Genomic DNA, 72,089 nt, shown 5'->3' with positions numbered 1-72,089 from the left:
TACATATTATAGAGTTTTTTTGATATTGTTAGTGTGGCTATTATAAATGATAGTATTTTTTACATTTCACCTTCCAATTGTGAATTGCCAGTATATAAATTACCATCGACTTTAAATCTCACTTTATATTTAGCAATGTATACTCCTCCACTAGGTACATGTGCCATCATTTATTCAACTAAACTTACTATATTTGGATATTTATGTCATTTCCAACATTTTGTAGTTACCCAGTGAATACTTTTGTGCATATATATGTTCATAGTGTTGATACTGTGCCTTCAGAGTAAATTCCTAAAAGTGTTTCTGCTAGGTTGAAAGGTAAATACATATGAACTGTTGTTAGATATTTCCAAATTCCCCCATGAAAGGGTTGTATTTTGCATCCTTACCAACAAGGTGTAAGAGTGCCTCCCACAGCTTCCCCAAAAGAGTGTATTACTTTTATTCAGTCTCATGAATGAGAAATGGTATGTCAATGTAGTTTTAATTGATATTTATCTTATTAAAAGTGAAGGTGAGCATCTATTTATCTATTTAAGATCTATGTTTTTATTTCTCTTCATGAATTGGCTTTTCATGTCTTTTGCCATTTTCCTATAGGATGCTTTAAATGATTTACTTCCATTTTTAAAAAGTATTTTTATTTTAAGGATAGTTGATCATTATGTGCTATACAACTTGCAAGTATTTCCTCATGGATTGTCATTTGCCTTTTGTTTTAACTTATGCTGCTTTTTGCCATGCAAGCTTTGTTTTTATTTTCATGGAGTAAAATTTATCAAAATATTTTCTTCTTGTATCTTGAATTTTAGTTATAGTTACAAACTCATTCCCTTACTCTTTTTTGCACAGAAGGGGCTGCCAACATTTTTCTGTACAGAGTCAGATAACAAATATTGTACATAGGCTGTTTGGCCCTAAGGTCTCTGTTGTGATTTGTCACCTCCACCACTGTAGCTCAAAAGCCTTCAGAGACAGTAAGGAAATGCATAGGCATGGCTGTGTTCCTGGAATGTCAGTAGCAGGTGTTCTATTAGAAATGTCTGAGAGGAAAAGTTTTCTATTTTCCCTTATTCTATTATTTAAAATTAAAAAGTAAAGAAAATAATAAGTTATGGCTTTGGTTTTATATTTTGTTCTATTATGGTCAAATATGCCATAATAACCCATAAGCAATGTAATGCCTCAATATAGTGAGCATTAGACATGCTCCAAGCACGTGTAGGAACTTTATATGTATTCTTTAAGTTACTGCTCTCAGCAGTTCCTCCAGGTAAATATATTTATATTTTCCATTTCCAAATGAGGAAAATGAATCAAAGATATGGTAAGCGATTTATCCAGAGTAAGACAGTTAATATGGGGAGAGTGGATATGTAACAAAGGGTCATTGAGGAAACCCTGAGAAATAGGGAAACATAAAATAAAATAAATGTCACTCCATAGTATATCATTCTAGGGAAGTGATTGACAGATAGCTTCTGTAGAGGGTGAAATGATCAATATTTTAGGGTTTGTGGGTCTCTGTTGCAAATATTCAGTTCTGCCATTTTAAAGCAAGGGCAGCTTTCTACAATTTATAAGCATATGGTCAAGGCTGTGTTTCAATAAAACCTTATTTGCAAAACTGGGGGTTGCTGGGCTTGGACATAGTTTGTGGACCTCCTATTCCATGGTACCCAGTATTGCCATAGTGGTTAATTACAGATTTTCAGTTTTTCATTTTTCTGGAGGTATAAGTAGTAATACTACTGGATGGAAAATATAAATATATAACCATTTGAAGTGTCATATATACAGTTTTAATTTTTTTATACAGTTATATTTTAAATTGTTATGTAAACAATCTGTTATTAAATGTAAAAACCCAAAAATATTGATGGCAGGAGCACTGAAAATTGACTCTACCTTTGCCCTCTATCTTGATTAAGTCCTCTCTTGGGGCTCCATGCTCTGGGCCCCTTTGGAGGTTAATATGCACACCTTAGTAAGGCCCGCCAATGTCCAATCAGGGGAGACTTGGTTTGGACTTCAGTAAAGTTGTAAATTTTACTTATAATTCTTCAAAAAACATGTTTTTAACAGCTACATAGTATTCTGTCACTTCAAAGCCTCATAGATAAGGTGCCCTTTTCCCTACTGCTCATCACTGTAGTGTTTCAAGGTTGTTGTGTGTTGAAAGGTCAGGGTGGCTCCATCTCTTGAGATCCATCTCCAGGTAGCCACATTAATCAAATTCTGCACTGTTCTTTTGAGTATCAAATGAAGTAATCCGTATTTAGCACAGATAGTGTGAGAAGCTTAATCCCTCTTTTCATTCACTTCTTTCTGGAAAGGGTTCATGTTCTCTGACTCTATATTCCATTCAGGGGTCTTCTTGCCTTTGTTTCTGTAGACTTGTTAGGGGACAGGTGAGGCCCTTTTGAGACCAGACCCTCAGGTTCCTCCTGCTGATGTCTCACCACAGTCAGGAATCACGATGGACAGGGTGTGGGACACCAGACCCTGAGTTTGCCCTTGGGAAGGTTCTGACACTGCTGTCACAGGAATTCATTCTGCTTCCATAGCATCTCTGCACTATATAGCACCACCTGATTCTTAGAATGAGAAACTGGAAATGAAAGTGCTGTCATGATCTCAGGAACTAGAGGTAAATGGCAGGCATGGCAATTATGTGGTCAGATATCCCTGTTACCAAAGGTACCCAATTTTTGTGAAGTAAAGGTTTTTACTCAAGGTTTGAGAGTGGACTCTAAGGAGGTGAGAGAGGAGCTTTTGTAGTTTCACACACTACACTATGTATTTCCTTATTTCTTGAAAACTCATGACCATCCAGTTACTAATCACAGAATTCAATTCTCAATAATTACTTTTTGTTTTATTGATTTGTGAGGGACATTGCCTTTCTTTTCTTTAGAGATATAGGGAGCATGTATTATCTTTCTTTTTAACCATCTGATACTTATTCAGGATCTTTAGTTTTCTTTGCAGAACCCTGGAGAGCAAAGTCAGAGGCATATCCACCATGATGGAAGCACCTGATATGTTCAGGGGCCTGATCCAATAGAGCAGTCTTGGTTTTGTCCCAATATTGATCCCTGAATGTGGAGTGAGGTGCTGTTTCTACCTCTGGGATACAGGATTTATACGGCAGTCTCTCCTGTGTCCCCAAATAGCTGATTGTTTACTTCAGGAATTAATGGTCAGATTCCTTCAGAATGGCCTCAGACACTAATAAAAGACATATAATATTTACTTTTGAGAGATCATTGCACTTCTGAAGAATTGTAATGTCCATGAATAAAATCAGAAAATAGTAATAACAAGAAATATTTATATAAAATGTAGACCTCTTCCTTTCTTCATTCTGAACCATTCAAGTACTAAAAATCCCTTTCTCTGCAGTGAATTAACAGACAAATGGATTTTTCTCTGAGCCATCCATCCTGTATTTTCAGAGTTCCCAGACAACTGAATTTCGTGGGAAATAGCATCAAAATGCTTATATTTGTACCATCATTGCTGATATCATTCAGGATTCACTGAGTGAGCAGAATCTACAATGTCTTCCTGCAGAGTTCAGGAAATACTGCAGAGCAAGAGACAGGCTGGGCACCCAGCTGTGCAGCCCCTGTGGTTGCCCATATTGAGAAGGATGTGGATGGGTCAGACCTGAAGATGGTTCTTGTGCAGCTTCTCTTGGTAACGCTGACACTGTGGATCTACTCCAGCAGGCACAGTAGTACATGGCCTCGTCTTCTTGCTCTAAGAAATTTACATTCAAGGTTGCAGTGGACGTATGAGTATTTTTACTTGCTTCAAGTTTGTTTTTCTTCCCACCTAAAGAAACTTGAGCAGAGCTTGCCTGGATATATGTTAGATGTTCTATCTCCTGATGTGGTTTCTGCCGGTACCAGTGTATTACTTCATCATTAAAGTTCTGAGTGAACACCTTGCATGATATGTGGGCACTCTTATCTCTTGCTCTGGAAATTGATATTTCAGGTTGCTCCAATTTCACCTGCCCAAGGCCAACTGCAAGCAAAGAAGAGAAATTCCCATGAACACATGATATGGGAAAAGGCAACAATAAAGAATTTCTTGAGTCTCTCCTGTAGACTGAAGTGACTGGGGGACAACTCACAGGCCCAGAGGCAGGAGAAGATGACTGCTTTCAAGAGTGGCATCCCGTTGGCCTGGCTGGCTCCCCAGTGACAAGGTAAGAAGTGAGGTGCCTGGTAGCAGGACTTGTCATGTCAGTGGCTGGAGGGCGGGGCTGGTTTGGTTTTCTCAGAAGAAGCGGTGACTTAGGTAGTTCCCTGGGGTTGTTCATGATCAGCCACAGGTCTGAGCAGTTTGGGGCTTCCTGTGCCCAGTGAGTGCTGGGCAGATGGGGTGAGAGGGCTCCCAATCTGGAAATCTGGAAAGAAATTCCTGGTATGAATGTGTCCTTCTGGGGTAGGACAGGATGATTCCCACACCCATCAGCCATTTCCCCCTGGGATCCCATACTGCAGAAACATTGCTCAGAAACATGAGGACAGGCCTGCAGCATTCAGCCCCTATGTCTGTCTGTGTCTGATTTGCTGTTGATCTGGGACTGGGATGCAAAACCTGACTTTAACTCTTCTGTAACTCAGCACAGAAGAACAACAGACAGTGAACTATCTCATCGATATTATTGAATATACCTTGTGCACAAGCATTTTTAAAGTTAACTGAGATATCACCAGGCAGATTAGGACTCAGAGAAATCAACTTTCATTTATATTCTGGGTGTCTCCAAGAAGGGACTAGGCTGCAATTGCTGGAGATACATGGGTCAGAGCTGTCTCTGGAAACCAGCTTCTACTCTTCCGGGGCTTACAACTGTCTCAGGATCATGACGTCACATGCAGGATCATTTTCAAAGTAATGTTATGTGTAATAAGTAATGAAAAACTTTACAATTAATATACATCCAATGTTCGTTGTGGACTTGCAATGTGTCAGGCAGTATTCTAAATGTTTCTTGCATTATTTTATTTAATACTCTCTGCAACCTTATGAGAGAGCTGTTATGATTAATCTCCATTTCACAAATGAAGACAGTGGCAAAGAGAAATGACTCATGCCAAGACACAGACCCGGTACATAACAGAGTACATATTAGAAACATACTTCCTTAAAGACAATCTGAGAGAAATGAAATATAAAAATGACAGCACAAGGCACCCATCATCTACTTTTACTTTGATTTTTCTGTACATATTTATAATTTTTTAAACATTTATTCATATATTTATTTGAAAGAGAGAGGGGAAGAGAATGGATGGGGGAGGGGCATATGGACAGGGAGAGAGAGAATCCCAAGCATACTCCATGCTGAGCTCAGAGCTAGAGGCTGGGCTCAAGCCCAGGACCCTGATATCAAGATCTGAGCCAAAACCAAGAGTTCAATGCTTAACTGACTAAGCCACCTAGGTGCACCACTACATATTTATAGATATAAATAGGAATGCTTGCAATTTTATATGCAAATATACATTTTTAAGTGATACTTGCATATTTGATTTTTTATTCTCTTTATTTGGTTAACTTATTATTGTGATCAATACTGTAAGTCTTTAAGTAATCTATGAGAATATTTTTAATTGCCAGAAACAATTAAACACCCTCCTCTACCACTTAACCCATTTAGTTAACTTCATGTTTTGAAAATTTATCAGGTCCTTAAAAAGTGTTTGTGAATATTAGTAATGACCTATGAAAATAGAGACCCTCCTATACTAATTACCCCTTTGGATTGTGGCTGAGTTATTTAATTTTTTCATGTCTGAGTTTCTATAATTGCCATAAAAAATATCTTTCAGAAAGTTAAATTGCATTATCACACTAAACATAACGAACACGAAGGACATTCTGTGCCTGGCAATAATATGTCCTTTTGAGGTTTTCAAGTTGTATTTTTATTATTATTGAAAAACAAGAAAGGCTTTGTTGAATAATATTTTAATTCAAAAAATTCTTGTAGTCCCTTTTCTGAAAATGTATAAAATCAATAAAAGAATTAAGAGGAAATTAACCCACCCCAATTCAGCAAACAATGTAGTCAAAACAACTTCTTAATTCAGTCACCATGATTGATTTGGATGTCCTTTACTGTCTTGTCCATCCACCTGTGGAGAGTATTTCTGTACTCCCCAATGGGCTTAGAGTGAACGCTTAGTGAACTGGACAAGCTTAGAAAACCCAAAAGAGGAAAGCCATCTATATATTTTGATGAGAGGACTGCACATAAAATCTTTCTTTTAACTTCAACCTATACCTTTTTAACACTTTGTGTTGAAAAAAGTTTAAAAAAATCGTTTGTCTTTTGTTAGATGACTAACCCCATTATTAAAACCATGTCTAAGTAGCATGCTGGGTAATCACACTTTGCTATGGAATCACAGAAGGTTAGTCAATTACAGATGAAAAGTGTGGGGACCCAGGGCAGGCTTCCCCTGAAGGGCCACTTTGGCATGAAGATTATTTTGAGTTAAAATAATCAAAACCCAGCAGATGCAGGAAAAGCTTCTGCCTCCCCCTAAACTGCAGAAATTTACACTGGAAAGGAGAGCCTGTGGCAGCAAGAGAACTATTAACAAAGACTCCCCTTTGCCTAAGGAACTCATCTGCATAATTGGGCAACCTGTTCTTCCAAACACCTCCTCTCACCTTCCTCCTTCTGGCCCCTTTGTGTCCTCAGACCCTGCCCCCTCCTTAGCTCATATAAGCTTCCTACTGCCTCATTGTCTTAGAATTTCCATGCCTATGTGAACTCCCCATACATATTTCTATTAAATTTGATTTTCTTCTGTTAATCTGTCTCATATCAATTTGATTCTAAGTCCAGGTAGAAGGACCAAAGGGGAAGGAAGGTCTTTCCCCAACAAAAGGAAAGCTTTCCTTCCAGAAGCCTCATTGTTCCTCATCTTTAAAGATGAGAAAACAGCTTCCAAAAAGCAGGAGACTCATTCAATATGACAGGACCATGAGTGGCTGAGGTGGGATTAGAACCCCTACCCCCTTCTCTCTACTGTGCGCCCCTCTCATGAGTGGACCTGGCATTTCAAACTCAGTCACTACATGCAGAGCACCCACCTCCCATCAGGCATGGGGCCAGTCCACTTTCAAACGTTAACCTCAATTTTGTAACCATGAAAATAATAAAATCTATGAAGCACACATGAGTATTGTCAGCCAACAGAGAATGACAGGTTTTTGGACAGTCTTCACCAAGGACTCATTTAAAAAGGTGAGCAACAATGAGATACCACCTCACACCAGTCAGAATGGCTAAAATTAGCAAGTCAGGAAATGACAGATGTTGGCGGGGATGCGGAGAAAGGGGAACCCTCCTACACTGTTGGTGGGAATGCAAGCTGGTGCAGCCACTCTGGAAAACAGTATGGAGGTTCCTCAAAAAGTTGAAAATAGAGCTACCATACGATCAGCAATTGCACTACTGGGTATTTACCCCAAAGATACAAATGTAGGGATCTGAAGGGGTACGTGCACCCCGATGTTTATAGCAGCAATGTCCACAATAGCCAAACTGTGGAAAGAGCCAAGATGTCCATCGACAGATGAATAGATAAAGAAGAAGTGGTATATATATACAATGGAATATTATGCATCCATCAAAAGGCATGAGATCTTGCCATTTGCAACGACGTGGATGGAGCTGGAGGGTATTATGCTGAGCGAAATAAGTCAATCAGAGAAAGACATGTATCATATGACCTCACTGATATAAGGAATTCTTAATCTCAGGAAACAAACTGGGGGTTGCTGGAGTGGAGGGTAGGGTGGGAGAGATGGGATGGCTGGGTGATAAACACTGGGGAGGGTATGTGCTCTGGTAGGCGCTGTGAATTGTGCAAGACTGTTGAATCTCAGATCTGTACTTCTGAAACAAATAATGCAATATATGTTAAGAAAAAAAAAAGAAGAAGAAGATAGCAGGAGGGGAAGAATGAAGAGGGGAAATTGGAGGGGGAGACGAACCATGAGAGAGGATGGACTCTGAAAAACAAACTGAGGGTTCTAGAGGGGAGGGGGATGGGAGGATGGGTTAGCCTGGTGATGGGTAGTAAAGAGGGCACGTTCTGCATGGAGCACTGGGTGTTATGCACAAACAATGAATCATGGAACACTACATCAAAAACTAATGATGTAATGTATGGTGATTAACATAACAATAAAAAAATTTAAAAAATAAAAAATAAAATAAAAAGATGAGCAAATTTGATAAGCATTGAACCTGCTTTCCTAGAAGAAATTAGGATCAGTTATATTGGTCCACTTTGGCTCTCCTCAAAGGTAAATGGATGTGGGCAGGGGGTGGTGATTTGCTAACCAATACTGACTCTTGCAGCTGTGTTAATACTTACAGAGCTTCACACCCGATGTCGCCTGACCCCATTCTGTCAGTCAGGCTCCTGTTGGCATCACTCTGGGCAGGTGTCTTGTCGCTAGGAACCCTAGTTGGGGGATGAGGGACAAGGTCCTGCGGGATGATCTCTGGGCTCCCAACCGCTAGGGGGAGCCCCGCCTCTGCATTTCAGGGGTCCCTTCTGTGGGGAGAGTGCCTTTGCATGTTGCACCTAGTGGGGGACAAAACTTAGGTTCCCAGCACACTAGCCTGCTAGACCCTGGGAGGAGGGAGAGCACCAGTAGCCAGGGAGGGATCAGGCGCCACGGAGAAGCCCACGTTGGCCCAGTGCGCGTTCAGGGGCCGGAGACAGAGTGATGTGGGCAGGAGCCGGGCCTGGCTGAGCTTTTCCAGGCATTAGGAGCTTCTGGCTCAATCAGGTGTGTTTGGGGGCAGGTGTCTTCCACATGTAAAATGTCTAATTCAAATGGTGCTGGGTTATGTGCCCGTCAGCTGACGACAGCAGTGACCAGTGCCTTTTTACTCCCAAAGTGATCCTGTCACAGGTCCAGCCTCCCACGTGTTCTGTACCATCACCGTCTATAATGGTGAAGCCTCGTTTTCCAGTGTGAGCTCCCGGAAACTGCATTTCCCTCTCCTGGTCACGTCTGTCCTTCCAGTTTTTCTCTAGGAACTTTCGGCTGTGTGCTCCCCATCATTCCATGCCTCCTCGCCTGAATGGAGACGTGGTACCTGGATCTTAAAGTGTTACCTCAAGAGGCAGAAGAGGAACCAGTAAGTGTCCCCCCAAGTTAGGCTCCTGAAACTGGCTAGGGACCGAGCTAGAAGGAAGACCCTGGGAGTGCTGATTGGAACGGAGTCCCACTCGGGGGGTGAGGTGGATCTCGGGTCTCCATCCTTCCGTGGGCCCAGCAGAAATCCAGAGCAGGTGGAGGACAGGATGGGGAGAGAACGTGGCTCCTCTCTTGAGCTGTCAGGCCAGGCTTCCCTAGAAGACAGTGTGAGCCCTGGGGAAAAGCCCCTTCCAACACCAGAAACAGCCAGCACCTCTGTCCCTGGGATCACAGTCCTAGGACACTAAGCACTTTGTGCATCTGAACAGCCCGGTTCCTCAGGGACAGAGAGATGGAAACCAGTCAGGCTGAGCTGAGACAGCAACTCTAAGAGTCAGAGACCCTCCAGGGTCTCCCGTGGCTTCCATAGGGCAGGTGGTGGCTTTGAGGGGCCACCATCAGCACAGGTGGTGCCTGGAGTGGGATGAGTTGTGGGTGAGGGAGGAACGTGGAGGGTGGGAGGAGGGAGACAGCCAGTCAGACAAATGTTCAGTCACCTCAGGCTTCCCCCACCCTCCTGTGAGGAGCAGAGGGGTTCCTAATGCTGTGGGATCCTGAGCCCTGCCAGGGGGTTATCGTCACCTGTGGGCTTTGAGACCCCCGGACATTGACCAGGACGCCCCATGATGGACTGAGCTGCATGGTTCATTATTGGGCTGGAATTTTTCTCTGCATGATGGCCTGAGTGGAAGCCCAGGGGCCATCCCCGCCCTCTTGCTGGTGACATGATCAAGACTCAATGCAGAGACCCAGGCCATTTCAAGACATGCTCTGATTATGCTCTGTCACACATCTGGCTTGGTTTGCACTGCCTAAGGAAAAAAAGGTTTTTTAAAAAAAGATTTTATTTATTTATTTATTAGAGAGAGAGAGAGCATGCATGAGTGGGGTGAAGAGGGGCAGCGGGAGGGGGAGAAGCAGACTCCACTCTGAGCAGGGAGCCAAACATGGGGCTCAATCCCTGGACCACAAGATCATGACCTGAGCCAAAAGCAGGTGCTTAACCAACTGAGCCACCAGGCAGCCCTGCCTAAGAAGAAAAAGATTCTTATCTCCTAGAAAAAGTTAACCATGATTATATCCTTAATGAACAGTAGAGGAAAATAAATGTGTAAAAGGTTTTATTTTGGGTAATCTAATTTACAGAGCAGAAATCTATAAGAACAGAATTATTATTCAAGAGTAAATTTTATTTTTTTTTATTTTATTTTATTTTTTTTAAAGATTTTATTTATTTGACAGAGAGGCACAGCGAGAGAGAGGGAACACAAGCAGGGGGAGTGGGAGAGGGAGAAGCAGGCCTCCCGCGGAGCAGGGAGCCCGATGCGGGGCTCGATCCCAGGACACTGGGATCATGACCTGAGCCGAAGGCAGACGCTTAACGACTGAGCCACCCAGGCGCCCCTCAAGAGTAAATTTTAAAACACCTGAATCAGATCAAGATAATTCTTCTCTTGTGAGCCCTCTGTTCTATGAAAACCTGTCATGGAGCAGCGGCAGAGAGAACTAATGGAAGTTCCTTCTGTAGTTGTGTGTCAACATCAAATTGAGCTTGGTTGAAAGTAGATCAACTATTAATGTGACTGAGGCTTGAATGCTTATGTGATTCAACCAAATTCAAGAACACAGGACGAATGAAACAATTTACAACAGCCTGTATTTTCATGGTCTATAGCACATTAGGTGGGGTGCTCCTCTACCTTCTCCCAGTGTTACCCTCCCTTGGGCCCTGAGCCTCACTGTGATGGACCCTCTCCTCACGTGCGAGTGTGCTGAGCTCCCACATCAGGCTTCCTCCTCTTTTATGTGCTTTTTAAATTCCTTTCTTCTCTGTGGGTAACTTTTTATTGAATAACTATTTTTTCCATCTTAATAATGTTTTATACATTCATAAAAGGCTATTATTTATTATGCTTTACAATTGACATTTCTCTACCAAAATGCATACTTTAGGCCATTTGTCCCACCTGACTGGGACTTTTGATTTGCTTTGTGCTTTTGTTTTAATGAGTTGTTTTCTGCAGGGTGGAAAGTATTCCCCAGGGGAAGACACCAAATACTGAGTCAAGGAATCAAATGAGTAAAAGGTAATTTTTAAAACTAGTTGGAATTTGTGCTTATAGCACTGGTTTATAATTTATTAACAAAACAGTTTTTGGTCAAGAGATTTCAAAATACCTCTTTTTGCTGAGTTTTACTCTCCTGAATCTGAAACAGATAAAAAAATGTGATTATCATTTGTGTTTTCATCCATCACTCAATAGCTCAGCCCTCCCTCCCGCTCCTTTGCTCCCTCTGCTCTCAAAACACTGAGCAGACATTAAACACAGCAGACACTGAGGATACGACAGTAACTGACGTGGTAACTGAGATGTGGTCTTGCTGTGGAACCCGTGGTGAGACCCAGAGTGTAAGATAAATGTACCCGAGGGCCACAGACCCTGTGATGTGCAATCTGCATCTCAGAAGACAGGCAGAGCAGGGGAAGGGTCTTGATGCTCTCTTATTCCCTGCAACGCCCTCACCTGACCGTCCTCCAGGACCCCCCTCTGTGAGAAGGGATCTTGGTCCACCCGGTTGCCCACGACAGAGACCAGAGCCTCCCTGTGGACCCGCTCTTTCTCAGGGCTCCCATCCCATTGCTCCCCCTGCCATTTCCATCCTCTGTATTCCTGCCTCCTGGGTCTCATGCATTGTACCATCTCCTGTCTCCTCCACCTTCCACTCAGCCTTTCCTGCTGCGGTTCCTGCATCAGCCTCTTGTGTCCCTGCCTCAGTCAGCCTCTCCCAGCCCCACCAAAGAGCCATGTGACAGAGCACTTGCATTGCTCCAGGGTTCCTCAATCCACTCTAGGAGGCGAAAGTCTCATTATTCCTGTTTCAGAGATGAGCAGATTGAAGCACAGAAAAGGGAATAATTTGTGCAAGGTCATAGTAAGAGGTGGAGCTAGAGTTTGAACCCCGGCTCAGTGTTAGAGTCCACATTCACAGCTAATCCATATGTGGACTTTCAGTATTAATAGAAATACAGCATTGATCATATCTTCTGCCCAAAAGCCTTCACTGGCAGAAAGGATAAAGCAAGTCATGGTCCTTAGCCTGGCAGCAAGCACCAGTTTGACCTCACCAGTTGTCCAACCTCCCAGTACTGTCTCCCTGTGTTCCCTTCTTAGCTTTGCTGAAAACATTGCATGCCCAAACCCTCAAGCCATTGCTCAGCGTGCTTTCCTATCCTTTCCACTGTTGCTCTGCAGTCCTACTCTCCACTCACAGGAGGGAAGGCTTCTCCCACCCCACCCCCACCCCCTGGCTCCCTGGAGGGTGTTCTCTGCATTTCCTCAGGGACTCTCCCCCAACCCTGTCATCTGTGCTGGCTGCACTGCTCTTAGCACTGACCTGGCCTGTTTCTACCACTGGGATTGCAGACTGAGTTGGAGACTGCATTATTTTATTCCCAGCATTGAGTTCAGTAAGTAATGAAACACACACACGCACACGCACGCGCACACACACACACACACACACACACACACACATGATGGTAGAGCAGATTCCAGGCAGAAAAACTCATGTGAGTGATCAGAGGCACAGCAAGGGGACAGCGAATCAGGGGAACTCCAAGCAACCTGATACTCTGGACTTTTGAATTGGATCTAAAAGCAGTATAAAACATAAAAGCATAGAGTTAGATGAAATACAGATATGAATCAGCCAGCAGAAACTCAAATAAGTATTAACCTCCCTAGGCATTATTCATCATGCTTTCCAGTTCTGAATCCATTGGCTTCCTGCCTCTGAATTTTTTTTTAACTAAGATTTTTATTTATTTGAGATAGAGATCGAGAGAGAGAGAGAGAAAGAAAGAGAGAGTGCGCACAAGTGGAGGGAAGGGGCGGAGGGAGAGGGAGAAGCAAATTCTCCACTGAGAAGTAGGAGCGAGGACTAGCTGCAAATTCAGAAACATTTATGGGTGATAAAAGTGCTCCAAAATTATACTGCCATGTTGATTTAAAAAGTACATATTTACCAGAAACCATGCAATTAATTGTCCACCGATCTGCTTTCTGTCTTGAAAATTTGCACTTCATGGACAATTAATATAAATATAATCACAGAATATGTAGTTTTTTTGCATGTAGCTTCTTTTACTTAGTATAATGTTCTTGATGGTCATTCATGGTGTACCATGTATAAGTAGTTTCTTCCTTTATATGACTAGATACTATTCCATTTTATGGATATACAGTGTTTTGTTTATTCATCAGTGGATGGACATTTGAATTGTTGCCAATTTTTGGCTATTATGAGTAATTCTGATATGAATATTTACATACATGTCTTTGTGGGGACATTTGTTTTATTTTTTCTTAGATTCCTAGGGGAGGATTTGCTGGGTGTTTTGGTGAGTTTTTGTTTAACTTTTTATGTTATTGCCAGAGTGTTCTCCAAAGTTGCTGTACCATTTTATGGGTTTATTTCTTGACTCTCAATTGTCTTCTACTGACCTGTATGCTTTCTTAGCACCAGTACCACATTGGCCTTATTACTGTAACTTGATTCTTTTGTAATTTTTGAAATCAGGTGCAGTAAGGCCTTGTTTGAAAGGCCCGCCCTGTTGTCCCCAGGACCTCATGTGTCAGTGATATAGTTTCCCACACCCTCTGTGTGTGCAGCATTATCAATATCATCATCCAAATCAAATTTTGGGTGCATTCCGCCCCCCACTGCTTCTGTGAGGTGACCATGAGTCTTCCAACTTTGTTCTTTTTCAAAATTATTTTGTCTTTCTAGGTCTTTTGGGTTTCATGTCAATACTAAGAGGAGCTTGTTAATTTTTGCCCATGAAGCCTGCTGCATGGAATCTTCAATGGATTTGGTGAGAGTTGCAGTCATGACAATATTGAATCTTTTAATCCATGAACATGGACCCTCTCTGCATTTCTTTAGATATTCTTTCATTTTTCTCTGCGCTGTTTTGTAATTTTCAGTGTACAAGTTTTGATCTTCTTTTGTTAATGTAATTCCTAAATGTTTTATTCTTTTTGGTTTTATTGTAAGTAGAATTGTTTCCTTAATTTCATTTTCAAGTTGTTCATGCTAGTGTATAGAAATGCAACTGATACTTTGTATATCAAATGTGCACCTTGTGTCAATGCTAAACATGTTTATGGGTTCTAGTTTGGGTTTTATGCATATGTAGATTCCATGGAATTATCCACATACAGGATCATGTCATCTGTGGATAAAGATATTTTAACTTTTCCTTTGCAATCTGTTAGATATTTTTAATTTTTTTCTTGTTGTATATTCTAGAACCTTTAGTACCATGTTAAATAGAAGTGTCAAGAGCAGACATCCCTGTCTTGTTCCTGGTCTTTGGGTTAAAGTGTTCAGTCTTTCAACATTAAGTATGATGTCAGCTGTGGGTTTTCACAGATGTTCTTTATCAGGTTGAGGAAGTTCCCCTGTATTGAGATTGTTTCTTCTGCCAACTGGAATATTCCCTTAAATCCCTCTAGTGAATAGTTCACTGCAGCTGTAATGCTTTTCTATTGCAGATTTTTATTTATTTTTTATTTTTTTAATTCCTCTGATTATTTTATTTTTTTAATTTTTTATTGTTATGTTAATCACCATACATTACATCATTAGTTTTTGATGTAGTGTTCCATGATTCATTGTTTGTGCATAACACCCAGTGCTCCATGCAGAACGTGCCCTCTTTACTACCCATCACCAGGCTAACCCATCCCCCCACCCCCTCCCCTCTAGAACCCTCAGTTTGTTTTTCAGAGTCCATCGTCTCTCATGGTTCATCTCCCCCTCCGATTTCCCCCCCTTCATTCTTCCCCTCCTGCTATCTTCTTCTTTTTTTTTTTTCTTAACATATATTGCATTATTTGTTTCAGAGGTACAGATCTGTGATTCAACAGTCTTGCACAATTCACAGCGCTCACCATAGCACATACCCTCCCCAGTGTCTATCACCCAGCCACCCCATCTCTCCCACCCCACCCCCCACTCCAGCAACCCTCAGTTTGTTTCCTGAGATTAAGAATTCCTCATATCGGTGAGGTCATATGATACATGTCTTTCTCTGATTGACTTATTTCACTCAGCATAACACCCTCCAGTTCCATCCACGTCGTTGTAAATGGCAAGAGCTCATTCCTTTTGATGGCTGCATAATATTCCATTATATATATATACCACATCTTCTTTATCCATTCATCTGTCGATGGACATCTTGGCTCTTTCCACAGTTTGGCTATTGTGGACATTGCTTTTCTATTGCAGATTTTAAAAAAATATCTGTTCTTTTTTGTAATTTCTGGCTCCTTCTTTAGATTTCTATTTGTAGATTCATTGTTGTCATACTTTCCTTTAACTCTCTAACCTGGTTTTGTGTGGTTTTTTGAACATATTTGTAATAGCTGCACTGAAGTCTTTGTCTGCTACAGAAAATGTCTGGTCACACTCAAGGACAGCTTGAATTGAGTTGTGGGAGTTCTCCCCTTATAATAGACATACTTTTTTGATTCTTTACCAGTCTTGCTAATTTACTATTGAAAAAATATTTTGTGGCAAATATATTGCAGCAACGCTAGATTGTGAATTGTCCCCAATTGCTGTTTGTGTACTGAGAATGTTGCTTGGGTTGAATGTGTGATATTATCTCCTCTATGGTATGTGCCTGCTCGTGACTCTCCTGTTTTCTTTTTTAATTATTTATTTTTCAGCCTAGCTTCCTGGGTATCACCCCATGTCTACATAGTTTAGTGGTAGCCACGATTAGATAGGGATTGTGGTCAAGCGCTTTGATTAAGACTTCCATCCTCTGCCAAATCATTATGTTGTATGTATTGGGTAGCACATTCATATTTTAGGCAATTTTGAGTCTTACCCAGCTTATACATTTTGTGAGGCCCTTCATGTTTGCTCTGCTTATGAGTATGGCCTCAGGGTTGACTAGCAGTGTTTGGCTGGCTTGGGCTCTTTTAGGTCTCTGCTAAGCATGCACACAGCTTCAGCCCAGCACATGCTTGCTGCAACCATAACCCCAACCGCAGACCAGCAGAGCCCCTGGCCTTCCTGCTTGCACACCACACAGCTTGTCAGGTCGCATTCATATCACTTCCCACCCCAAATTAACTCAGCTCCTTACACTGTGTAATATTACTGCTAGTCCTCATAGGCCATTCTATCTTAGAAGAACCTTCATGCCCATGGAGCTGGGTATTGGGAGGTGGGTGAGGAATGGGATCAGCTCCAGGCAAGAGCACCGATGTTGTTCCCTGAATTCAGCAGTTTTTCAAGCACAAACACTTCTTAGATTACTGTATGCCTGTGGACATTTCCTGAGGGTTGAAATGGCTAGTTTTGTTGTTTTAGTCCAGTTTTACATATGATTTTCAAGGAGAAAATTTGTTAACCTCACTTGACCATAGCCAAAAGTCCTTGCTAGATTTCACTGTTAAATTAGGCAAAGCATACATATTATAATTAAAAGTTTGTCTTCAGTTAGGACGCTGACATAATTCCGAGACATGTCAGCTTGTTGTGGCTCAAATACCATTAGCCTGACATGTGGAAAGGAAGCCCAGAAACAGGAAGACTTGGTACAACCACCTTCCTCAGACTCGTTTCAAATTAAGAAGGTATTTAATCTATCCCAGCATCTCTAAGATTTATAACAGTTTAATAGGCTGGCAATGAAGCCTTCCAGTAGTGATGTCCTTGTCTATTTATTTTACCACAAATTTCACCTGAACTGTGTGACAATTGGAAGTTAAAAAGTGGGACATAATCTTTTCCTAATAGTGTCTGCTATTCATTAGCTGTACCACACTTGTTCTTGGCTGTAATGCACGTAGACATTCTCAGAAGAAAATGTCCTATCTAAGGTGTATTATCTGACAAGAGGAAAGCAACTGTGAGGTAGGCTGCTTCCTTTGTGTGTGAGTAGGCTCTATCCCTCACCTGCTACCTTGTCTTCCCACAGATCCTGTTTTATGTCCCTTCCCTGATTGCGAGAGTAACACTTGCCTTTTATAAAAATGTGCACAGAACAGCAATCACAGAACCTGTCCTTCAAACTCTGCGGCCACATCAGTGCTGGCAGTTCACTTTGTCTCCTGCTCATTTTGTATTTGTAATTCCACATAATCGTGGCCACACTGCTGATATTATTTATACCCTGTTTTAATTTAAAGAAATTATAAACTCAGGGGCGCCTGGGTGGCTCAGTTGGTTAAGCGACTGCCTTCGGCTCAGGTCATGATCCTGGAGTCCCTGGATCAAGTCCCGCATCAGGCTCCCTGCTCGGCAGGGAGTCTGCTTCTCCCTCTGACCCTCCCGACCCTCCCCCCTCTCATGCTCTCTCTCTCAGTCTTTCTCTCTCAAATAAATAAATAAAATCTTTAAAAAAAAAAAAAAAGAAATTATAAACTCAGTCATAATATGTAATGTTGTACATATTATGGAATATCCAGAAATGATTTAAGTCACCTGGTTATTTTCATCTTGTCTTTCTGATTTGTGTATATATCTTTACTTTTTTTATTATTATAAATATGATCCTGTGATATATACACTTTTTTCGTTACATATTTGCCTTTATTTATAACATTAGCATTTTCCATGCTGTTTTAAACTATATAAATATAATTTTAAGCAGATATTAAATATCTTCTGGAAATATAATATTTATTTAACTTTTCCTCTCTTCTCACACATTTAGACTTTGTTATGATTTTTAGGAGGAAAGTGTGCATAATTGAAATCAAGTATTATTTCATTAGAGATATTTCCTAGAGAAATAATACCAGTGAAATAGCAGGATTAAATGTATGATTAACATAAGGCTCATGAAGCATGACCCACAATGGCTAGAGCATGTAATAGTGACCACCTGGGATTGCCCTTGGCATTGGGAAGTCCTCACGACTCTCATTCACTGGGTACAGCGACTTTTAAATTTTTTTTTTAAGTGGTGTGTTTCACAAATTTGAATTAAAATGAACTAAATTATCTTGTGAGCTCCTTCATTCAAACATGAATATTTACCTTAATGCTTCATAGGAAAGTTGTGTGTCTATCAGTTTTCCTTCTTTATTCATTGTGTCCTTCAAGAAAAACTCACTTGTGTGTAGTGGCAATGGTGCTAGTCTAGGTGGAAACAGACCATTGATTTGTGCAGGTCAGATCATCCATCTGTGCTTGTTGTGAGAATGGACCAAATGACAGAAGTGTCACCGGGAGGGGCTGTGGGAGGCTGAAGCCTAACCAGAAAGAGCTCCTTATGGTGGAGAAAGGGGTGAAGGAGGCTCTGTAGGGTTTGGCCTTGGGACCCAAATCTCAAGAAGTAAGAGGTGTGGCCACAGTTAGAATATCCTATCTCAGGAAGGGAGCCACATTCATACCAGACCCACAGATGATGCCTAAGATGGATGTGAGCATATAATTTACCCTAAGAATGTGCCCTCACCTACACATGCTAGACAGAACCTATGGCATGGGGCCCATGCTCATGGGATCAAGGCTCACCCAGAAGTTGGATCTCAAGCACAGACAAGAGGAGTGAAATCTATGGTGAGAATGTGCTGTGAGGTCAGACTGTGAAAACCTAGGGTGCTGATCTTAGCAATAGAGTTATACTTTGCCAGAGACTGGACAGATTGGATCCTGGGACTGGGCCCCCTCTCTGTTGTGTGCTTGGGTTGGGTGGGGGTGGGAAAACTTTCTCTTTGTGCTCACATTGCTGAACAGCTCTCCTCTGCTCCACCCCCAGCACACTTATCTGATGTGCATGACTTCTATGGAGACTTGCTTTAATTAAGTTTGACTCTACTGTCATTTGTCCCTTTAGAGGGACTGAGATGACTCAGTCTATGACATTCAATGACACAGTTGAACTCAGGGCCTCCATAAAGCTGTGTTCTTGTGAGGGAAGAAGCACCTGCTGTTGTGACGTCTATAGTCTACCTGTGCTAGTAGCTTCGTGGGCACGGGTCTCATGTCACCCTGCCTACACTGACAAAATGAGACTGAAAATAGGAGCCTCAGTAAATCACCTGCCATGGAAAAGCACAGATCCTTGTGGAATGTGGAGGATCACCTAGTGCTACAAGAAGTCTGTGTGCTGTTTCCTTCAGAGCAGTGTCATCAGAGTGGACTGAGGGAGCAGCGTCTCAACAGTCCTGGTCATACGATCCCAACTCATGTAGCAGGTGCTGGAATGAACTTGGTATAAAATAGGGGGACACCCCACCCACAGCCTCACAGTATGTTTGACAGCAGGAGCATGTGCAGATGGATATGTTCTTTCCATTAGCTGTGGCCTTTTGGAAGTGAGCAAAGTCAGCTGTGGTTTAACTGTCCTTATTTCATCTTCCAACACCCGAGCCACCGCTTGCACAGCCCCAACCAGCAGGGGCCGGTTTGACTTCAAGCATTTTCCACAAATCAACCACATTTGACAGAGCACATTGACAAAACAAGCCTGAGAAAATAAAGCACCATCACCACACCAGCACCCTCCTGCCCCCCACACTGTCTCCTGCACCACCACCCCCCCCTCTCTTTACCTCCCAGTCCAGGGCAGCCCAGATCCAGTTGGGGAAGGAAGGTGCTACAGGAGACACTGCCTAGGAGCCCCAGCCGTGACATCAGCCCCACACAGCTTTCCATCATTTGTTAGTTTCCCCCCTCTGTGCCTCCATGCTTTCCACATACAGAAACAGGTCCAGATCTCTAAGTAGAGGCTCAGACATTTGTCCTAAGAGGTCTGATCACATTCTTGAGAATCAAGGAGTAGATCAAAATTGTTTCCTCTTTCTTGTATCTGGTGGGTCTTATGTTGTTTCCACATGGGAACCTCTACTTGGTTTCCAAAAGCACCTGTTTCACAGAAACTTAGGCTGATTGTAAATAAAAAAAGATCCTTCTGCATTTTATTTTTTTCCTTTTTTTAAATTTTATTATGTTATGTTAGTCACCATACATTACATCATTAGTTTTTGCTGTAGTGTTCCATGACTCATTGTTTGTGCATAACACCCAGTGTTCCATTCAATACATGCCCTCTTTAATACCCATCACCAGGCTAACCCATCCCCCCACCCCTTCCCCTCTAGAACCCTCAGTTTGTTTCTCAGACACCATAGTCTCTCATTGTTCATCTCCCCCTCCGATCTCCCCCCCTTCATTTTTCCCTTCCTGTTATCTTCTTCTTTTTTTTTTTTTTAACATATAATGTATTATTTGTTTCAGAGGTACAGGTCTGTGATTCAATAGTCTTACACAATTCACGGTGCTCACCATAGCACATACCCTCTCCAATGTCTATCACCAGCCACCCCATCCCTCTCACCCTCCACCACTCCAGCAACCCTCAGTTTGTTTCCTGAGATTAAGAATTCCTCATATCACTGAGGTCATATGATACATGTCTTTCTCTGATTGACTTATTTCGCTCAGCATAATACCCTCCAGTTCCATCCACATCATTGCAAATGGCAAGATCTCATTCCTTTGATGGCTGCATAATATTCCATTGTGTATATATACCACTTCTTCTTTATCCATTCATCTGTCGATGGACATCTTGGCTCATTCCATAGTTTGGCTATTGTGGACATTGCTGCTATAAACATTGGGCTGCACGTATCCCTTCGGATGCCTACATTTGTATCTTTGGGGTAAATACCCAGTAGTGCAATTGCTGGGTCATAGGGTATCTGTATTTTCAACTTTTTGAGGAACCTCCATACTGTTTTCCAGAGTGGCTGCACCAGCTTGCATTCCCACCAACAGTGTAGGAGGGTTCCCCTTTCTCCGCATCCCCGCCAACATCTGTCATTTCCTGACTTGTTAATTTTAGCCATTCTGACTGGTGTGAGGTGCTATCTCATTGAGGTTTTGATTTGGATTTCCCTGATGCCTAGCGATGTTGAACACTTTTTCATGTGTCTGTTGGCCATTTGGATGTCTTCTTTGGAAAAACGTCTGTTCATGTCTTCTGCCCATTTCTTGATTGGATTCTTTGTTCTTTGGGTGTTGAGTTTGATCAGTTCTTTATAGATTTTGGATACTAGCCCTTTATCTGATATGTCATTTGCAAATATCTTCTCCCATTCCATTGGTTGTCTTTTGGTTTTGTTGACTGTTTCTTTTGCTGTGCAAAAGCTTTTTATCTTGATGAAGTCCCAATAGCTCATTTTTGCCCTGTTCCCTTGCCTTTGGTGATGTTTCTAGGAAGAAGTTGCTGCGGCTGAGATCCTTCTGCATCTTAAATGAGACATTGTTTTATGCTAAAATATAAAAACTTCTACTGTAGACGGATTCATTAGAAAAGGAGAAAAATAATCATTTATTTCTTTACCCACCAACCATGCATTGAACATTTTGTTTTATACTCACGTTTGTAAAAATATACACACATATATAAATGAGTGTCATACTTGTTAGTATTACTACTTGTAGAAATCATGGTCAAAGGACTGGACAAATATTGCACACACAAAAAGAGAAATAGAACTGGACTCAGTATATGAAAAGATGATTATCCTCATCAAAGTAAATTTAGACCATGATGAGATACTATTTTTAACCTGTCAGATTAGGAAAATCAGTGATGTTTGACAGCACTTTCCTGACACTCACCTACATCATGGAAGAAGTGTACAATGGTACTATCTCTAGTGGGGTAAGTTGGCAATACCTGTTAAAATGACCAGTAACCACATCTGAAGTGATATAAAACAATATTATATTTCAGCATATTTTATAATAGTAAAAGCTTGGAAATAATCCACTGGTCTACCACAGGAAGCTGATCTTATAATGTATCTTATAAATATATAATCACCAATGAAATGCTCTGCAGCTATCTAAGTGTTCTTTTATAATGACATAAAAACAGCACAAGGTTATATAAGTGAGAAGTGCAGAATAATGTATGTCATTACTACCTGTGTGTTAGAAGGAAGGAAATTAGATCTATATGTATTTACTTATTTTTTTTATAACTAAATTCATATTTGCCTAAATAAAAACTGGAAGGATGGGCAAGAAACAAAAGTGTGACCTGTAAGTTTTGGGCAGGTAGAGACAGTTGTTGGAGCAAGATTTTGTGTTTCAATTTTTAGAGTGTTTTGATTTTGGTACCACGTGAATGTATAATCTAACAATTTTAGTAGGGTCCTGCCATGGATATTTCTTCAACAACACCTTCTTTTTTTAAAAAAAAGTTTTTATTTATTTATGTAATCTCTACACTCACTGTGGGGCACCACCTTACAACTTACACTTCGTTCCTTCCACTGAGCCAGGCAGCTGCCACCTCAATATCACTTTCTGATTAATTTCCATTTCTTCAACAATCTACATTTTTGTGTAAATGCATACTAGTCCATCATGCAACATCATTTATTTTATTTTTTTAATTTCTTCTTAGGTGTTGGGCTTAATTTGGGACTGTGGTAAATGGTGCTATGGTGTTGCATGTAAATCTTACTACATACCTTGAGGGTGTGTGTGAGTGTGTGTGAGCAAGTGTGTTATCTAATATTTCTAGGTAGAGCTGCCAACAGCAAATGCTAATGCTGTTGAGGACTCGCATGTACCCAACAAAATTAAATCATCACATCTACACAACTCCAGGAGACAGAGCACACTGTATCTTCATTTTACAGATGATAAAATAATGGCACAGAGAGTTCATATAGCTATAGATTCAAGCCCTTGGGATTCAGAGTTCAAGCACTTAACCCCTCCATCACCCCACCTTTCTGGTGTTAGTGGGGCTCTCATGGGGTTCTTGTGAGGTCAGGAACATGGTGTCTGTGAAACACTGGGATAGGTCTGAACACACCTGCAAGTCATGCGACATGTTATACTGTCGCCACCAGAGCATCTTAAACCAAATGAATCTGAATCTGAACTCTTTGAAAGAGAAATAACTTGGACACCTTCATTGGCTGTGGCTGCCCTGAGGCTGGTGCCCCAAAGAGGGCGTCATAAGGACTATCTCAGGGAAAGAATTAGAAATGTGGAATTGACCAATATTACAACCAGTGTTGAATTTGAAGGCTCAGTTGTCATGCTGTCCCTTACCTTGGACTCTCAGTTAGATTGTACCAAATGAAAGAACACAGAGGCAAAAGTAGACTTTTGATTGTTTTTATTGTGCCTATTATGATGAAGCAGTACAATACTCAGGTAGCAAAGATGGGAGTCCAGATGTGTAAAATAAATGGCTTTGAAGCAATTATCTGGTTAAAGAGCCCCAAGAGATGCAACTGGAAGTTGTGTGTTGGCTGTGCTTAGAGACATGAGTACCAGGTGGCTGAGGAGCTGGTGGACATTAAGGAGGGAGTGGTGCTGAAGCCCCTGTGAATGGTCCCCTGGCCCCACCCCTGAGTCATGGCAGAATTTGTTCTTGTTGTGGAGTGAAAGTTTCTGTTTACCCAGTGGTTTGTTAACCAGTTCTGCAATAATGACACAAGAGAAAAAAACACATTTGAACTGAAATATACCAAACTCAGAGAGAAAGTCCCACTAGATGCACAGCAGACAATTTTAGGGACAATAGACAATAGAGACAAGTGGACCCTTGGTGCCACCATGTGTTAGGAACTCTTCCTGTTGCCACAGAATGCTGGTCTCCCAAGCAGACAGATGATGATGATGCTGGAGTAGATCAGGCTCTTGAGGAGAAGTAGGAGGTAGGTGTAGTAGGCAGAGGTGTTCATGAGCTGCAGCTGCAGGGTGTCTAAAAGAAGTCATTTATTAGTTTCACCTTCTATTCTTTTGAAGGGCTAGGACTTATTAATGGGAAAGGGGTCACATTACACATTTCTGATGATCTAGGTTGAAGTGATGCCCCCACACCAGCACAACCTGACAATAAACGTCTATACCACCAACACTACCACCACCACCATCACCAAATAACTCAGAATCCAGCTTGCAGGTCAAGTCCATCAACAACCTCTGGGAAATTCACTTAGAACATTCTAAAGTATTAAAAAGTAAGGCTGATGAATCAACCTGAAAAAGCATTGGTTAAAAATAGCTTTTACCATTTCTTCACCCCCACTACATCTGTAAGTAATAATATATCTAATATGCTTTAATCACTAACTAAATGGCAGACATTTAATTTGAGAGGTTTGTGTGCAAAGCTTTAATCTTAATTTTTCAATAACCTAGGAGATTATTATTTTCATTGCCATTTTACAAATAAATTGAGGACAGAGAATTGATTTGCCTGATACCATACAGTTAGTAAATACCACCAGCAAGATTTTAATCCCAGCAACATAATGTTCAAGAACACATTCTTACCTACTCTGTATTTCTGTACCTCACGTGTAATAAATACTCCTGACAACAAAGAGTTAAGCATAAATATAAAGATGAATTGCTGATTTAGAAGCATCTTAGCCATTATATCTTGTGCATTGCTGAGATTCCTATTAAGGGTACAATCAATGGAAATTTGCTTGTGTTCAAGGTAGGGTGGGTGGGAGGTTTTAGTAAAGAGGGCATTAGTGGTGATGAGTGGAAGTTTAAATCACCATATTGTATACCTGAAACTAATATCACACTATATGTTAACTAACTGGAATTTAAATAAAAACTTAAAAAAATAATAAAATAAAAAAGTGAAAGAAAGGGGCAAATCCAAATTCTCTGCAATTTTAGGAGGTCAAACTCGCTCCCTTGTCTTTCTTGAATACTTTTATTGTAGTTATGATGTTATAGGATAATTGCATTTATTATCCTTTGAGGTTTTGCAGGAAATACATGATATCAAGAAATAATTAATGCCAATGATAGCGGGCCAGATCGGCTACTCAATGAACCATCAGGTTGAGCCTGTTCTTATGGAAATTTCTTTTACGTGTTTATCTCCAAAGAGTCAGAACTCCAGAATCATTAGCCCTTGGTGTGGAAAAGGACATCAAGTGATGCTGTGCTCGTAATTCCTTGACAAAGGGTCCTTGGTCAAGTAACATGTTAGCTAAAGTCTAGAGGCCCCTTGATATTGGACATGGAGGGCAGATCAGCAGGGCTAGAGCCAATGGTCTTTGTACTTTCTTGTTACATATGTTGGAATAAAGGTCCTGACGCTAGTACTTATGTGTCAGCTAAGTGAAATATCCTATGTTAGACATATGTGACCTTATGTCTTCAATTACTGAATGAGGCATTATTTGTGTTATTTCTGCTTGGCTCAGAAAATGTAACTACTGTACCCATATTCATGTAGCTAATAATTAAAAGACTGGGGTTAATGTCCAGTCTGTGGCATTTGAAATCCTGCACTTACACCTCCTCCCCAAGTGTGCACCTGTCTCAGGGTCTTAGCTTTGGGATATCTTGCTTTATGACAAAAACATAGAAGAATAGAAAACTGAGTAAAGTGCATGAATTGTTAATTCAGATGGTCTGGGTTGAAGCCCCTGATCTCACTGTGTGGTGGTGCAAGGGACTTAATTAATTTTAGCTCATTGCCTCATGTGTGAAATGGGAATAAACTCCTTCACAGTGAGTATTAAGGGAATTAAACAGAATGCACTCACTGTGCAGCACAACGCCTTCTGTACAAGAAGCTCTCAGTGTCGGTTCATGTTATGAACCACCAGCAAGAACAAGGAGAAGCAATTTGATATCATGTTTTCCTCAGTCAGTAGAAACAAAAGCTACAGAAAAAATGAAGTCCATTGTTGAAAGAATTCAGAGCACATCACTGCACCCCTAATTTATAGTCCTCTCACACCCAAACCTGCATTTACTGTGTGAAGATGACTCCTGAGAAATGATGGATTGACTTAAATATCACTCAGTCTATTTTGCAAGATCCAGCCATTCTGAGGTTTCTCCTTGAAGCCCAGGAAGTTCAAAGGTTAAATTGATCTGCAGGAAAAAGTGCTATAGCATAACATAAAGGCAAACATAGACAAAATCTTACCATCTTTATATCTCACAGAAGGTTTTGTGGAGTTTATAGCAGCAAGCTCTAAAAGAAATGAGGACAAGTATTCAATTATTCATATCCATTATTTGACAGGTGTCTGTGTTGTGGAGAGATGGATGGGTAGATAGACAGATAGATAGAATTTGTCAACCAAGAGGAGAGAGTCATTACTAATATGAGCCCACAATTCCAGAATTGATTGTTCTGAGTGTGTAATTCAGTAGATCAATTCATATATTGTATTTCTGCACATGAAGATGTTGAAGTTCATGAATGATACATTTTTTTCTTGTTTTCTCACCACTGGAGGGTAATGTCTAAGACTATCTTGTTTTCCTTCTGTGCTCATAGCTCCCAGCATAGTGCCTGCCGCACAGTAGGTGTTCTATAAATACTTGTTGAATGGAAAAATAACTAGCAACATTGGCTGCTGTACAGTCCTCAGCACCCACTGCTGACATGAAGGGAGGGTTGCTACCAAAATGAATTCATCCAACCCTAGAGTGCACAGCAGAATCTTAAATTTTGGAAGGAGTCTGGAATAGGTAAATTCCCCATCTAAGCAATAGAAAGAGGTCCTACCTTTCCAAAGCACACATGTTCCCAATATCCCCAACTCTTGCATACGATTTTCTGGAGTGGTGGTGTTTGTGGACATGAGAACAATATTAATGAAAGCCAATACCTATTGAGTGATTATTACTGTGCTAGGCACTATGTGAAATGTTCACATGTATTAGGTCATCTGATCCCCCAGTGACACTGAAGTGTGCTGTATTCATGTTAGACATGAAGAAATAAGGTTTAGAGAGTCTAAGTAACTTGCTGGGAGTCATACCAGTGATTGGCAGAGCCAGCACTCAAAGGACCATTGTGAGGGTTTAGATGAGCTAGAGCATGTGGAAAATACATTGTAAAACAATCCATAGAAATGGATAATAAGTCCACCATTGTGGACTCTCAGACATCATCTCTTCCAGTATCTTACTCTTAACAAATGACCTTTCTGTTACAGAATTTTCACAGTTCAGTCCACTTCTTTCAAGGGATAAAAAGATGGGCCAAGTAATAATCATAGTTTTCTGAATATATAAAACTGAGGTGAGGGTTGTACTTCTTTACAATGTAAAAAACAACAACAAAAACAAAACCCAACATGCATACAAAGACAAAAATCCTTAAAAAGATCATTGACTGTTGGATGGAGGAAGAGTCCCAACATGTTTTGGTTTATCCTTTCTCTGCTTGATGTGTCCTTGTCCATACATATGTGGTTCTGTTATGCAAATTGTTCACTCCACACAATCTTATTTTGGTACACTCTTAACAAATAAATCTGAGCTGTAGGCTTTGGAGTAAATCCCAAGAATAAAAAAGTATATATAATCATGTTTGGTGTTAAAATATTCTCAAGAACTGACTTAAAGTGTCTTAAAATTCCCTTTCTTTTCTATAGTGGTTTTACTCATTAAAAGAGAAATAAAAATCTCTAATCACCACGCATTGATTGATTGAAAAACATTAAGGTAACAATCTCTCAAATTAAAATCTGTGGGTGTACCCTAGGTTCTTTTTCTCAATCAGGTTGGTTGAAAACTTGGACCAGAATAGTTTTATCTCTTCAAAATCACTTCATGGATTTGGGCTTCCATGTTCTATATATTTTTAGCTTTCATCAAAAACAAAAAGAACAAACAAAAAACTTACAAGAAACAGCATTAGAAATTTGTTGTGGAAAGGCATTAACAGAAATGCCCTCAATAGTTTTGTTGCTATGAGAAGATCTTGGGAGACATTCCTTTCAGAAATTAATTCCCAGGTAAAATACATCATGAATAAAAACATCTCTCTTTTCTATTATCATCACCATAGAATGTAATATAATATATTTTTACTTTGATCATTATAGAAATCAATACCTAAAGGACTTCAGCCCAGTAGTTACATTAAACTTGTGTTTTTCTCATTTGCCTCCTCTCTGTTTCTTAGTGGTAGAAATAAGAAATTAGGGCTGTCTGTAATCTTACACCAGTTATTAGGAAAATATACATAAATACAATAAACAGATGAATAAATGTGTCCATCTCATGTTTTCAGAAACAAGCATTTTCACTGGCATTATTACAATTTCTCTTCACTACATGCCAGGAGAAAGGAAAGGTAAGTAAGTTTTGACTCTAAATTTGATCACTGGAAACACTAAGGATCCAAGAGGATAAAGATTTACTTCAGCAATTCAGAGTGGTACACTGCAAAGGTCTTTGCATGTTTTGTCATGTGTTTGTTTCCCGCTGCTTCCCAAGGGCTTGTGAACCACAGGGAAAGTACAGACTGGTTCCTTCTCATGGTCCCTCTGGGGTCTTGGTCTGTGATGTTAAAGCCAGGACTTGACTGAATCTAGTGAGTTACTGGACCACAGCCGGGCCAGGGCACCTTCAGCTGTCTGCCACACTGTCTAAATATGTCTAGCATAAGCCCCGATGAGGTTAATTTGGGACACAATGCCTGAATCATGCCTGAATCACAAGTGACCCTGAGTGATTAGGAAAAGTATATTCTCTCTACTGTAGTGATCCTCCTTGGGGCAGTAGTTCGTTCTGCATCTCTACCAGGCCTGGCACACACTAGGACTGCAATAATGTTTGCTGAGCAGCTTTACCAATGGTAAGGAATATATCCATTATGTTGAATGGAAGAATGATTGTACACATTAGCTTCACCCAATCTTTATTTACCAAACTTCACCTTAGAGTGGTATATAAAATTCAAATCTGAGAAATCTAAGACCATACTAAAACCATAGTGACCAAATTATTGTAGCCTCTATCTCATTGTTTATGGGTTATACTTTGTGTAGAGCAAGACTGAAGTGAGAAGGACTTTGACCACTGAATAGAACATTCCTGAAAGATGTATAATTGTTCTTATTTCCTGATAAAGTAAGATCATCAAAGGTGGTTCTTGAGCATTTATGATGTGCGAGGTTGCTAGGTGCTTTCATGTGTATTGTTTCATTTAATTTGTACAATGATCCCCAAAAAACATCACTGTGACCTTCATATTTTGGATAATGAAACTGAGGCAAGAAAGACTAAGTGAATTTGTCTTTTTCTTTTTCTCTTTATGTTCCAAAGTCCATTTTACTTCAATTTTATGGGAAAATAGCAGGACATTTATGCTACCGTTAAAGGTAACAACATCAATGAAAGGTTTCTATTTGTTTCTTTTCATTAGTATTTGACAGAAAAGGTGGAATATTTCCTTTGGAAGAAAAAGGTACTGGAAAGTTGCATTCATATATACATGTACATACCATTTTTCTGTGAAGGAAATAGAATCTCTTGATCAACTCCTCCTTTATTCCACTCGTGTTTGATGATACATTTGTGTTCTTTATCCATTGACGCTCCACTCACGGTCAGCCAGCTGAATTTCATGTATGTGTCATTAGTCTTCATGGTGTCTCCCTGCTGCGATTTGAGAATTGTTTCGTCATCCTTTTCTTTCCAATCTATCTTAATAACATCAGGGAAAAAGTCCTCAAGAAGACAAAGGTATGTTCCAGCCTTATGGAGTCTTCTTTCAGCAATTGAAGGAAGGAAAATTGTGGGCTTGGGAGCAATGTCTGCATCAAGGCTTCCATCTGTGGGGGGTGGAACAGCAATTAGAACATTATTAGAGAAACACAAATTTTGTGCAGTTGGAACCACCCAGCACAGTGAAATGAGGAAATTTGCCATAGAATTAGTGCTTATCTCAGACCTTTCATCCACAGTGGGTTATGAGGGACTGATTGTCCTTATTTTCAGTGGGAAAACAGGTACAAGAAGTCATGTAACTTGCTCAAAGTCACAACACTTAAGTGGCGGAGTCTGGATTAAAATGTGGAATTTTTTGAAACAATACATAATCACTTGTTTGAATGAGAATTCACTTCCATGTGTCCTTGACAATCTATCAAGTTGAACTTTAAATCTTCAAACTGGATCCCAAATTCACTTCTGAAGTAATGGAGTTCTCCTACTTGATTCCTGATTTTATAAAACATCTCAATCTCACATCTGAACAACTCCAGGATTTTAAGTAGGACAATGTTTAAAACTGCACCTCCCAAATATTTACAATGCCTTGAATTTAGAAGCAATGGGGCAGTATTTCCAAAACTGCTATTAGAAAACATTTTTTTTCAGAAATGCTTTTGTATTAACCTTATCAAGTAACACACATCAGAATTTTGTTTTGCTTTGGAAAATGTTCACTGAAAGCACATTTTGTATTGGAATTTCATTTGAGGTTTATATATGACTAAGATGACACCATATTTTGACTCTCAAAGTCTCCCTTTAAAGTTGAATCTGCCCTAGAAAGCTGCTAAATGGTTTTTAGAACCCCACAATATCTGTGATTTCACCTGTTGAATAAAGTATATATATAATTGGTGTAATGTTAGAATTATGGTTCCAGAGTTTCTCGCAGACATAATGTCAAAATATATAACAAAACATCATTGATTTTATTTTATTTTATTTTTTTTTTTTTAAAGATTTTATTTATTTATTTGAGAGAGAGAGAATGAGAGACAGAGAGCATGAGAGGGAGGAGGGTCAGAGGGAGAAGCGGACTCCCTGCCGAGCAGGGAGCCCGATGCGGGACTCGATCCTGGGACTCCAGGATCATGACCTGAGCCGAAGGCAGTCGCTTAACCAACTGAGCCACCCAGGCGCCCCAAAACATCATTGATTTTAAAGGGCATGTCACTTGAACACTGGTATGTTACTTGATTATACATTTACTGTTAGTGATTAAAATTATAAAAGTTAGAATCCTTTTAAAATTTATTTCCACCTGAAATGCAAGTGCTTTACTGATATTCTCTTAGGGCTACTTTGGAGTTAGTTTAGTAATTCAATGGGAAATTTCTTTAGAATTCTATGAGAAATTGGATTTCTCATTTGAGAAGAAAAGGAAGAAAAATCTTTTCTGGATGGCTCATAGTACTCTTTTTTTTTTTTTTTTTTTTAGGAAAAAAATTCTTGAGAATTTCTTCCTGTGTAGCAAAGCTCTTATTTTCATACTAAATCAGTAACAAACCATGAGCTTTTATTCATGATATAAATAGAATTAGGTCATAATGTACTTATTTTAAGTTTATATATCTTGATCGTGGTGAAAATAGTATTTTATTGATTATAATATTAAGACACTGTATATTTCTCCAATGATATACTTTGTTTTTAATTTTAAAAACATGTTAGATAAAGATTAATTTTTCAATTGTATATTAATTTTTCAATTATGTGATATTTACATAATTTTAGCTTCTAGTCAATATATTAAGGAATCTAATTTTCATCTTAGAAACTTTGTGTGTGTGTTTTATAGGAATACTTCTGATTCATTATAGTAAAGAAATTGAAAATCAATTGATGAACTTGAAAAATTTCTGGATGGTAACACACTGGTTTTACCTCCTGTCCCTTTTCCTTAGCTAGACTCTTGATGTTTTATTCTTTTCAGCATTAAATGAATCTTGAACTTCCACAATTTTCTCAGTGGAATATTCGCTGTGCATTAAAATAGTGTACTTGATTAAATATGGTTAGTGCCTATATTTTGGGTAATAATATTACATAGTTTTTCCTTCAACATTCTTTTTAAAACTAACTAACAGTGATTTTTATGGCCAAAATCATTTTTATGATGCATAAATTAGAAACCAGATTCCAAGAAAAATAAACCTGTCTAATACACTTATATACATTCGTTTGCATAATCACAAAATACATTGGAGTTAAATTGTCGGAGTTATTTATATTTTATTAAGATGCAGCAGTGTGAATTCTATATAAATTTACCAAATGTCAACTACATTTTCAAGTGCAAGTGTGATATTTCAAACCTGCATATTGATGTTGATTTAATTGTTCTCTATTTTTTCTGTTATTTTTCTTTTATTAAATACATAAAGCTATTTCATATTTGAATATGAATTTCAAATTTATGGCATTTCTAACTTTATTTAAAATACTAACTGTATTTAAAAAGTTTAAACTTTTTCCTAATAAATGCGAGCATGAAGGCCAAACTTGTTGGTGTCTGACCATGTCTGCCGGAGGTCACCATCTGTGAATGACATTAAGTGTCATGGTGCCCACAGTAATGATGCAGTGGGAGCATGAAATGTGCTTGTTTAAAGACCATTTCTTCCATTTTATAAAGTGGAAGTGGAAGGCAATGCCCACTCTTTCACTTCACATGCCTCCTAAAGGACTCATGCACTGAAGTCCTTTTCTCATTTTATGGTGAGAAAAGCATAACAAATTTGAAAATTTAGTGTGCTTAATTTTTTCAGATAATATAAACTATGTACTTCATCACATTTTTCCCCTACCTTTGAACATAAAATTTGACCCTGTGTTTCTTGATAGATAATCACAGGCCTTTTTTCTTCTGCTTTCCTTAGTGCTTTTGATCTTCTATTTTTATTTCATGATTTAACTCTACTTGTTTATTTGATTTCTTCCCAAATAGATTTTGGAAATAGGTAGTATAACTAAGTGAGAAATAGTTTGTGCATTAGAGCTTGTTTCTTTTTCTGCCCCAGAACTTGATAGTTTGGTAAGGTCTAACTCAAAGATGACATGAAAAACGGGAGATGTTTGCAAATCCTGCTCTGAGATACAGACACAAAACACGTAGAATTCAAACACATTGAAATGCCAGAGCATAAGGTGGAGCTTTCGTTCCCAACATTATCCCTCACAAAACAGGGCTTGCCTTATGTGTCAGCCTCTCATATTAAAAGAGGCTCTTCTAATGCTCTACTTTGATCAAACAATACTACTTGGATATCAACCTGAAATGAACTCAAATTAGTTTTAGAGGTAGAGCTGGTAAAAGACAGTAAAGAAGTTTAATATGGATTTGGTAAATATTACCTGGAACAAAAGTCTCTACATGTTATGTTTACATTGCAAAATATAGAATACCAGAGTAAATAAAAAAATGCTTTTATTTTATAAGTGGGTAATTTTCTCTTCAGATAAACTATTCAGTGACATCATCATAAGGGGATCCCAAAACAGACACTCAGACCCTGAGATGACTCAGAAATTTGCTCTAAAGTGGATGTTTTAGATGCGTGTGAAGTGTCTGAACAAAATTTTTTAACAAAATTGAGGGCAAAAAAAGCAGTATTTCTCAACTGATATTTGTATTGATATAATTTTTAACTTTGTAAGTATAATTCAATTAAGATATTAAATATACAAGTGAATATTTGACTTTTATCCATATCACTGTAAGTTTATATATTCAAATTGCAAAACCTCCTCCCTTTTTATGTCTGGATATTTCCACTGATAAATGAGAGACCACCTTATATTCAGGCTAACAATACTTGAGACAATGCTTATTACATTCTCATCATTTTTTTAAGTTTTTTTTTAAAGATTGATTTATTTATTTTAGAGACAGAGAGAGAGAGTATTAGCAGGGGCAGGCGTAGAGGGAGAGAGAGAGGGAGATAAGTAGACTCCCTGATGAGCCAGGGACCCCTAGATTCTCTTAATTTATAAAAGCAGGTAACAAAATAAAAAAAAAATTTTAAAAAGCAGGTAACAATGAGTCTTAGAAATTGAAGTATCCCACAAATTAGACCATTGGTTCTGAACTGATCTGTAGACTAGATGGTAATTATTAATATATTTTTCTGCACTCCTGTTTCATAAAGATCTCCAGTGGGTGGTCTTTGAATTCTAGAGAATAAAAATTCTTTATCACTGACCATGTCCCAATTTTTATGTTAGCTATTTCCATATTTAATTTCATATACCTTAGCACCTTCCACTTGAGATTGTTGTTACATCAATAATAAGAATGGATGAAAATCCAAAATGTTAAAACAGTAACAAGTGTCACTATAAAATTTTAATTTTTTTCTTTATTTTTTCTCTTTTCCAATTTTTTCCATAATGAACATGTATTATTTTTAAAATTTTAAGAAAGCAATAACCAGATTATACAGAAAGTGATAGACCCAGATTCATAGTCCATATTCCTCTTTACACCACACTCTTCTCAAAAACATCTTTTCAGGAACTCATGAATTATTATGTCTGTGTCACCATTATTAAACTTGATTGCTAGAATTTACATTGATTATGTAGTCAGTTGGAAAAAAGAGCACCAGAAACTTGCTTTGCAATTTATGAATTCATTTGTACCTATGATCACAACCATTAAGGAAAACTAAATATATTTCTTTCATTTTTTCAATGTTTTATCACCTTTTTGAAAATTCTTTGAAAACTTTTATTTGACTCGACCTAGTACTCTAGAAACATCCTTCCGAGATATTCTCCCTCATTCAGGCAAAATTTCATCTTTAAGGCTAATGAAGAATGAACAAATTTACCAGACTGATATTGGGGGGGGGGAACCTAGCTTATGACATTCTTAAGTATATTGCATAGTTAAATATTTTGATAGTTGATATTAATCATCCTCTGACCAAATGAAAGTTTAGCAATTTTTGTTCATTCTTTTCCATTGGTTATTTTTGGAATCACATAAATAAGATGTACAGTCTTCTTTACAAAACTTTCAACACAGAAATCCCAAATGGACCTAACATTTCCTCCTCTTAGGGACCTGCAGTTGCTGCAGCTAGTTAGCTCCTTGTTAATGTCCTCCACGCTAGCTTAGGCAGCAACTACCTCCAAGGACTGGGATGGAGTCACCAACCTCTCCAAGGATCATGCTGCTACTTGTGACCAAACTGGGACCAAATCCTAGAATTCTGAGCCAGCACCAGCACCTAGCCTTCAGCCCCTGCATCACCTGCCTTCCTTCCCTACCTTATACGGAAGTATGTAAAGAAAATTTACCTGTAATCCTTAGCTGTGTGCCAGGACCAAACACTTTGTTGCTGCTCCAGCCATACCAATCCCACTATCTGAAAAGCTTTTACAAAAAACCCCCTTTGTGCCTCTTTTAAAATAGTGCCCATATTTTTTCAATATTTATATAAATATATAAAAATGGACCCTGCTAATATTTTTTTTTTGAGAGAGAAAGAGGGTGCGAGCAGGGGGTTAGGACACAGGGAGAGGGAGAGAGGGGAGAGGCATGACCAGCAGGCAGGGAAATAAATTATCTCACAACTCTGTGATCATGACCTGAGCCTACATCAAGCTGGATCCTTAACCAACTGAACCATGCAGGAGCCCCAAACCCTGCTAACATTAAACAAAGATGAACCTGAAGCAAAATCACATTAGATATGAATTGATGAACTGACCCCTCTCTGCCTGGTCAGCTTGGTTCTGTCTTTCCCATCTCACTCACAGGGGTTGGAGAATATGATTTTACCTTTTCTCACCATTTTCCTGAAAGTTCTAATCTCTTCCCTTAAAGGGTTTTCTTCTATGATAGCACTTCTTTTACTAGAGTGTAATTTACAGTTATTATTTCTTTAATTTTCAAAGAAGAAAAAAATAGAAATAATATATATGAGTATTTAATAAATGAGTGTTCAGTATTTTTACAGGATTATTTTATTTCCATATATTGAGGGGTGGGGATATCTGGTTTAATTGTAAAGTAAGTTCTTTCCAGAATCTAATTCCCACTGATACTAGACCCGATGAGTTGTTACAGAGTTTGAAATCATAATGATCATCTCTTAACCTAGTTATTCCTGAAGGACTGCTCCTTTGAGCTTGAAATTACCCTAATAGTTTCCAGGGAATTGATTTAAAATTCTGAGTTGCTCTATCAGAGGATCCTGTTTGTTTTGGTCTTTCTGCAGCTGTCCCAGCAGGAGTGCAAAGGCAGCTCTGAGTTATGCAATTGAGTCCTGCATGTAGTATAACTCTCCCTCCCCTTCTGCTCCTCTTCCCACGTGCACTTTCTCTCCATCTCTCTCTCTCAAATAAATAAATAAATAAATAAATAAAATCTTAAAAAAATATGGCCTAATGTTTCTAATATCACATAATGGTCTAGACCACATTTTTGGAATGGACAAGTCTCTATTGGATTCCATTCTTTGCCATAGTAACTAGCTGTCCATATGCTGAGGTGATCCTATATTGTTTTTTCTAAAAAGCATCTATCAATTTTTCATTCACAGGATCAAAACAAAACAAAGTTACTTACCTGGGGGAGTTACTATGAGCTTAGTTCCTTGTCCAAATATCTTGATCCAGCCTGCGTTATCACACTGGTTAGAGGTTCTACAAAAACATCAGCCTTCTCCTGAGCTTCACGGCAGGACCAGCAGGTAGAAACCTTGTACTGGCAACTTGATCTTCTGGGTTCCCTTGGAAGTCCTTGAATACAGGCTCATAGCATCTGATATTTTATGTTTTCCTGAGATTAGTTGACCCAAATGTCTGTTTTCAAAGGAGGCAGTAATCACTGAGAAGTGCTGATAGAAAACAGAAACAATAAAAGCAAAAGAAAAAAAAGAGAGAGATTGGGAGTAACGGGTCAACCAACTATTTATCTACATTATCAGGAAAAGTATTCAGTGAATTAAGAGGTTTTGATTTTCAGGTGTTCAACTGTGTGAAACTGCTCAGAGATGCATCAAAGGAAAAGCCCTTCTGTTCTCACAAACACCAGACCAGCTCTGTTAGCAATTTGGGATTGTATTTCTAAAGGAGGAAACTTTAGTAACCCCCAAATGCAACGTACCAACAGAGATATACTTGAGAAATGTGAACAATGGTCTCCATTTTGTAATCGTCTACTTTTACGACTTGGCAACATGATTCTTTACCACACCATGCAAAATGAGAAAATAATTTGTGTAACAACATTATTTTTCCTGGAATAAAAAAGAAATTTGTAGAGAAGTCTATCTCCCATGAGATAATAGATTTCGATTTAAACCAAAATTTGAAAACACAATCCATTTCTCTGAAGTGTTGAAAGAAGAAGCCTCTTGGAAGCTATTCTGTGATCTTCAGAAATGCATGTGTAGCCCTACTTCTGTGGTTAACTAGCTTTGGACAAGACATTTGCCATCCCTGGGTTCCCACGTCCCATTTGCTGTGTGGGCATTGGGCTATGAATGTCCAAAGGGCCCTTCCTGTGCCAACAGCTTGTGAACCCGTGATTAAGAGCAGGAAAGGGTCTTCTGTGGTTGCTCAAGTGAGAAAGGAGTTTAGGGTTAGTAATAGAGAAGGATTTCTTACAGGTCCCTTCTGATTCTGTGATACTGTGAGATCCCTGTAAGCACAATATCAGGTGGCTTCATGGGACGTGAGGACTTTATTGACTATCAGGTAAAAGACTCTGTTGTTTTTCTTATCTGTATCTAAGCCGGAATTGGGCTAGTCTTACAGGTAATATTGGTTGAGCCATATGGGATTCATTTCAGGGGCTCTTCTTCTTTTAGTTGGTACCATGCATGATAGCCTTCTCCAAGGAAACCCCAGACAGCTTGCAATGTATGTGCAATGTTCTGTCTGGTGTTGGGGTAAAGGAAAGTTGATTCTGAAAGGTTCTTATTTTGTTTTTGCTTTTTTTTTTTTTATTTTATTATGTTTTGTTAGTCACCATACAATACATCATTGGTTTTTGATGTGGTGATCCACAATCCATTGTTTTCATATAAGATTCTTATTTTGATGTCTCCATTTGAAATGCAAGGGGGTGAGATCAGAGGTACCTGAACAAGTTGACAGTGGACATAAAAACAGTGAAGATACAAGAAAAGAATATATTCAACCTACAAACCCAAGCCAAAGACCCATATATCCATGGGGTTGGCAATGCAAGTAACTAGTCAGAATTTTCTCCAAGAGGGGGGCATGCATCGGGACTGGGGAGGCAGTGGCAGCCTATATTCTTCAGAGGCAAGGATGGGGGAGGAAGGTTTGTTTTAAAACCAGTGAAAGACCTTCTCAGTAAGATCTGTCTCAGTGTTATTGATTATGTTCCTGGTATAAAGAACTATCTGATCCCAGAAGATCTCACCTAAACCCCATGTTATAATAATTCATTGTTATATTCCCCTTGGGAGCAACATCCTCACATTTTTCCTTTAGGTTTTGCTTCAAACACACCTATCCTTGAGCTCTTTTTCACTCTCAGAGATTTTCCACCATATTTTGGGAGAGTGTGTGGAGCTATATGGCTCTTGTGAAAAATGGAAGAGAAGTCTTATTACTTTATGTAATAACAAATGAGACAATAATCCCACAACTTTATTCAGAAGTATGTACATTCTATAGATCAGTAGTTTGTAGAAAGTTCCCAAGGCTTGGTGAATATTAACAATTGCTGTAGCTGTTGCTTTAGATGCTAGGATGTTTCTATACTCTGCTATGAGTGAAGAAAATTCTTGGAGAAAAAATATCTTTTGGTTTATTACCCTCAACTCTTTTCCTATTCATAATTCTCAGCTTTTCAAAATAAAGCAAACTCTACTATTGCTGGGAGGACAATGTAAAGTGTGCCTTTAAAAAAATACCTGAGTTCCTATGTTAGCTGAGATGGCTCAGTGAAACAGTTTAGTTGTAACGGGAAAGGACACTGTGATGTGTTGACCCTGTGCTAGACCTGTACTGTGTGGAGCCTCCTTCAGTCCCCAGCAACCCTATGAGAAAGATGGAGTAACTTTCCGGATCGTGCTGTCAGTTAAGAGGCTGAGCAGGAATTAAACCCCAGGGCCATAACTTTGAAGTTATTTCAAAGGCCTTATATCTTCTGTCATTCATTCATTCATTCACTCAAGTCAGCACACCATTTGGCACATTGGATTTAGCTTCCTTCCCCGGGAAACTTATCATAGATGGAGAAGCAGGACACTAACTAGGACACCAGTGAGGTCACTAACAAAAGCCAACCTAGGCCCCAGAGAGGTAAATAAATGATAAAGTGACCTAACTAAAAGAAACAACATAGATTGGGTGCTTGGGCTCCTAGCTCAGATCTTGCTGAGGACATAGATGCAGGAGAAAAGTCCTGTAGAGACAGTAGCCAGGTTCCTCAGGGAGGTACAAAGGAGCATGTATGTGTTTGCACGGGTGTGGAGTTGTGGGAGGGTTTTTGTTCAGTGGCTGTGGAGCATTTCCATACAGTGTATCCCAGCAGGCACAGTAATACAGCCCAGCATCTTCCTCATTAACTTGGTGTATCCTGAGACTCGCTGGCAAATCGCTCTGCCATTTCCTGGCTTCATATCTTTCCTCACTAACACCTTGTTCGTGGACCACATTTTCATTTGAGGAGATATACAGAACTCGTTTTAGAGGCTGGTCTGACTTCTGTCGGTACCAGTGAATATATACATTATTCCTTAAGCCACTTGTTTTTATTTGGCATTCTAAAAATGCTGTCTTTCCTTGTTTCTTGGTAATGGATGGTATGAGTTGCATTATTAAAATGTCTGCATTTGTATCTGAAAGGAAAACAAAAACAACAATTAGCAAAATTTTGACATTCCTTAAAATAGTACGCATTTGTTTTCTATCAATGAAATGCTTGAGGTCTGGGGTTTACATTTTCTTCCTGAAGAATTCAAAATCATCGTGGAATTTATCAGCCTGGATTGAATGACCTTTTGGGCTTTCTTCTGCCCATAATGGCTGACTTGATTGTCCATGTTTTCTCTCTCCTTTCTTCACTGAGTGAAATCTCCCAAGGGTAAAGCCACTTACAACTCCACAGGGAGGCCACCAGGATGACCTGTGGCAGGAGCAGCATCCTGCCAGCACTGTCAGGAGAGGTGGTTGAATACTGGGCTGATCGCAGAGCAAATCTGAGGGATGATTTAGTAGAGGAAGTTCTGCTCTGCACACACAGCTATGACTCATAGACTGCAGAGAAAGAGACCCACAGTATTTACCACAAATCATCCTGCAAAACAGGACTACTAACTCAATTTATCAGTACATCTCTCTCATTACTGTGTGATTGTTACCATGGATCGAAAATTAGTGTAAAGAAGCCATTTCTTATTAAAGGACTATAGTCCTTTATTGGTTAAAATCAGAGAGTGGGAGAAGGAGAGAGGAGGAGAGTTCTTACAGTTTTCTTCTTCTAGTAGTTATGATTATCTGCTTCTCTCTCTCTAACATCCCCTCTCTCTCTCTGACTCTGTCTCTGTCTCTCTCTCTCTAGTCCTTCCATTGCAGTTTATGTAATTTCTAGTGGCCTATCTTTATGTTAACTAATTCTTTCCTTATATCTCTTAAATCCACTGGTGAGCCTTTCAGGGCATTCTTCATCTGTTACTGTTTTGTATTTCGTTCATTTCCTTTGGTTCTTTAAATCTCTATACTGAAATTATCTGTCTGATTTTGTATACTACTTACCTTTCTATTAGATTAAAGCCTTTAACATAATAAAATAAAAAAATGCAAAAAAAGAAGATAATGAGCACATCTTTCCTTCTGCTAGGCTATTATGTGGGGGTTTGGGTTACTAGTCAGGAGTTCGACTGGATTTGAAGTTTGTTGTTGGTAAGTTATCAGAGTTGAAATTTGTTGTTGTCAGAGTTCAGGGACTTAAAAATTCTCTAGTTCTACTTTGTTTTTGGTTTTTTTTTCTGGATTTTAAGACTTTTTTTTAATGTTATATTTATCACCATACATTACATCATTAGTTTTTGATGTAGTGTTCCATGATTCGTTGTTTGCATATAACACCAAGTGCTCCATGCAGTACTTGCCCTCTTTAATACCCATCACAAGGCTAACCCATCCCCTGAACCCCCTCCCCTCTAGAACCCTCAGTTTGTCTCTCAGAATCCATAGGCTCTCATGGTACGTCTCCCCCTCTGATTTCACCCTCTTCATTCTTCCTTTCCTGCTATCTTCTTCTTCTTTTTCTTAATATATAATGTATTATTTGTTTCAGAGGTACAGGTCTGTGATTCAACAGTCTTACACAATTCACAGCGCTCACCATAGCACATACCCTCCCCAATATCTATCACCCAGTCAACCCATCCCTCCCACCCTCCACCACTCCAGCAACCCTCAGTTTGTTTCCTGAGATTAAGAATTCCTCATATCACTGAGGTCATATGATACATGTCTTTCTCTGATTGGCTTATTTCGCTCAGCATAATACCTTACAGTTCCATCCACGTCGTTGCAAAAGGCAAGATTTCATTCCTGTTGATGGCTGCATAATATTCCATTGTGTACATATACCACTTCTTCTTTATCCATTCATCTGTCGATGGACATCTTGGCTCTTTCCTTAGTTTGGCTATTGTGGACATTGCTGCTATAAATATCGGGGTGCATGTACCCTTTCAGATCTCTACATTTGTATCTTTGGGGTAAATACCCAGTTGTGCAATTGCTGGGTCATAGGGCAGCTCTATTTTAAACTTTTTGAGGAACCTCCATACTGTTTTCCAGAGTGGCTGCACCAGCTTGCATTCCCACCAACAGTGTAGGAGGGTTCCCCTTTCTCTGCATCCCTGCCAACATCTGTCATTTCCTGACTTGTCAATTTTAGCCATTCTGACTGGTGTGAGGTGCTATCTCATTGAGGTTTTCATTTGGATTTCTCTGATGCCAAGCGATGTTGAGCACTTTTTCATGTCTGTTGCCATTTGGATGTTGGAAAAATGTCTGTTCGTGTCTTCTGCCCATTTCTTGATTGGATCATTTGTTCTTTGACTGTTGAGTTTGATCAGTTCTTTATAGATTTTGGATACTAGCCCTTTATCTGATATGTCATTTGCAAATATCTTCTCCCATTCTGTCAGTTGTCTTTTGGTTTTGTTGACTGTCTCCTTTGCTGTACAAAAGCTTTTTATCTTGTTGAAGTCCCAATAGTTCATTTTTGCCCTGCTTCCCTTGCCTTTGGCGATGTTTCTAGGAACAAGTTGCTGCAGCTAAGGCTGAAGAGGTTGCTGCTTGTGTTCTCCTTTAGGATTTTGATGGACTCCTGTCTCACATTGAGGTCTTTCAACCATTTTGAGTCTATTTTTGTGTGTGGTGTAAGGAAATGGTCCAGCTTCATTCTTCTGCATGTGGCTGTCCAATTTTCCCAACACCATTTGTTGAAGAGACTGTCTTTTTTCCTTGGACATTCTTTCCTGCTTTGTCAAAGATTAGTTGACCATAGAGTTGAGGGTCCATTTCTGGGCTCTATTCTGTTCCATTGATCTATGTGTCTATTTTTGTGCCAGTACCATACTGTCTTGATGATGACAGCTTTGTAATAGAGCTGGAAGTCCAGAATTGTGATGCCACCAGCTTTGCTTTCCTTTTTCAACATTCCTCTGGCTATCCGGGGTCTTTTCTGGTTCCATAAAAATTTTAGGATTATTTGTTCCATTTCTTTGAAAAAAGTGGATGGTATTTTGATAGGGATTGCATTGAATGTGGAGATTGTTCTTGGTAGCATTGACATCTTCACAATATTTGTTCTTCCAATCCATGAGCATGGAACGTTTTTCCATTTCTTTGTGTCTTCCTCAATTTCTTTCATGAGTATTTTATAATTTTCTGAGTACAGATTCTTTGCCTCTTTTGTTAAATTTATTCTTAGGTATCTTATGGTTTTGGGTACAATTGTAAATGGTATCGACTCCTTAATTTCTCTTTCTTCTGTCTTGTTGTTGGTGTATAGGAATGCAAGTGATTTCTGTGCATTGATTTTATATCCTGCCATTTTACTGAATTCCTGTATGAGTTCTAGCAGTTTTGGGGTGGAATCTTTTGGGTTTTCCACATAAAGTATCATATCATCTGCAAAGAGTGAGAGTTTGACTTTTTCTTTGCCAATTTGGATGCCCTTTATTTCTTTTTGTTGTCTGATTGCTGTGGCTAGGACTTCTAATACTATGTTGAATAGCAGTGGTGATAGTGGACATCCCTGCCGCATTCCTGACCTTAGGGGGAAAGCTCTTAGTCTTTCCCTATTGAGAACGATATTCACTGTGGGTTTTTCATAGATGGCTTTTATGATATTGAAGTATGTACCCTCTATCCATATACTCTGAAGCGTTTTGATCAGGAAAGGATGCTGCACTTTGTCAAATGCTTTTTCTGCATCTATTGAGAGGATCATATAGTTCTTGGTTCTTTCTTTTATTAATATATTGTATCACATTGATTGATTTGCGGATGTTGAACCAACCTTGCAGCCCAGGGATAAAATCCACTTGGTCGGGGTGAATAATCCTATTAATGTACTGTTGGATCCTATTGGCTATATTTTGGTGAGAATTTTTCATCCATGTTCATCAAAGATATTGGTCTGTAATTTCCTTTTTGATGGGGTCCTTGTCTGGTTTTGGGATCAAGGTATTGGCGGCCTCATAAAACCAGTTTGGAAGTTTTCCTTCCATTTCTATTTTTTGGAACAGTTTCAAAAGACTAGGTATTAATTCTTCTTAAAATGTTTGGTAGAATTCCCCTGGGAAGCCATCTGGCCCTGGGCTCTTGTTCGTTGGGAGATTTTTGATGACTGCTTCAATTTCCTTAGCGGTTATAGGTCTGTTCAGGTTTTCTATTTCTTCCTGGTTCAGTTTTGGTAGTGGATACATCTCTAGGAATGCATCCATTTCTTCCAGATTATCTAATTTGCTGGCATAGAGTTGCTCATAATATGTTCTTATAATTGTTTGTATTTCTTTGGTGTTGGTTGTGATCTCTCCTCTTTCATTCATGATTTTGTTGATTTGGGTCATTTCTCTTTTCTTTTTGATAAGTCTGGCCAGGGGTTTATCAATCTTGTGAATTCTTTCAAAGAACCAGCTCCTTGTTTCGTTGATCTGTTCTACTGTTCTTTTGGTTTCTATTTCATTGATTTCTGCTCTGATCTTTATTATTTCTCTTCTCCTGCTGGGTTTAGGCTTTATTTGCTGTTCTTTCTCCAGATCCTTTAGGTGTAGGGTTAGGTTGTGTATTTGAGACCTTTCTTGTTTCTTGAGAAAGGCTTGTATTGCTATATACTTTCCTTTGGGACTGCTCTGCTGCATCCCAAAGATTTTGAACAGTTGTGTTTTCATTTTCATTTGTTTCCATGAATTTTTTTAATTCTTCTTTAATTTCCTGGTTGACCCATTCATTCTTTAGTAGGATGCTCTTTAGCTTCCATGTTTTTGAGTTGTTTCTGACTTTCCTCTTGTGATTGAGTTCTAGTTTCAAAGCATTGTGGTCTGAAAATATGCAGGGAATGATCCCAATCTTTTTGTACCGGTTGAGACCTGATTTGTGACTTAGGATGTGATCTATTCTGGAGAATGTTCCATGGGCACTAGAGAAGAATGTGTATTCTGTTGCTTTGGGATGGAATGTTCTGAATACATCTGTGAAGTCCATTTGGTCCAGTGTGTCATTTAAAGTCTTTATTTCCTTGTTGATCTTTGCTTAGATGATCTGTCCATTTCAGTGAGGGGGAAGTTAAAGTCCCCCACTATTATTGTATTGTTGTCCATGTGTTTCTTTGCTTTTGTTATTAATTGCCTTATATAATTGGCTGCTCCCATGTTAGGGGCATAGATATTTATAATTGTTAGATCTTCTTGTTGAATAGACCCTTTAAGCAGGGTATAGTGTCCTTCCTCATCTCTTATTACAGTCTTTGGTTTAAAATCTAATTTGTCTGATATAAGGATTGCCACCCTAGCTTTCTTTTGGTGTCCATTAGCATGGTAAATGGTTTTCCACCCCTTTACTTTCAATCTGGGGGTGTCTTTGGGTCTAAAATGAGTCTCTTGCAGACAGCATGTCGATGGGTCTTGTTTTTTTATCCAATCTGATAGCCTGTGTCTTTTGATTGGGGCATTTAGCCCATTTACATTCAGGGTAACTATTGAAAGAGATGAATTTAGTGCTGTTGTATTGCCTATAAGGTGACTGTTACTGTATATTGTCTGTGTTCCTTTCTGGTCTATGTTACTTTTAGGCTCTCTCTTTGTTTAGAGGACCCCTTTCAATATTTCTTGTAGCACCAGTTTCGTGTTTGCAAATTCCTTTAGTTTTTGCTTGTCCTGGAAGCTTTTTTTTTTTTTCTTAATTTTATTTTATTATGTTATGTTAATCACCATACATTACATCATTAGTTTTTTATGTAGTTGTACCCAAGCAATGAATTATGTCTTGGAAGATTTTTATCGCTCCTATTTTCAATGACAGCCTAGCTGGGTATAGTATTCTTGGCTGCATATTTTTCTCATTTAATGCCTGAATATATCATGCCAGTCCTTTCTGGCCTGCCAGGTCTCTGTGGATAGGTCTGTTGCCAATCTAATGTTTCTACCATTGTAGGTTACAGATCTCTTGTCCTGAGCTGCTTTCAGGATTTTCTCTTTGTCTCTGAGACTCGTAAGTTTACTTTTAGATGTCGAGGTGTTGACCTATTTTTATTGATTTTGAGGGGGTTCTCTGTGCCTCCTGGATTTTGATGCCTGTTTCCTTCCCCAAATTAGGGAAGTTCTCTGCTATAATTTGCTCCAATATACCTTCTGCCCCCCTCTCTCTTTCTTCTTCTGGGATCCCAATTATTCTAATATTGTTTTGTGTTATGGTATCACTTATCTCTCAAATTCTGCCCTCATGACCCAGTAGTTGTTTATCTCTCTTTTTCTCAACTTCTTTATTTTCCATCATTTGGTCTTCTATCTCACTGATTCCCTCTTCTGCCTCATTTATCCTAGCAGTTAGAGCCCCCATTTTTTATTGCACCTCATTAATAGCCTTTTTGTTTCGACTTGGTTAGATTTTAGTTCTTTTATTTCTCCAGAAAGGGTTTCTCTAATATCTTCCATGCTTTTTTCAAGCCCAGCTAGTATCTTTAAAATCGTCATTCTGAACTCTAGTTCCGACATCTTACTAATGTCCATATTGTTTAGGTCCCTGGCAGTTGGTACTGCTTCTTATTCTTGTTTTTGAGGTGATTTTTTCCATCTTGTCATTTTGTCCAGAGGAGAAGAGACGAATGAGAGAACAAAATGCTAACAGGGTAACAATGACCCCAGGAAAATAAACAAATCAGAAGAGACCTGAAACCGGGGGAAAATAAAGGGAAAGGGAAAGGGAAAGAAAGAAAAAAGAAAAAAGGGAAAAGATAAAAAACAAACAAACAAAAAACAAAAACCGAATATGATCAAATATGATCAGGCTGGTGCATAGATCCATGTCACACACTAGATTTTGGGCATATTTTGGTCTGTTAGAAGAAAGTGCCTCCCAAAATTTTAAAGAAAGAAAAACTTATATATGTACAAAAATAAGGGTTAATACGATAAAGGGATGGAATATGACTGTAAAGATGAAAATTATAAATGATTTTATAAAAGGAATTGATAAGAAGTTGAATGAAAAAAGAAAGAAGAGGATTTAAAAAAAAAAAGGAAGAGAATGTGATCAGGCAGGAGACTAGAACAAAGCCATATACTAGAGATTTAGGGTATATTTTGGTCTGTTAGAAGAAATTGTATCCCAAAATTTTAAAGAGAGAACAACTTATATATATATACCACAAATAAGGGTAACTACTATGAAGGGATAGAATATGACTCAAAAAATGAAAAATAAGATTTTTTTTAAAAGGAATTGATAAGATGTTGGTTGAAAAAGGAAAAAAGAAAAATTCAAAAAAAAGAAGTTAAAAAAATTAACTTTGAAAGACTACAGAATCATGGTAAAAAAGCCATGGATTCTATGTGCAGTATTCCCCTAGAGCTGGAGTTCTGCCGCTCTCATTGATCGGTAAACTTGGTCTTGGCTGGCTGTTCCCGCTGATCTTCCGGGGAGGGCCCTGTTACCGTGGTTCCCAAATGTCTTTGCCGGAGGCGGAATTGCCCCCTTGCCCGGTCAGGCCTAAGTAATCTGCTCGGGTTTGCTCTGGGGTGCTTTTGTTGCCTGCAAGCTTTCCGTACAGCTTTGGAGGAGGAGAGTGAAAATGGTGGCCTCCCAATCTCCGCCCCGGAGGAGCTGAGAACTCAGGGCCCCGCTCCTCAGTGCACCCCCAGAGAAAAGCCGTCAGTCACTCCCGTCTCCCTGGTCTCCGGCCGCACTCCATGCTCACCCGGCCTGTGACCACACGTTTCTATCTCTGGCACCCGACCCTGTGTGGAGTCTCCAAACCCCACAGATCCCTGCGGTGCACTCCCGCACCACTCCTCCCGGGGGAGGAAGGAGAGTCTCCCTGGATCTGCCGCTTGTTGGGTCCCTGCTGGAGGAGCAGTGGCCCAACTGTGCCGCGGATCACGGTTTATGGCAACCCTGAGCTGAGAGCCCGCGCCTCGGCTCCATCTCTGCAGCCGGCTTCCCCGCTCCAATACCTGGGAGCTCTGCCGCACTCAGGCACCCCCGGTCTTTCTGTGACCCCGAGGGTGCTGAGACCATGCTGTCCCGCGAGGGTTCCACCCCCCACTTAGCCACTGGAGCGACGTCCCTCAGCGGAGCCGACTTCTAAAAGTTCCGATTTTGTGCTCTGTGGCTCTATCACTTGCCAGAAGCGGCCGACGGAGGCCCCCTCCCCCGCCGTCTATCCTCCCGAATATCGCCGGATTCACTTCTCCGCACGTCCTACCTTCCAGAAAGTGGTCGTTTTTCTGTTCAGAGAGTTGTTACTATTCTTTTCTTCCATCTCCTTTTGAGTTCGTAGGTGTCCAGAATGGTTTGATCCCTATCTAGCTGTATTCCTGGGACCAGATGAAATCCAAGCTTCCTACCCCTCCGCCATCTTGCTCCTCCCCCCTAGCTGTACTTTGTCTTTGTCTCTTGTCTTTGAGTCTTTTTTCTGCTCCCCAAAGAAAGGTCTCTTGAAGCTCTCTCAGTTGTATTGCACTGTGACTTTTACTCAAGGTTTGCTAGCATGTGGGTCAACATTCAGGAAGGAGGACATTTTCTGATATTTTTATTTAGTCTCAATTTTAACCAGATACAGTGAAACTGGGTCTTAAGCATGTGGCCTTCACAAGTATTCCTGCTTCTTTTCCAGAGGTAGAACATTTTATTTCACTTTTTTAAAATTTTGTTTATTTATTTAGAAAGAGAAAGAGCATGAGCAGGGGGAGGGGCAGAGGGAGAAAGAGAAAGAATCTGAAGCAGCCTACCTGCTGAGCATGGAGCCAGACACAGGGCTGGATCCCGAGATCACGACCTGGGCAAAGTCAAGAATCCAATGCTCAACCAACCCTGAGCCACCCAGGTGCCCCCAGAGATAGAACATTTTCAATCCTTGTCCCCTCCCCCAGCTGCAGGAGGTACCCACCTACTTCAGGCCATGGTTTTGATGCCCATCCTTCTGCAGATGAAAACGTGTTACTTTTGGACATAAGGGAGATGTTTTGGGCAAAGTCGTGGTGATTGCCTCCTTTCTATTCCTTCATCTGCAGTGGGATTCCACCAGCACCTTCCCCTGCAGGTGAAGTCACTTTTTTCTACAGTGGTGATGGGGTAGATTAGATCTGGGGGGATTTATCAGTAGCTGTTTTTCCCATCCTGCAGCACCAACGGAAGCTCTCTCTGGATTGGCCCTGATCTTCCCTGCAAGAATTTTATGGAGTTCCTGGAGAAGCTTAAAAAGTGATGGGAAGTACCTAATATATTGGTCCTCCAGGGTTCACACTCTTCCACTTGTCTGTATTCGGCTCTTATTGTTTCATTAGAAATCTCCTCTTTATTTTTTATTTATTTATTTTTTTAAAGATTTTATTTATTTGAGAGAGAGAGTGAGAGAGAGAAAGAGCACAAGAGGGGGGAGCGGGAGAGGGAGAAGCAGACTCCCTGCTGAGCAGGTAGCCTGATGCGGGACTCGATCCCAGGACTCCAGGATCATGACCTGAGCCGAAGGCAGTCGCTTAACCAACTGAGCCACCCAGGCGCCCCAGAAATCTCCTCTTTAATCTTGTGACCAGCTGAATGTGTTTGACAACATCTGTCTGAGGTGAGCATCCTGTTTCTCCCTGCAAATGCCTGTCTGTCTCCAGTTTTTGTGTAAGTCATTAACCCTGCAACCCTAGTTCTCTGATGGCTTCAAGCAAAGTATCAAATTTCAGTATGTCCTGCTTTTTTGGATGTTATTGTAAGATGGGAGCCCTGCTATTTCCAGCTCTCTACATCTCTGAGCACATGCAGGTCCCTTTTCCCATTTTGTTTTTGTTTGTGTTTATTTGTTTTTCTTTAATGTAAATTATTATTTACATTAAAGAGAAGAGAAGTAAATTTCAGTTGACTTCTGCCCAAAGTCCCATTATATCCCTTTCCATTTTTTAGCTGGATTTCTTTTCTCATTACTGAGTCTTGGGACTTCTCTCTGTATTCTGGACATCAGCCTTTTCTCTGATATGTTTTTGGAGAATATTTTCTTTGAATCTGTGTCTTCTCTATCCATTTTCTTGAAATTTTCTATTTTCCTTCCATTTTCAGTCTTGAGAAGAACAAAACTGTTAATTTTGAGGAAGTGCAATTTATCAAAGATTTCTTTTATGATTCTTGCTTTCTGTGTCCTATATGAGAAATGTTTAGCTAACCCAAGGTCACAAAGATTTTCTCCTGTATTTTCATCTAGAAGTGTTATTGTTTAGTTTTTACATTTAGACCTAGAATCCATTTTTAGTTAATCTGTGCATGTGATGTTTGGTATGGATTGTGGTTTATTATTTTTTTACATACATAAACAATTGTTTCATAGCCAGTTGTAGAAAAGTCTATTCTTTGTCTTTGGATTTCGTGGCATTTTTGTTAAGAATTAGTTAACCACTTATGTGTTGCCCTATTTCTGCATTTTGTTCTTATCTATGTATCTATGTTTTCACTGATACCATACTGTCCTGACCATTGTAGCTTAATAGTAAGTGTTTAAACTCTTCAAAATTATTTTGGCAATGCTATGTTCTTTGTCTTCCCATATAAATTTTGTAACCAGCTTACTGATTTCTATGAAGAGTTTTCCTGGGATTTTGATTGGGATTACATTGAATGTATTTATCAGTTTGGAGAATGTTTGACATCTTAAATATTGAGTCTTCCAATCTATGAACATGGCATATCTCTAGATTTATTTAGTTCTTCTTTGCCTTCTGTCAATAAAGTTTTATTGTTTTCAGCATACAAATCCTTCCCATTTTGGTTAAATTTCACCTATAAGTATTATAGAATTTTTTTTATATTGTTGCTGTTCCTATTGTAAATGATACTATTTTTTAAATTTCACTTTCCAGTTGTGAACTGCCAATATAATTACAATTGATTTTACATCTCACATTCTATTTTATTGTATATAGTCCTCCATTACATGCATGTGCCATCATTTATTCAACCAGTCTCGCTATGTTTGGATATTTATGTCACTTCCAAAATTTTGCAGTTACACAATGAAGGTCCATGTCCATATATATTTTCACATTTTTGAAAGCTGTGCCTTTAGATTAAATTTTTAAAAGTGCTTTTATGAGGTTGAAAGGTAAATGCATATGAACTTTTGTTAGATATTTTCAAATTCCCCCACAAAATGATTGTATTTTACATCCTTACCATCAATATATGAATGCCTATTTCCCCCCACAGCTTCACCAATGGAATGTGTTGTCAAACTTTTAAATTCTTGCCAATCTCATGGGTGAGAAATGATACCCCAATGTAGTTTTAATTGATCTTTATCTTATAAGTGAAGCTGAGCATTTTCTTATATGTTTAAGAGCTATTTTCATATTTCTCTTCATAAGTTGGCTTTTCATGTCTTTTGCCACTTTCCTACAGGATATTTTAAATGTTTTATCTCTATTTTTAGAAATGTATTTTTTATATTGGGGATAGTTGGCCTTTATGCGCTCTACAGATTGCACCTATTTCCTAGTGATTTGTCATTTGTCCTTTGGTTTAACTTCTGCTGCTTTTTGTCATGCGAGCTTTTTTTAAATTTCCATGTAGTACAATTTATCAATATTTTTTCCTATTGCATCTTGAGATTTAGTTATACTTACAAACTCATTCCCTAATTTTATGTTGTATAGCAGAGGCTGGTAAATATATATATATAGTAGAGGGTCAGATAACAAATATTTTATTTAGACTTTTTTGCTTGAAGGTCTTTGTTGTGATTTGTCACCTCTGCCATGTAGCTCAAAAGCAGTCATAGACAGTTACGAAATGAATAGGCATAGTTGTGTTCCAAGAGTGTCAGGAGCAGGCGTCCTATTATAAATGTCCAAAAGCCTGGTGATGGGTATTAAAGAGGGCATGTTCTGCATGGAGCACTGGGTGTTATACGCAAACAATGAATCATGGAACACTACATCAAAAACTAATGATGTAATGTATGGTGATTAACATAACATAATAAAAAAAATAAATGTCCAAAAGAAAAAGTTTTATTTTTTTATTTATTTCTATTATTTTTTTTAAAAAAGGAAAGAAAATACTATGTTATGGGTTTTGTTTTATATTTTATTTCTTATACTGTTTTATTTTTTGATATTATATTTTGTTGTTGTTTTATAATCTGAAAGTCCAATCAGCCAACATGTTTATACTTATTCTAGGAAGACAACACTTAAATTCAGACTCAACAGAGAATAGACGTCTATTTGTGTCAGTACTTATTTTGTGACTAACAGTTTGTTTTCTCTTTGGCTGTAGGAACCACAGAGTAAATGCCATTTCTACTGCTTGTGTTTCAGAGGCAGGACAGTACCTGGTACAAGGACAGACACTGAAGCCAGAAACCAGCCCTCTATCCCATTTGGTGACTCTGTGACCACAAAGTAAATAATGTCCTTATGCCATTGTTTCCTCATCTGTAAAATGTGAATCATGATAGTGCCAGTGTCACAGTATTGCCACAGGATGAGAGAGATTGTATCTAAGGGATTTAGCACAGTGCCTAAGAAAGAGCAGCAGCTCTGATTAAATGGCCCCTGCAATCTTTCCTAGGCTCACAGGAGAACCCCGGGGAAAAGGGTCCTGATAGGATTTTCCACCTTACTGTGTGATCACTAATGCTCCCCTCCCTGCCTGGGAGGATCTGAGGCTTGTGCAGAAGGAAGTGTGCTGCTTGGTCTTACAGTGTGGAATGATCTATAATTCTCACTGTAGGAGAGGGTGTGAGCTCCTGTCCACATTCTCCCCCAGTGTGTACAGAGTAAATAAATACTGAGCTTCCTCAGATGGCCTGATGAAGATGAAGAAGGATGGGATGAAGGATTTGAAAGTTATTTCATCTAATCTCATGTTATTCATATTACATTGGAAAAAAGGAATATTACATTGCAAAAATGTTGTGATGATTATATACATATGTAATATCAGCTATGTGTTTCCCGGCACTCAGTGATTTCCTCTTTGGATCTGAGCAATTAATCTCTAGACAGTTAAGAAAAAAAGAGTACATGACTAAGCGTGGTTTCCTCTCAAGGCGGGACTCCTTGTCCCTGCCTGCCTTTCTTTGACTATCCCTCATTATGGGCACTTCTCATCCCATGTTTCTAGCAGGCACTGTAGTAAATACCCACATTTCCTTTTCCTGAGAATTTATTTTAAGGTCAAAATGAGACTGGGAGCATTGTTTTTTGTTACAGAACCTAATTGAACTTGAGCACATGACATTGTTGCTAAAAATATGTCAGGGTATGTTTCAACCAGTACAAGTGGCTAGATATCTTACACAGTATTTGGACTTTTTATATATTTCTCTGAAAAATTAACATTTCAGGTTGTTCCAATTTAAACTGTCAAAAAAACTGTTATCAAAAACAGAAAATCTGGACACTTGATCTATAAAGATGCACCATTAAATAATTTCTTTGTTCTCATCAAAGGTTGAAAGGATTGAGGAGCAGCTATGAGCTCAGAGGGAGGAGAAGATGAATGCTTCCAGCAATGACATCTTGCTGAGAAGGCAGGAAAATAAGAACTTGATGATCAGCTGGTTTGGGTCAGGGGGAGGAGGGTGTGGCCTGACTTGGGTGGGTCACATGGTTCCCTAAGGCCCTTCTTTGCTGGCTGCAGACCAGGTAGGACACCCATGGGTGCCCAGAAGATCAAGAGAGACAGCCTTGATTGTGTATGGGTTTGGGGATGATGCAGAGAGTGCCTTAATTTTCCTTTACACACCCCATGTCCCTCCCAGTTGTTCATACAGTACCTATGAAAAGAGGCCTTTTTGTTCAGTTAAAACCTTTCACTTTGTGGATTCAGGACAGAGGGACTTGAAACATTACAGTATTTTTCAATGCTTATATCCATTACTGAGATTTCTACTGATATTGTTTGGATACCAAATTAAAGCCCAAATTTATAAACAGTAGAATACATTTAAAAACTTAATTTGGACCTCACAATACAGATGCAATTTCACAAAATCCAAATTTCAATTTCATCTCTTTCACTTGTTTCAGACAATACCAGATAGACTAGGGTGTAGGATGGGTAGTGGCTTGAAACCTGCCTAAACCTCGTTGCCTGTCTCATGTATATCTCAACACTTAGAAGATCTTCTAAAAGTAATTTTGGTATGGAATAGCAACCATTAATGTTACTATTTTTTGAGCATTTGCTATCTTTTAGGCACTATATTATTTCATTTTCTCCTCTTAACAGTCTTAAGATGTAGATACTATTATAGTCACTGTTGTACAGATGAGAAAAGTGCAACAAACAGATGTTAATTCACTTATCCAGAGTCACACAGCTGGTACATGTGGGAGCCTGGATAAGTAGTGGGAGCTCAGTGAAAAAATTCTGTGGAAAAGGGGAATATATAAAGATAACAATAAAAGTCTCTCATTATTATAGCACTGTAGGGCAAACACCATTTTCACTGTGGTAAATTTATTTATAGTTTTTCCTCTACAGAGTATACATGTACAGATATACATAAAATTATGTGACTAAATGCAAAAACTAAATTATATACATACATAATTTTAAATTATATATATAACAAGTGGTCATTTACATATAGACTTGTTTATACTTTTAGTTTTATTATAAACTTATGAATAAATACTTTTATAACTGAAATTTATAAATAAGTATAAATTTAACATCTTATAGTGTGTATTTTTCATAATAAATTTATACGAAATCATTTTAAAGATTTTAAAAATCAGAAAAAGTGCAAGGAAATAAAAACTGCCCATCACAGGCTTTACCACTCTTAAAACTTTTAAACTTACCTTGATTTTATAAATATATAGATTCACATATCTGAGAGCTGACCACATATGCAATATTCTGTTCTTTTATTTTTTTCAATATTTTGAAGTTAGTATTTTCAAGCTTATTCCTTGAAGTCACTATTTTCAGTAGACATCTAGTGTTCCCAACTTTGAATGCAACATTAATTAGCTTCACCATTTTCCTACCGGTAGCTGATGTGGCTTCCACCGCATGGCGTTTTGCGTTACTCACAGGTGATTCTCTACCTTTAGATCCAGACTTCTCAGACTGTAAAGTGCACAAGAATCCTGTGGGAATCTTGTAAAATGAGATTGTCATTCAGTAGGACTAGTTGAGGTTTGATTTTCTGCATTTGTAACAAGCTCCTAGGTGAAGTGGATGCTGCTGATCCATGAATCAAACTTTGAGTACCAAGGACTTGGAGTACTTATCTAAATAATTCCATTTTCAAATATGCAGTAATAACCCATATAAGCAGTGATGCCTCAATATATCGAGCATTAGCCTTGCTCCAAGCACTTGTAAGAGCTTTATATGTATTATTGACATTACTCTTCTCAACACCTCCTTCGGGTTAATATGTTTTCTATTTTAAAATAAAGAAAATGAATCAGAGATATGTTATGCAATTTATCCAGAGTAAGACAGCAAATATGGGGAGGTTGGATATATAATAAAGGGTCATTGAAGAAACACTGAGAAATAGGGAAACCTAAAACAACAATAAATGTCACTCTCAGTGTATCATTCTAGAGTGGTGATTGAGAAATGTTTTCTGTAGAGGGCCAAATGGTGACATTTTAGGCTTTGTGGGTCTCTGCCACAACTACTCAACTCTGCCATTGTAGTGCAAAAGTAGCTACAGACAATTTGTAAACATATGGACAAGGTTGTCTTTCAGTAAAACTTTATTTACAAAACTGGGGGTTGCTAGGTATGGACATAGTTTCCTGACTTCCTGTTCCATGGTAACCATTATGATAAATTGTAGTGTTTAAGTTTTTATTTTTCCTGGGAGATACAGTGTGGTAATATTATTCCACAGAAAATTATAAATATATAACAATATTAAGTATCTCTTATATGTATAGATATAGTTTATATTGTTATATGAACAATCTCATTATTAAATGTATAAATCAATAAAATATTGACTGTTATGTATACGTAGTAGAAGCTTTTTGATAAAATGTACAATATCTGTACATGTACCAAGAAGAATTAAAAACACCTATCCTTCCAGGAACGTCCACTCTTTAAACTTTAAAGAATTCCTTTGCATTTGTTCTTTTTATGTATTTGAGAGCTTACTATATATAAACCGGTTCTGTATTTGACATTTTCCATGCTAATATGTGGTGAATATGTTCAAGTTTACTCATAATTGATCAAAAAACATGTTTTTAATGGCTCCATAATATTTTGTCACTTCAAAGCCTCATAGTTAAGGTGCCCTCTTCCCTCCTGTTCATCACTGGAGTGTTTCCCTGTTGTTGAGTGTTGAAAAGTCAGGGTGGCTCCATCTCTTGAGATCCATCTCCAGGTAGCCACGTTAATCGAATTCTGCACTGTTCTTTTGAGTATCAAATGAAGTAATCTGTATTTAGCACAGACAGTGTGAGAAGCCTAATCCTTCTTTTCATTCACTTCTTTCTGGAAAGGGTTCATGTTCTCTGACTCTATATTCCATTCAGGGGTCTTCTTACTTTGTTTCTGTAGACACCTTAGGGGATAGGTGAGGCCCTGTTGAGATTCAGGCCCTCAGGTTCCTCCTTTTGGGGACCCATCCCAGTCAGGAATCATGATGGACAGGGCGTGGGACGCAAGATCCTGAGTTTGCCCCTGGGAAGGTTCTGACACTGCTGTCACAGGAATTCATTCTGCTTCCATAGCATCTCTGCACTTGATAGCACCACCTGATTGCTAGAAGGAGAAACAATGAATGTCATGATCTCAGGAACTAGAGGTAAATTGTAGGCATGACAATTATGTGATCAGATATCTGTGTTACCAGAGGCAACAAATTTTTGTGAAGTAAAGGTTTTTCCTCATCCTTTGAAAGTAGACTCCTAAGTGATGGGAGGGGATTTTTATATTTTCACACATTACACTGTGTGTTTCCTTATTTCTTGAAAACTCACAACCATCCAGTTACTAATCACAAAACTCAATTCTCAAGAATTATCTTTCATTTTATTAATTTGTGAGGGACATTGCCTTTCTTTTCTTTAGAGATGTAGGAAGAGTGTATTATCTTTCTTTTTAACCATCTGATCCTTATTCAGGATCTTTGGTTTCTTTGTAGAACCCTGGAGAACAAAGTCAGAGGCATATCCACCATGTTGGAGGCACCTGATGTGCTCAGGGGTCTCTTCCAATGGAACAGTGCTGGTCTTCTCCCAGCATTGATCCCTGAATGTGGAGTGAGGTGCCGCTTCTACCTCTAGGATACAGGATTTATACCTTGGTTTCTCCTATACCCCAAATATTAATAATTAAGACACTAATAAAAGACATACAATTTTTACATCTGACAGATCATTGCACCTCTGAAGAACTGTAATGGCAGTGAATAAAATCAGTAAGTAATAACAACCAGAAATATTTATGTAAAATATATACCCCTTCCTGTCTTCATTCTGAACCATTCAAATACTAGCCTTCCTTGCCTCTGCAGTGAAATAACAGAAAAATGGATTTTTCTCTGAACCATCTGCCCTGTATCTTCATAGTTTCCGGGCAGGTGAATTTGGTGGGAAATGGTGTCAAATTGCTATAATTTGGACCACAAGTGCTGATATTACATGGGGCTCACTGTGTGAGCTGAAGCTACAATGTCTTCCTGCAAACTTCAGGAAATACTGCAGAGCGAGCAGGTCAGACTGGGCGCCCAGCTGTGCAGCCTCTGTGGTTGCCCATATTGAGAAGGATGGGGTGGGTCAGACCTGAAGATGGTTCTTGTGCAGCTTCTCTTGGCAACGCTGATGCTGTGGATCCTATTCCAGCTGCTACAGTAGTACATGGCCTCGTCTTCTTTCTCTAGAAAATGTATTTTCAACGTTGCAGTGGAAGTGCCAGCATTTTTACTTGCCTCAAGTTTGTTGTTCTTCCCACCTAAAGAAACTTGAACATGGTTTGTTATGACATTTGTTAGATGTTCTATCTCCTGATCTGGTTTCTGCCGGTAGAAGTATATGGTTTCATGTTAAAGTCCTTAGCAGACACCTTGCATAATATGTGGGCACTCTTATCTTTTTCTCTGGAAATTGATATTTCAGGTTGCTCCAACGTTGCCTGCCCAAGGCCAACTGCAAGCAAAGAAGAGAAATTCCCATGAACAAATGATATGGAAAAAATTTCTTGAATCTCTCCTGCAGACTGAAGTGACTGGGGGACAGCTCACAAGCCCAGAGGCAGGAGAAGATGACTGCTTCTAGCAGTAGCATCCCGTTGGCCTGGCTGGGTCCCCAATGACAAGGTAAGAAGTGAGGTCCCTATTAGCAGGACTTGTCATGTCAGTCGCTGGAGGGCGGGGCTGGTTCAGGTTTCTCAGTAGTTCCCTGTGGTTCTTCATGATCAGCCACAGATATGAGCAGATCTGGGGCTTTCTGTGCCCCATAAGTGCTGGGCAGATGGGGTAAGAGGGCTCCCAATCCAGAAAGAAATTCCCGGTTTGAATGTTTCCATCTGAGTTTGGCAGGATGGTTCTCACACCCACTCAGCCATTTCCCCCTGGAATCCATACTGCAGAAACATTTCTCAGAAACATAAGGACAGACCTCCTGTGTTCAGCCCCTATGTCTGTCTGTCTCTGATTTGCTGTTGATCTGAGACTCAGATAGGATACCTGACCTTTACTCTTTGTAATACAGCACAACAAAACAATAACCAGACACTGAAATATCTCACTGACGTTACTGAATATGCCATGTGCACAAGCACCGGAGTATTTTGTGTTTTCTGAAGTTAATTGAGTGGTGACCAGTCATATTAGGACTCAGAGAAATCAAATTTCATTTATAACTGGGGTGCTTCCAAGAAGGGACTAGGATGCAATTGTTGGGGATACAGGGGTCAGAGCAGTCTCTGGAAATCAGCTTCTATTCGCCCTGGGCCTTGCAACTGTCTCATGAGCATGATGTCACAAACATGATCATTTTCAAAGAAATGTTGTGTTTAATATCTAATGATAAGCTTTATAATTAATATACATCTAATATCCATTGTGGACTTGCAGTTTGTCAGGCATTGTTTTAAAACATTTTCTTGTACTATTTTATTTAATCCTCTCCACAGCCACATGTGATAGCTGTTATGATTAATCTCCACTTCACAAAAGAGGACAGTGGAAAAGAAAAGTGACTCATGCAAAGATACAGAACCAGTAAATATGAGAACACATATAAGAGTTGTTCCTTGAAGAAAATATGAGAAAAAATGAGATATAAAAATAACAATACCAGGCACCCATCATTTACCATTACTTTGAATTTTTTTTACATATTTACAAATAGAAGCAAGCTTGCTTGGAATTTTATATATACATGTACGTTTTAAAGTGAGATTTGCATATTTGGCTTTGTATTTTCTTTATTTGGTTAACTTATTATTGTGAGCAATATTACAATTCTTTTAAATTATGTATGAGAATATTATTTTTAAGTGCCAGAGTTAATTAAACACCCTCCTCTACCACTTAACCCATTTAGTTAACTTTGTGTTTTGAAAATTTATCAGGTCCTTAAAATGTTATTGTGTATGTTTTTAATGACCTATGAAAATAGGTATCCTCCTATACTACTTATTCCTTTGGATGGTGGCTGAGTTATTTAATTATTTCATATCTGAGCGTCTATATCTGTAATTGTCACAATAAATATCTTTCAGAAATTTAATTATGTTATCACTCTAAAAATGATAATGAACATAATGTACATTCTGTGCCTGACAATAATATGTGCTTTTTGTGTTTTCAAGTTATATTTTTATTATTACTGAAAAACAGGAAAAAGACTTTGTTAAATAATATTTTAATTGTGGGGTGCCTGGGTGGCTCAGTAGGTTAAGCGTCCAACTCTTGATTTCGGCTCAGGTCATGATCTCAGGGTTGTGAGATCCATCCCCGTTGGGCTCCACACTGAGCCTGCTTAAGATTCTCTCTCTCCCTCTCTTTCTGCCCCTCCCCCCAACTCACACACTAGCTCTCTCTCTTAAAAAAGAAAAATAATATTTTAATTGTAAAAATTCTTGTAGTCCCTTTCTTGAAAATGTACAAAATCAGTAAAAGAATAAGGGAGGAAGTAACGCAGCCACCTTTAAGGGAAAAAGGCTATCTTAAAACTCAGATATTCCAGGGGTGCCTGGGGGGCTCAGTCGGTTATGTGTCCAATTCTTGATTCAGCTCAGGTCCTGATCTCAGAGTCATGATCTCAAGGTCCTGAGATTGAGCCCTGCATCAGGCTCTGTGCTGAGCATGGAGTCTGCTTTGTTCTAGGCACCACCAACATCTCCTTTCATGGGTGCTATTTGTCATGGTTTAGCATAAGCAGAGGAAGGGCTCCAGGTGACATGACCTCTGTGGGAGAATAAAACTATGCCAGCTACAAATTTCCAAAACATCATCCTTATTGAACATTTTGATTTCTTACTTTGGTCCACGTACAAGGTTTTGACCACTCTCCATGTTGTTGATCCATGATATTTTCTGCTAAAGCAAGTTCACAATACAGAGAAGATACGTGATTTTTCTTAGCCTTTCCCCCTCCACTAGCAGGTAGGGTTCTGGGGAAGACTGTCCACAATGGGAACTCTTCCAGATGTCTGCCCGCTGTGCCCCTTTCACCCTGGCTTCTTGAATGACCGGTCATTCTGTCCTGACCAAGCTCTGCTGGGCTGGGCAGCAGGAGTGGGACCACCTGTGTTTATCCACAAATGCCAGAGTATATTCTTGTAAAGTTACAAACACTAAGGGAATTCGAAGTGACCGAATAGTGCAATCAAAACAGCATGGACTATGTATTTGGAAACATATCTGTTCCTCTCTAAGCATCAATTCTTTCTTCCATGAAATAAGGTTATTTACAGATTTTTATCATGATCACATGATTTCCTGGACAGACACAACATTTAGCTCATTATCTGGCAGACAATGGAGCTAAATGGATATCAATTCCATTTTGTTCATTGCCAGCACCTTCAGGCTGAGCTTTCACACTTACTGAAAATCTCTGGGGAGTGAAATACTGCACCTTGCTTCTCTCTGAGATAATCAGACCATTTCAACATACACAGTCTCTAAATAGGAACCCAAGTCAACACCAGACATTTGGGTGCATGGTTAGTGACATCTGTGGGGGTACAACAGATAGCCATCAGACTCCCTTTCCTCTTTCCTCTGCTACCAAGGCATTGACCAGAGAGGCTCAGGAAGTAGTGCAGGCTGAGGCTGAGGCCCAGTCAGGGCTGAGGTCTGGGCTTGGGACCAGTGTTGCTCAGCGTTGGGAAGGATGTGGTCACAATCATAAGTGGGGGAAGGGTGTGCTTATTAACTTGGCTGTAATGATACTGTATGTCTAGGGGCCTTTATATTAGGTCAAAATCATGTCCTCTTCTTCTGTGCATTTTACATTAAGGATCAAAGAGGAACAGACAGAATTTTATGTGCCTCATGGTTGTAGTTCTTTGTCTGTAACTGATATTGAGCAAGATTTTTTTCCCAAGGAATTATCTGATCCTTTGGTGTTTGTCAGTACCTGTGTGTATGAAGAGTTAAATCCGGATACTCTGCAATGAAAATGTCATTTCTCCTATTGAAATAAATTTTTTCAATTGCTTCAATTATAGCTGTGCATGTGCAACTATAAACAAAAGAATAGCGTTTCCAAAAAAAAAAAAAAAAGCCAAAGTTGTCAAAGAATAAAACATTAATTTTTTAAAAATCCTTCAACCAATCTGAGAAGTAGGGGAACACATTCACATTCCAAGAGGGAAGAGCAAATGAATATTTGTAGCCATAACATCCTGTCTGCTCAGGCTGTTTGCCCAAGAAGAAGATGAGGAAGAGATAGAGAACCTGGAACATGAAAAAGAGGGAGTCTGCCAGAGTGTTAACAGTGGAAATGGGTGTCTCAGGGCCTGGTGCCCAGATCAGTCATTTCTGAGATTGCTCTTATGGTCAGCTTTACCCATATCTATCTGATACCAAATGAGCAACAAGCAGTCCATTTACTAAGGTAAAAGTTACCCCTAGGATAATTCTTAGGTAGATTATTATTTCAAGATTATTTAGTTGATTTCAGTAGGAAAGTTGGCCCACAAGTTACCAAGATGACCTGACATCACCTTTTGACTTCTTAGGTGAGAGTCATCACTGGTCTCTCTGCCCATCTAACCCACAGGACACAGGTCAAACACTTCCAAGACCCTTTATACAGACCTCGGCTCTGAATCTACGGTGGCCCCAGGGCCTGGGAGTCCCCTTGTTTGGTATGGAAGTGGGTGTGCTGTCTCCCCAACTCCTCATTGGAAGAAGAGAGAGGTTGCCATGACACTCCCAATTGTTCTCTTTAGAGAAAGACTCCATGGAATCAATGTCCCCAAGGATTTAGGCTCTCCTTGTATCTGGGCTGGATGTAGCTCAGGAACCCAAGATTGGAGTTATCAATTTTGTCCATCTCCTAAGGTAGCTAGGCCAGGGTTTCTCAACCTCAGCATTATTGATATTTTGGGCTCAATATTTGTTTGACATGGGGGTGGGGCTGTCTTGTGCCCAGTAGGATGTTTAGCAGCATTTCTGGCCTCTACTCACGAGATATCTACAGCACCCCCAACCTTTTGTGATGACCAGAAATGTTTTCAGACACTGCCAATATCCTCTGGAGGGGGGATTGCACCCAGTTAAGAATCACTGGTCTAGGCCCCTTCCTGTAGGATACAGGCATATGTTCTTACTCTTGTCTTGAGCTTGAGGTTGAGCTTCAGCCAGCCAAGAATGGGACAAAATGAAGCTACCATTAAACATCCAGCACACAAAAGTTCTATTCACTCATGAACAACGTCATTAATTCTTTAGTATGTTCTCCGTCTTTGGTGATTTCTCTCCCTTATCTGGGTGAGTGTAACAGCAAATGACCCTGTCACTTTGTTAGCATATAGGTTCTGCCTTGTTTGACCAGTTCTTTCTGTTACTTTCATAAAACCTGTGCTAAATATCACTTTTGCTACATCAGTTATATGTTTTGTCATTGTTAAATTTCCCTACTGCATCAAGCATGGTGCCTTCCCTTTGGTGAGAGCTCCTTAGATATTGGTTATCATTAAATGATAATTCATATTGTAGATCTTATTAGAACAAATGAAAGATGTTAAAATAAAACTATAAATCTTTAATATGGTATTTACAATATCCAAAACATCTATATTCTTTAGTTCATTTTATCTAGATGATGATATTTTGAGGCAAACAGTGATTTCCAGAGGAATGAGGATGTAATGTTAGGCTTCTCAGGTAGTGAATGGTGGAGCTGAAAGTCACTTATTTCTTTAACACCAAGTCCACACATTGTACTATAGAAGAGAGCCCAAAGGCATTCTGCACAGTTTTTATTTTTTTAATTTTATTTTTTTAATTTTATTTTTATTATGTTACGTTAGTCACCATACAGAGCATCATTAGTTTTTTTTAATTTTTTTATTGTTATGTTAATCCCCATACATTACATCATTAGTTTTAGATATAGTGTTCCATGATTCATTGTTTGTGCATAACACCCAGTGCTCCATGCAGAACGTGCCCTCCTCAATACCCATCACCAGGCTAACCCATCCTCCCACCCCCCTCCCCTCTAGAACCCTGAGTTTGTTTTTCAGAGTCCATCGTCTCTCATGGTTCTTCTCCCCCTCCGATTTCCCCCCCCTTCATTCTTCCCCTTCTGCTACATTCTCCTTCTTCTTTTTTTCTTTCTTAACATATATTGCATTATTTGTTTCAGAGGTACAGATCTGAGATTCAACAGTCTTGCACAATTCACAGCACTTACCAGAACACATACCCTCCCCAGTGTCCATCACCCAGTCACCCCATCCTTCCCACCCCACCCCCCACTCCAGCAACCCTCAGTTTGTTTCCTGAGATTAAGAATTCCTCATATCAGTGAGGTCATATGATACATGTCTTTCTCTGTTTGACTTATTTCGCTCAGCATAATACCCTCCAGTTCCATCCACGTCGTTGCAAATGGCAAGATCTCATTCCTTTTGATGGATGCATAATATTCCATTGTGTATATATACCACATCTTCTTTATCCATTCATCTGTTGATGGACATCTTGGCTCTTTCCACAGTTTGGCTATTGTGGACATTGCTGCTATAAACATCGGGGTGCACGTACCCTTTCGGGTCCCTACTTTTGTATCTTTGGGGTAAATACCCAGGAGTGCAACTGCTGGATCATATGGTAGCTCTATTTTCAACTTTTTGAGGAACCTCCATACTGTTTTCCAGAGTGGCTGCACCAGCTTGCATTCCCACCAACAGTGTAGGAGGGTTCCCCTTTCTCCGCATCCCCGCCAACATCTGTCATTTCCTGACTTGTTAATTTTAGCCATTCTGACTGGTGTGAGGTGGTATCTCATTGAGGTTTTGATTTGGATTTCCCTGAGAGCATCATTAGTTTTTGATGTAGTGTTCCATGATTCATTGTTTTTTATAACCCTGAGTGCACTGCTTTAAAATATATATATATACATTTATACATATATATATATATTATACATATATATATATATATCAGTTTAGTTAACATAGAGTGTATTATTAGTTTCAGGGGTAGAATTTAGTGATTCATCAGTTGCATGTAACACCCAGTAGTCATCACAAGTGCCCTCCTTAATGCCCATCACCTAGTTACCCCATCTCCCCACCCAACTCCCCTCCAGCAACCCTCAGTTTGTTTCCTATGGTTAAGAACCCCCACTGCTTTTAAATCTAATTCTGCATGTTATTGGCATGATTTATTGGTTATCTAACACTCAGTGTCCTCAACTATAAATGCAATAAGAGTTCAGGGTCTGACATCTACTTGCACCTCTCCCCATGTCAGGTCCTCCCTGGCAGCCGTAGAGAAAGTGAGCATAACTTGACCATTTTAGCCAGGGTTGCTGTTTTGTCTTTCAAACATCTGAGCTCCAACAAGCTCCTGGGAGGAACCCTCATCAGAGTGGACTCCTGTCTGTGTCTTATCTACATCCTCTTTAAATGGGGCCCAGGTCACAAATAATAATGACATGTGCTATGGTTATTGAACTCTTACTGTTTGACAGGCATGGATCCTAGTGCTTTGCATGTATTAACTCTGTATGTCTTTCAACAACTCTCTGAGGTAGGACTTATTATACCCTTTTAAATGCTGGAGAGACTGGATCTCAGAATGTTGAGCTGGTTAACTGTATGTTCTGTGTGGGCACCTATATACACTAGGGAACAGGGTCATCAAAGTTGGAAAGGGACACACTCCATCACAATGTCTGAACTCAATTAATGCTCTGTATAGAGGTCTCCAAACATTGGTTCACTTTTGAATTTTTACAACAGTGGTTATGTCCTTCATGAACCTCTTCTCTCCAAATTTGGGCACAATGACCTCCGTTCCACCATAAGGCCTAATGCTCATGTTTTCATCACCAGCGTTATTCCATTTCTGAGCAGCAATCAGGCTGTGACCGGTGGGGCTGGGAGTATGTCCAGGGGCATTTCAAATTCAGCAAACAAAGTAGTCAAAACAACTTCTCAATTCAGTCACCATGATTGACCTGGAGGTCCTTTACTCTCTTGTCCATCCAACTCTGGAGAGTATTTCTGTACTCCTCAGCAGGCTGAGAGTGGGAGAGGGCAGCATCAAAGGCGGTAATCAAGGAGCACAACCTTGTGTTCCATCTTGATGTTTTCTTTTGCTCAATAAACAGCTTTTGTTATGCCTATATTTTCTTGGAGAAAAAATCTTGGAATCCAGAAGTCAGAAAAAAATTGATTTCATAATAAAATTCTCTGCTGAAAATTGTCTGCAGATTGTCTCTAAGTTCACATCAGAGGGATCAATTGAAATAACTTTGTGTGGCTCTGGGGAATGGAATATGTTACAGATTAAAAAAAAAACTATTCAAACAATGGATGGTTAAATTCTACATTTCCCCCAAAATGTCTTCTTCATGAAGTTTTGTTTTGCTCATCACCCTGGATCACGAGCTCAGATTTTGTAATCAGATCTGGATTTAGATTCCAATTTACTATCAGGGCACTTAATTTATCGAAGTTTAAATTTCTATCTATAAAATATCTATAAAATTGAGATGATGATAATAATGGCTATCTCAAAGTATTGTTATCAGGATTATGTAACAGAAAGTATATGAAGTACTTAATACAGTGCCTAGTCAACAAGGAATACTCAATTAGTGATAGAGCTAATCTTATCAGAACATTACATTATATTTATTCATTTTCATATGAAACTAAGCCCCTTGAGAGACTGACTGCACATTCACCGCTACACACAGAAACCATTGAATTCTTTGTTTTGATTTGGCTGAACAAAGAAAAGGAGTAAAGTCAAAGAAATTTGTTGACCCATGAACTGCAAATGCTAATTGCAGTTCCAGAATATATGCACTTCCAGAATATAACTGCAGATTTTTGGTAATTATTTTGTAACCTCAATTTAGAAGTTCAAAAATAAAGACAACAGAACTATAGTGGCTAGGAATGATCAGCTTGGGATTGAACCAATTAAAAATTGGCTCATAGATGGCACAAGAGTAGATTGAGGAAGATCAGAAAGGATAAATCAATTACAACAAATGTGAGAGGCTGAATTTTGTTGACATTATGAAAGTGGCAGGTATTTCTCTAGTCTCAATTATTTAATAAGAGTTGGGATTGTTTCACTGCTATACACTCGTTTATTGTATTAAAGAACATCAAGAACACAAAATTGGATTCATCATAATATTGGTTCATAAGGCACTATAGTCATTTATCTACACATGGATCTCTTTTATGTTATTTATTTTATTTGACTTATGTGTTGATGACTTACTTAACAAGTCAACAAATACCAGAGAATCCATTATTTAACCAAAGAACAAAAGCATTGCAAATAATCTACATGCTCTTTTCTTAGTTCATCAAATAGAAAAGCATAGAATTTAATGATAATCTCTCAACACTTGTCCTGTTTCCTGTTTTGTTACTGAAGGAACAGGGCACATCCTGTTCTGTTAGACATGGGATCTTGGTGGCTTTGTGGAAAGTGAAATGAATCAATTTGGATATAATCTTTTCCCTATTCCCCCAAATTGTTTTACTAATCTGGGGACAAACATAATCACTTATCTGACCATCTGCTTGATTTTTTCTTTTTGCTCCTGCAGATGGACTGTCCACCTCTCTTTACCTTGCCCTGGGCATTATGAGCAGACCTTCCTGAGCTGCATCTGTGGTCTTCGTTATCTTCTGGTTGCTGTTGGAAGCAGTCAGTGGGAGCAAAGCAGGAGACTGGGAAGTGGGAACAGAGTGAGCTCAGGGTTCCCTCTATGACAAGTGGCTTTAGGTTGGCTGCATCTTCCCTGGTTGCAACATATGGTGCCATCTACCCCAGAGCCAGAGGTTTATGCTCAGGAACCAAGAGGTGCAGGTGGGAGTGGCCATTTCCTTTCATACCAGTTAACCTACTGGAGGAATTTGTTTCTTTTCTCCTAGGGCCCTGGCTCCACAGGCTTGGAAATCTAATGCCCAAGAAGGAATGCTTATGTCAGGTGACATGGTAATGGTTCTTTGAACTTCAACCTCGATTGGTCAACATTTGATAGAAATCAGAGCAAAGATGCCCATTAGTGGAATCCATAGGGGTTAGCCTCCTGGAGCACAGAGCAGGGTGGAGAAACATGGAATGTCGATCCTGGGTGGGAAACAAGGTTTTGGAGAATCCTCCCTTTATGCCCCTCGGCATCCATGCTTGTCTTTTGACTGGGAGAGAAATCCGTGTCCCCAAAAAAGGGGACACAGAGTCCTAATTGAAATTTTATCTTTTCTCAGTCTCCAGGTGAAGATTACGTAAAAATGATTTTCTAGCAACATTCCCTGAAATTAGGAGATCATGTGTTCAGGCAATAAAAGTGCCAAACAACTTTGCTGAAGGAAACTATGGTTGTGTGCAAACTGCCTGCAATTCTGCTTGAGAGGATCTCATTCCTGCATCTGCATGCGGACAAAAGATATGTAAAGAAAGAATGAAGTTACAGTACAGTGTTAATAAGAAGACTGAGTATTTGTGCCCCTCTCTGTAGTACCTGGTAACTGTCCTACACAGAGGAAAAGACCTTCTGTTCCCAGAAGTTACTCCGAGCTCTCCTAAGTGTGAACTTTGTCTCTAACTTGGCAGACAGTCAATGGGAATCAGGAGAGAAAATAAGATTTTGTTTTATAAAAGAAGCCAAGGTTGTTTGAGAAGAGGGGAGAAAAGTGATCAGGACAGAGCCAGTTACAGGCCTTTCTAACCATCAGATTTCACATGTTGTGTCTAAGTGCTCAATAATATGCAGCGATGTTTAGTATTAAGAACCTGGTGAATTTTTTTTTTCCAGTTTGTTTGTGTTTTACTGATGCTAGTGCTCAGGTCTTGACCACGTACTTCTTCAGCCAGGACAGCTGCTCCTTCCACAGCTGCTTCTTGGTCCTCAGGTTTTCCTCCTGCTTGTTCAGCCAGCGGCCCAGGCACCTGTCTTCTTGGGCTGCAGATCCATATCTTGGGCTTGTACTTCTTACCCTTGTAATTTCCTGATGTTCTCTTTCTGAGTCTGATTGATGATGGTGAGAACACAGGTGATGGATTTGTGAACAACTCTGTTCTTGGAGAGCTTGGCAACAGCGCCTCCTGTCACTTTATTGAGGCATAGCTGGACAGCTCCACCTTCAAGTCTTCCTGCTGTTTAAGCAGCTCCTCCTTCTTTTTGCCAGGAAGGTCTGGAGCCTTAATCTTGACCATGACTATATAATCCACCACCGCCTAGGGACTGAGGCCGGGGGCCATGTGAATTCTTTTTAAAATTAAATTTTAAAGTAAAATTCAAAAACAATACAAGGTTTCTATGTGACAATTCAGGGAATGTGGAAGTGACAGAAAAAACTATCCTGATTCCAAATGTTTAGAAGTGACCTCTCCAAAGTTGTGCCCTTTCCTCTGTCCCAGGCTGCATCCCTGAACCTGAACATAAAGAGCACCCAACACAAAAGAGTCAACGTGAATTTCCAGGTGTGCCAGGCTATTTTTAGAATTGTGATTTTTACAAAGTGACTCTGAGGTAACAGACATCAATTTTTACACAGTACTACTCTGTATGGTCAGTTGGTAAAGGATAATGTAACTATGAAATCATGATATTTAAGATGTTCTTAAACTTAATCAGCTTTAATATGATAACATAATGTTGGTCAAATTATTCAAACTCATTGTGTCTCACCCACCTCAGGAATGAAAGAAAATGAGTTGAACCCAAATTATCAGGAGATTTTGAACATCCATCTATGCAAAACCCCCCACCCATGAGGTAATGTGAGCCCCTCTCTAATAGTCAAAATACCAATCTCACTTCAACAGATATTAATGGAGTCACCACTCTACTCAAATAAGAAGCTTTCAGTGTTTTTATGAATCAGACATTTAAGCGACCATTTAATTAACAAATGTTTACTTAGGACAGGAGGGCTGGTTGGCCTCTGGCTGGTTTGCCTTTGCTGTGTGTGGCCAAAGTGTCCTTGGTAAAGCTCACCTTAGCCACAAGGAGAAGGGCAGGAGCAGTAAATGTCTCTAAAGTTGTACTTCCCCCACCCCACCATAGGGTTGTTTGCTCTGTGCACAAGGTCACTGTCCTTCTAGTTACGTGTAACTCAAAAGCACTATGGAATCATGTTGACAACTTGGATTTTAATTGATTGGGATGACTTCTCATGAAAGTGTCTTCATACATAGCTAATTTCTCTCTAACTAAACTGTAATAGTCACATCTCAGAGTCACTTATCTGTGGAGTCAGGCACTGAGAGGGAGGAACAAGAGGAAAGGGTATGGTTGTAATAGGAAATGGGGAAGACAGATGAAGGAAGATCCCCCAAAACAGGATGAAGATAAATTTCTGCCCCTCCATACCCACCCTTTCCTGCACATGCTGAAGGTGTTAACCTTGACCCAGCCTTCAGTAGAGGGTCAGGGTGTTAGTTGGGCTCTTTCAAAAGAAGGCATGTCTAAATTAAAAATCTCCTACCACAAAAACAGAAGCTCAGGGAGATAGATGAGTCAGTGAACCCTAGGGACCAATTTCCTTGAGATCATCTAAACTTTGAATAATCATGTTTAGCAATGCAACTAAGGTATATTAGACTTTGAAATTTCAGTTGAAAATTTGTTTGATTCAGCTTAGACCTCTTCAGAGAGCTTTTTCTTCTTCCCCTCATATAGCCACAGGAGTTTTCCTGTTTGGGGCTAGAGGATCAGTAATACCAGTTTTCTTTTCTTTCTTTTTTTGGTCTTTTGAATCAGTTGACTACCTTTATGAGAAGGTAGTGAACATAGTGATACTTATGTAATTTTGCTATATACAGAAATCAGTCACGTAATTTTAACCATTAAATGTCCTCATTTTACAGATGAGAGAACAGAAGTCCAGAGAATCTGGTCCCAAAATCCCATATGGAGTAGCATTCAAGGAGAAGTGGAAGGTGGAGGGCCCCTGGTCTCACCCAGGGCTGATCCATCAACCTGCCTGAGGATCATGTCCCCCCACAGGAGTTGAGCACCAAGCATGCCAGTGCATGAGGATGCTGAGAAGTTAGCCCTACTGTTTTCTGTGCTTTTGATCCCTGATGCTCCACTGTAAAGGAACTAGCAGTGGGTGGGGCAGCAACTTAGAAACTGGAATCAGGAGGCGACTTTCAATCTCAGTTTTCAATCATTTTTATGGTAAATCTCCAAAGAGTCCTTCACCCTTGACATTATTTGCACAATATTTTATTTGCACATTCTTCAGGGCATAGTGATTTTTAAATTACCAGTGTATAAGAGTGCTGTTTAATAGAAAAAAATGTGGGTCAGCAACTGGAGCCAAGAATAAAAATTCTATAACTGCTACATTAAAAAAGTAAAAAGAAGTAAAATTCACTTTAGGACCATTTTTATTTAGTAATCCAAGATATCTGAAGTCATTTGAAACATTTAATCAGGGACGCCTGGGTGGCTCAGTTGTTAAGCATCTGCCTTCCTCTCAGGTCATGATCTCAGGGTCATGGGATCGAGTCTCGCATCCGGCTCCCTGCTCAGTGGAGAGCCTGCTTCTCTCTCTGCCTGCAGCTCCCCCTGCTTGTGCTCTTGTCTGTCTGTCTCTCAAATAAATAAATAAAATCTTAAAAAAAAACTAATTAATATAGAGATTAATGAGATTTTTAATCTTCTTTTTGTAGTCTTTGAAATAATGGTTTGTATGTTACACAAGCAGCCCATCTCAGCTTGGACTAGTGGACTAGGTATATTTCACATGCTCAGGAGCCACATGTGGCTAGTGGCTCATGACTACTGCATTGAACAGAACAGATTCTGCTCCAAATGCTTCAGAAACGCTGCGCTGGATGATCTTCAGAAAAGTCTCTCCAGACTGGACAGCTCCCTGGGTCTGCGCCAACCTGCGCGCCAGGGCTCCTTAGCCTGCAGGGTTCTGTGCAGTGGACCCGCGGAGGGGGCGTTAGAGAGAGTCCGGGGTGCTGAGGCTGACCCCAGGGCAACTCCAGGGACCCAGAGCCGGTGGAAGGTGCCAGGCATGGAGCACCCTGGGAGACAGAGACCTTTTTGCTCAGGGACCTGGGGAGCAGGAGTGCTGTGCGCTTCCCAGGCAGCGCAGTAGTACAAGCCCTCGTCACGTTTCTCCAGCTTCAGCAATAACAGGGTACAGCTATAACCATCCTTGGCCTCTATGGCGTTGACTTTATCCGCTTTCTCGACCGAATCCCACTGGACATCCGATTGGTACATGGCCAGGCGGAGGAGCCTCTGTGGGGCCTTTCCCTCCTGGTGGATGTACCAGTGGATGTAGCTGACCTTAGTGTTCGCTGCACAGAGCAGGGTGGCTGAGCTACCCTCACGCGCCACCACTACTGCTGGCTGCTCCAGCCTGGTCTCTGCATGGCCACCTGCAAGGGGGACATCGGTGAGGCGGTGGCAGGAGCCTGAGGGCACCCCACGCACCCTACACCAGGGAGGGAGTCAGGACTTACCGGGAAACAGGATGACACAAAGGACAGCAAGGGGGCCCAGCATGACTCTCCTTCCCACCAGGGGGAGAAAAGCCTAGGGGGACCTCACAGCTGCTCCTGCTGGCAGGAGACCACCTGGGTGGTGGCAGAAGGCGGGTAAGGGTCTGAGCCTCTGCTTCCTGAGGCACCTGCAGGTACTGGTGAGTCAGACCCTGCAGGGAAGGAGGGGCCTGAAATCAGGGACTAGTCTGACCACAAGGGGGCGGGGCGGACTATCAATGGTCAGGGCCACGAGAAACACAGGAATGTTGGTGCTCGAGAGCACCAGCAATAATAGCAATTCTTTTTTCTTTTTGCTTTATTTTTTTTTAATTTTATTATGTTATGTTAATCACCATACATTACATCGTTAGTTTTTGATGTAGTGTTCCCTGATTCATTG

The 72,089-nt window shown here is 39.6% G+C and overlaps 1 pseudogene and 2 gene segments (V, D, J or C); all 3 read right to left on the bottom strand.

Moving 5' to 3' along the window:
- LOC118551588 (T-cell receptor gamma chain C region C10.5-like) overlaps positions 1-4,246 on the bottom strand; it is a 30,301-nt gene extending 26,055 nt beyond the window's left edge. Inside the window, 3 exon segments of the C gene segment in view lie at positions 3,717-3,768; positions 3,869-4,038; positions 4,148-4,246. Coding sequence covers positions 3,717-3,768; positions 3,869-4,038; positions 4,148-4,190 — 265 coding nt within the window.
- Positions 4,247-23,519: 19,273 nt separating this feature from the next.
- LOC118551592 (T-cell receptor gamma chain C region C10.5-like) lies at positions 23,520-71,759 on the bottom strand. The segment is given in 6 exon segments: positions 23,520-24,028; positions 26,234-26,281; positions 29,553-29,882; positions 36,401-36,464; positions 71,280-71,584; positions 71,669-71,759. Coding segments are annotated over 6 exon segments (933 nt in total).
- LOC144379692 (large ribosomal subunit protein uL29 pseudogene) lies at positions 68,023-68,395 on the bottom strand (annotated as a pseudogene).
- Positions 71,760-72,089: the final 330 nt, after the last annotated feature.

This window comes from Halichoerus grypus, chromosome 12 (genome assembly GCF_964656455.1).
Source record: "Halichoerus grypus chromosome 12, mHalGry1.hap1.1, whole genome shotgun sequence".
NCBI lineage: Eukaryota > Metazoa > Chordata > Mammalia > Carnivora > Phocidae > Halichoerus > Halichoerus grypus.
Note: the sequence above shows the minus strand (reverse complement) of the source record. Positions and strands in the feature narration are given on the sequence as shown.